At 38.1% G+C, this 72089-nt stretch overlaps 1 protein-coding gene across 1 annotated transcript; it reads left to right on the forward strand.

Moving 5' to 3' along the window:
- Positions 1–13602: 13602 nt before the first annotated feature.
- LOC132043363 (uncharacterized) lies at positions 13603–17553 on the forward strand. The gene is made up of 8 exons (XM_059433872.1): positions 13603–13756; positions 13858–13914; positions 14035–14132; positions 14725–14794; positions 14940–14988; positions 15057–15145; positions 15271–15318; positions 17374–17553. The coding sequence occupies exons 1-8, from the start codon at positions 13697–13699 to the stop codon at positions 17485–17487; spliced, it is 585 nt and encodes a 194-aa protein (XP_059289855.1). The 5' UTR covers positions 13603–13696; the 3' UTR covers positions 17488–17553.
- The last annotated feature ends 54536 nt before the right edge of the window (positions 17554–72089 follow it).

The raw sequence follows: 72089 nt of genomic DNA on the forward strand, positions 1-72089 counted from the left end.
CTGACCACCCTATCTAAGTCTGGGACAATTTCTCTTAAAATACCCCCGCTCATTACACTCAAAGCATCCATAGCTAGCGTCGGACACTGAACAGAAATCGAAGATGCAGAATAACCACCATGGTCCGAAAATCTGGCATGTAAACCCCTCTGGCTGACTAGGAGAGTGTTCGGGCGGCCTTGCGGGCCTCACCAAAACCACGCATAGCCGGGCGAATGGGACGTCTCGAATAAACCAGGGAACTTTGTCCTCGGGAGAATGAACCACTGAAGCTACCACCCTTGCGGGCCTTCTTTTCTGCATATTTATTATAACCATCCTGCCTAACACCTTTGACGGTCCTAACGTAATCCACCACCTCCTGGAAAGAAGAACCTGAAGCCACAAGATAAAGAGCTGACAAATGAAGACCAGTTTTCAACCCTTTCATAAATCTCCTAACTCTCTCCTCCTCAGTAGGTAATAGGTGGATAGCATAACGAGACAAAGAATGGAACCTGGCCTCATAAGCAGCAATTGATGAATTACCCTGCTCAATCTGACTAAACTCATCATGTCTCCCATCCCTCAAAGTATGCGGATCGTACTTCTCCAAGAATACTGAATAGAACTAAGTCCAAGTCAATGGAGGCAACCCAGCTGGTCTACAATCCACATAAGCCCTCCACCACAACTTGGCATCACCCAAGAACTAGAAGGTCACGAACTCAACACCATGCTTATCAATCGCACCCCACTTATGGAGCCTCTCGTGACAGCCGATAGTGAACTCATAAGTCTCAGTGCCATAGAAAACTGGAGGCTTCATCTTAGTAAACCTCCAAAACAAATCATGCTCCTCATCGGTCATCACCGGCCCTACCACTAGTCTATAAAATACCTCAAGTCCTGGAGCCTCATCTAAACATGGAGCCATAGCTGCAGCATGCTGTACCCGTAGAGCACGGACTCTGTCTGGAGCCGGATCACCTAATCTCACACCCTAGCCAGCTGGAACACTGGTAACATACCTGCCTCAGTCAAACCGTTCAACAAGTTCACACTTGACCCATAACATCTGTCAACACTAGAGCAGCCACAACGTCTTGCTGAGCTGGTGCTGCTGCAAACTCTGATTTAAGGGTAGAAAGGTCAGGAAGAGATGAGATATATTCCAATTTCTGCACATACAGATCCATGAGCTCGTCCACCTCCTGAGTTTTCCTTTTGAGTTTTCCTTTTGAGCTCCTCTTTGATCTTATCCACTTTATTCCTAAACCGGTGGAAGCTTGCATGATAAAGCACGGAGGCCTATAAGGGAAAGAGGAGCAGTTATTAAGATGGGGCAAGAAAATAAAGCTAAGTGAAAAAAATAAAGGAAAGGGACATACTCGGTTCAAATCCTGCTGAGCCTCGTTAAAAAGGCAGGATTCACTGACTTTGGCCATCTTCTTCCGGTATTCTTGGGACACCAGAGGGTACAGATAGCTGTCCACCCTGACCGGCCCCGATAACATGTTCATATCGGCCGGCACCTTAAAAGAGATCAACCTCTTTCGATTCGGATCGGCGCTGGGGGCAGGAAAGACTTTCTCTAATCTGGGACCGGAATTAACCCCGAAACGGTCGGCCACGGGGATGGATAAATGTTCGAAGCCCGACATGCCAGGCGCAGGTATCTCATAACTCCTATAACTGGTTATCTCTTCTGGCTCTGTTGACCCCTCGGTCATTTTACTTTTGGCTTTAGCATCATCGGGGGAAATATCCACCAATCGAGGTGTCGAGTCCTGTATGCAAATAATTGTATCAGCCGAAGCCACAGCTTGTATCGGAAGGACAGAACCAATACCATACAAAGGCGGAATGTTAAGTACCTTTGAACCTGGTACGGAGGGAGCTGTCTTCGATCTAGAGGCTGCGGTTGGGAGTCGACCCGAGCCTCGAATGGGAGCAGACTCGGTAGTAGCATCTTTGGACATCCCGATCTTTAACCTGACACGGCCGACGTCCGTCGGTCTCGGGATATCCCTCAAATTCGCCGGCATCGGACTTGAGCTTTCCATCAAAGGTTGAGTAATCTCTGTAGAACTGGTCAGCTCTTGATCGAGGCCCTCATCGATAAGTCGGTGCTCGCCCAACTCCAGGTCTTCATCATTGGAATGATCCGATAACTGACTAACGATATTGACGTCCAGGGCCCCGGCCGAGATATCTTCCGAAGAGGTCTCTCTGATTGTGAGCCTCGATCTTTTCCTGGCCTCAAAAGGAGCTCGAGAAGACTCGGAGGACCATCTTTTCCTCCTCTCTGCATTGTCTCCCTGGTCAGGAGCTTCGATATTTTATTCATCGGCCAAGGCCTCAACAACCTCTTGGCCCTGAATTTTGGTGGCCTTTGATAGACCTGTAAAGGAAAGAAGAACGGTTCAAACCTATCCAACATAACATAGCACCTACGGAAGACAGAGCAGCGCTCTGAGGGAAGGACTTACCGTGATTTACGGCCTCCCACCGGGACCGAGACTATTGTCGCCAGTTGCGGTCGGCATAGGTAAGTTGGGAACAGATTTTCCCGATCCATTGATCAATGTTCGGAACCGCACCGAGGGTTCGAATGAGTGTTATGTACATACGAGCAAATCAAAGGATCAGTGTAGGTTCAGATATATGATCATACCATACCAAAGTAAAGTTACTTACGGGTTGGGTTCCATTTCTTAGGAAATGGCAACTTTTCAGCAGGAATCAGATCCTTCATTCTGATTCGGACAAATCTGCCCTGCCAGCCTCGGACTCTATCTTCATCAAGACCGGAGAAGGGTGCCTTTTTGGCTCATTTGGAGAGTTTAATCATACCCCCTTGGAAGACACGGGGACTGTACAGCCGGAGTAGATGGTGCACTGTGAAGGGAATATTCACGTTTGTAGTGAAGTAACGGAGAAGCACAACGATCCTCCAAAATGACGGATGAATTTGGCCGAGGCAAATATCATACCGTTGCAAAAATCCACTACCACGGGATCGAGTGTGCTAAATGTGAAAGGGTAGGTATAAATGCTTAAATACCCTTCCACGTAGGTTGTTACAGCTTCAATCTGATCGGGAATAACGACCTCCATACCCTTCCACCCACAGTCTTTCTTGACCTGTTCGAGTTTACTCGGGGGTATCGTGCACAAATAGTCCAATATATTGACACCTCGATCCCTTTGTTGAGAAGGTTTCTCGACCTTGAAATCCAGGATGGTCGTATAGTCTTGTGGAATGAAATCCGTCAGTACAGGCTCCGATTTTGAAACCGAGGAGGTCTCGCTGGTTCTAGCTTTAGAAGATTTGCTTGTCATTACGGAAATATGAAGGTATAAAGGCTTGTATGAAGGTTTGAAGATTCGGTAAAGAACTGATAAGGAGATATGAAGATATGAAGATAAGAAGGCTAACGTATCCAAAGAACACGAAGGTAAAAATTCCTTTGGTAAAAATTCGAAAAGTGAAAAGTGAAACGAGAAGCTTGTTTTTATAGTGTGGGGCCGAGACGGTTCGCATTCCGTAATTATGTTCGGAACCAACCGGGTCTCGACACGTGCCAATGTTAGAATGATATGACGGATGTGACCTTGATCTTATCTACCCATGGGAAGCGAACACGAGAAGGAACCGGATCGCCCCTCTCAATCATCGGGGCATACATGAGCAAACCGGCCTCCTGATGAGACCTAGGTCGGGCTTTCACACCGATACTACTATGATCAAGTAAAGCTGCCATATCGATCACAAAGGATACGGTCCCGAACCAGTTACAGTCGAGTATAAAAAATAAAATGTTCAAACATGGCGGCCGTTAGCGAAGCATTTCGAATTTTGGTGAGCTATAGAACAAATGACAATTGATCAACTATTGCAAAGACATATACAAGCGTGGAGGTTCAAATAACGCAAATGAAGTGCTCAATAAAGTTCGATAAGAACCGATCCACAAATTTCTATAGAAGTTGTTCCACTTCACAAAATCCCGACTATTTCGGATACATCATTCCATCAGAAAAAACATAAAAGGCCCTACTCTACGGACATAAGCTGAAAAACAAAAGTAAAAAAGCAACACCCTTAACTGACGTAGTAAGCCGAAGGTTGAGAACTCCGGCCTATCCTGTGGAATGCTACGACGGTACGTGATACCGACTAGGTGTCCCCATGACCTGCGCCGAAAATAGACGAACCGGGATATTTGGCGTCGGTAAATCTTCTTCATCAAGTACTATTGTCGGCGGGTTTTCGCCAAAAGGCATTTCCCAACGGGTCTCCATGATATGACGGGTTCGAACCCGAGAACCAACCCCCGAATGTCTAACTGGGAAGCTTCCAGTCTCTCTGCGTCCAGGTGCCCTCAGCGGCGCAGATGTTCTTCTTCCCCAAACGACATTCTCGGCTACGGTCTTTCCTTTAGAAGCTCTTCTCGTCGGAAGTCCTGAAATTCAAATACATTGAGTTGAGACATAATATAGAGAAATAAGGGTTGAAGTGATCGGATTAAGAAATTACCATGGCTTTTGCCTTTCCACCCTTCCGGTGCCATTCTCCTCCAAGAACGGCCTATGCTACGAGAAGCTCGGAGAAGGGCAACCACCCATTCAAAGATAGCTGTATCAAGCTCAGGTTCAATCGGATTTGGTGAAGGGTTCCACACCTCAGGAAAATTGGTAGACGATGGACGACGAAGTTGACCTGTGCGTATCATCACAAACCAATGAAGCCACCCTCAGTCATAATCATCTTCGGGGTCAATCAGGCTTCGATTTCCCCGAGGAAGCAGATGACCAATTCCCTCTCAGATCACTCGAGGTATGTATATATGAAGTAAATGGTCAAGGGTGAAGGTCACCCCGGCTATATTAGCCAACTTCTCAATACAGTACACAAGTCTCCAAATCTGTGGGGCGATCTGTCCGATACATATCCGATACCGACGACAAAAGTCCTCAATCACTCGAGGAACAGGGAGAGTAAACCCAATGGCGAAAGGGTAAGTGTATGACAACGAGTAGCAGACAACATGATGATTTATTTTCACGCCATTCCTAACAGGGCGAACGTCAACATCTGCGCCTAAGTTATAATCTTCCCTGACTACGATAATGGTGCTATCATTGATACAGGATTCGAAATTCTCCACCGAATCAAAATGGTAAGAAATTTTGCAGTCGTTTGTGTAGTTAAATCCCGACGGGAGGATATCGGCAGCAAGAGATTCTAGCTCTTTATCAGAACTGGCGGCTCCTGTTGGTAGCAAGAACGAAGATTGATCTTCACCTTGGGTCAATAATGGAACGTAAGCCATATTCGTGATAGGTTTACCCTAACAATGGATGATCACGCCCTGATGGAAGAAGGTTCAAAGTCCGAGGAGGGCTATGGGCTCAATACAAAAATCACAGCAAGGTTTTTTTAGGAGAAGCAAAGTTTAGATTTGAAGAAGCACAGATGCATGAGAAAGGAAGAATACATGGGCTATATATAGAAAGGAAATCAAGGTGTCCTGTAGCGTATCAAGGACTCTGACACAAGGAGGTCTCCTAAAAAAGATTTGGCGGCTAAGTAATAATGACCTAGCATCGGGCAGAGTGAAGTGTTGACTAGAAAGTCTTATCCTAGGTAGATATATGTAGCTGCTCAGCTTTATTTTTGTCCATTTCCCGCAGTCAAAATTTCACCTCGGGAAATGGGGGGACTATCTGCATACGGGTAAAACCGAGGATATGGACATACTCGGTTTCCCGATGTCAAGGTGAGGCTCGGCCAGGATACGACCGGCTTATCGGGGATAAGGCTTCAAGCTCGATCTGTAACGAGGCGTTAAAGCAGGTAGAAGAGGCGGTTACCACCATGAGGAGAAGATTGGAATATCCGCCCTCGGCCGGATATTTCGGCGCCAATCTCGGCAACAGCTATCAACAAATTTCTTTTCCTTACTTAGAATTGTACTAGGGTTAGGACTCCTCTATTATATAAAGAGGAGGCCCTCATTCATTGAAGGGGTTCGGCAATAAAGAAAAAGAGAGCATTCATATACTAAGAAAGCAATAGTATCGTTTGAGTTCATTTATCTTTTCTAAGGTTGCCTTTTGTTATTCATTGTGTAAACACCCGGTCAGAAGGGTTCGACCTCGGTTCCCGATACCCGAGGCCAGTCATCATTTCACATTTGGTCAGATCTGCATATTTCATTTATTTATTCATTTATCGTGTAATCTAATCTCGAATTAAATTAAGCCACATATCTTTGGCACCGCACATAAATTTAATTATTCTCCATTTTAAGGTTAAACACACCTTATACAAGATCATTTTTGGTCTCAAACCCTCCAAGCATGTTAATGGCCCAAAAATGAAGATTTTGCTTTCTGAACCAATCAGTTAACTATGCTAAAAAATACGTTTTTCCACTCAGTTGAAATATTTAATGACTAAACCATTTTTTGAAAGAAAAAAAACATTTCCTTCATTCATCATTTCTGGAAATTCCCTTGTGTTACAAATGTAATCATGTCATGTTGGATAACAGGTCCGGAATTCTGCAAAAAAAAAAAAAAAAAACTACTTCACTTGACTTGAAACATTTCGTACAATAAAAAACCATCATTCAAACATTTTTAGCGACTATGATTCTCACGTTTTGACTTCGGGATTCAACTAGATTAAGAAAAGTAAAACCAGGTAAAAAGTTAGTCATACAACATCAGAAATCAACAATTTAAATAAATAACTAAGGTAATGTAAATGAAGGAGAAAATTCAAACGTATGGGCTTAGGGCCCATTTGCGCCCATGGACTGAACTGATGCTGCTGTTGTTGGTGTGCTATATGGGCTTCAGGCCGAGTCCTTTTGTTGTTTCTCGATCTGGACAGTGAGGCTGACTCAATAATGTTATGTTGGGCTTCATCCCAACACAGAATATGGAGAAAAATGATTCCATTGGACTCGTACTCGGGTGATTTCATGCATAAAAATAAAGAAAAGGACGAGTAAAAGAAGAGAGAAAACTTAGCATTTAATTGAGTTAAACCACATCAAATACACACAATTCGTTTTTAATACTGTAACACATGTTTGAGTATATTTCAACAAATGAGGAAATTTTCAGATTTACATACTTGGATTAGAAGACATCAAGGTAAACACATGGGTTAATGTTCACCAGGTTTTACTAAGATTAACTGCATTCCAAATTAGACAGAGCCAACACATTGAGGAGTAACAAAACTAATCCCACACAAGATGTTTACCTAAACAAAGCTAGTCAAGACACAGATTGTAACATGCTACATCTCACGCAGCATATCAGGACTTTAGAAGTTCGAAATGCCCAGGGCGGGACTAAACTGGAATAAGGATTATTCATTCCCACAGGAACACACAAATGGATTTGGACATATACCCGAACAAAGGAGCAATAACCAAATACAACTAGCGCTTAATCAGATAAAAACTATTTAAACTCTAGGCAGCAAATATAGAAGAGAGGAGAAAGAGAAACAAGCTGAAACTTAAATAGATCTCCATTTAAATCCAAACAAGAGCTTATGCTCATGCCCACATAAAGAGGAAACTACACTCCTTATTCTACAACCCAAACAGAATCGACTAACGCATACTCACGACTCTAAACAAGTACATGACTAGAAAGCTGAAGCTAAGTGCATAAATAAAAGGAATGAGGAAACTTTGTCGAAACGCGATTGGTTTCTATATACTGATAGAGGATGGGGGCATACGTGGGTAATTATTTTGCTTTTTATGGGCAATATGTGTTGTTTTCCCTTAATTTTTGCCTTCAAATAGGCCGGTCATTAACTTTTACTCTTTAAAATTAAATTTATGTCTAGCGGGATATAAATTTTTTAAGGACGTGGGGCATAACTATTAGGATGCGAAAGTATAAATTAATGTCCCGCAAAAATATTGTTTGCCTTGAGGGGTAAAAAATTAAGACCAACAAAAAATGGGGTCAAAAGTGCAAATATTTTCACTAGAAGTTCATGAAGTTTTTGCACTGATGGCCGTTCAAACGCACTGGTTTTTAAAATTTGTCCCTAATATATGTGGTTTTTAATTTTTACCTCTACTGCTTGTTTAATGAAAATATTCAGACTTGCTTCGCTCGGTATCAGTTTTACAATAATTTTATCTTCGGCAACTGAATTTACCTTGCTTGACACAAGTTTTGTAGGAATTAAGTAATGCAGCATAAGTTTTGTCGTATTTTTCAGATTATGTTGAGTGGTGAAAGTTTTGCCTTTTCTGGAATAACTTGTGTGGATGTTACAATACATATGCCAAAGCTAAATGTAAACTTTGTCGAGCGTAATCTAAACTTATGCCCTTTTTCAGATTATGTTGAGTGTTGAAAGTTTTTTCTTGTCCGACATAACTTGTGGGATGTTATGATACATATGCCGAAGTTAAATGCTTACTATGGTGGCCGAGATTTGATTTATACCGCACCAAAAGTGCTCAAGGACAAAAATTAAGTACCACCATGAAATAGGGCCATTTGTGCAAACCCTCGAAGAAATTGCACGATTTGCCACTCAAATGGGCTGGTTTTTAATTTTGCCTTTCAAAATTAAACTTATGTCTAATAGTGTATAAGTTTTTTAATTACGCATGACATAATTTATAAAATGGGTGAAAATCATTTAAAACCCCCAACTTTACTTTAAAAATCAAACTCTCCCTCAAATTTGAACAATAGTCATTCTTGCCCCTTTATTCTGATTGACTTTTTTAAATTCCTATTTTACCCTTACATTATCAACTTTTGTCTTCTTCTTTTTTTACTTCTTAAAATCAAGATATTCTTCATTTTTTTTAATCTATGTAACAAATTTCCTATAAAAAAATAAATATTATCTTTTGGGTGAAAAAAAAAGCGGGAAATATTAATTGAGCATATAAGTTAATAATATTTATAATGAAATAAAATAGCAGAATAAAAACAATAAATTTTATTAATAACAATCAAAACTCCAATATGTTTTTATACAACTGAAAATAACAGGTTATAATAGCTTTATAAATATATTTTAATGCAACTAATACAAAAAAAAAAGAAAAAAAAAAGACACAATAGAGACAAATTCTTAAAAATTGTTTATTTATAATGTCAATGAATTTTAAATTAAAATTTAAGAAATATTCCATTAATTACAACCAAAAACTTGTTTATTTTTATGGACAATAGAGAATAAGAGAGACGTTAAATTTAATTATACATAGACATGCTTGTACATACAAATATTTAATGCATATGTAGAAATAATTTATAAATATTACTATACTTTGGTAATAAAATTTCCAGTTACGAAAAAAATATTGAGATAACAATCATAAAAAATAGCACTAGATTTCGTGACAAATTCATAAAAGTATTATTCCACTTAATATGTTAATGAGCTTAAATAAATTTATAAATACCTAAGTTAAGAAAATAAATATTACATATAATATAAAAATGTATTATATAAATGGAGGATTGAAAATAACAAGGACGAAATAGACATTGCATAGGATAAAGGGAGGAGAATGACTATTATTCAAAGTTGAGGGGGAGATTGATTTTTAAAGTAAAGTTCGGGGGTGAAAATGATTTTCACCATTTATAAAATATTATGATACAAAAAATATAAATTTATACCCCGCAAAAAAAATTAGATTTGTTATGAGGGGCAAAAATTAAAGACCAACAGACAATAGGGAAGTGCTAATTACTCCTTAGAAGTTGATTGGACTGATGTTGTAGTCTCTATTGCAAAATGCTAGGGTAGGGGTTTTTCCGAGAAAAGGATATAAATGGTCCCTTAACTATGAGAGTAGGTTCAAAATAGTCGCTTAACTATGCACTTAACGATTTTGGTCCTTTAAGTTTCCCACAAGTTAACAAAAATGGTCCCTTAACTATGAGGGTTGGTTAAAAGTAGTCCCTTAAGTATGCACTTAACATTTTTGATCCTTTAAGTTCGCCAAAGGTTAACACTTTTAGTCTCCGACAAAATATTCATTGAACTATGTTTGTTAGATTTGATGAGAACTATGAAAAAAAGGAAAAAATTAGAGAACTCACATTTAGAGGTACACATTACTAAAGAAAAGACCAAATATCTCGGGACAAAACTAACGGATGTCAATCAGTTATAAGGAAAACCGAGTAAAAACCTACATACTTGATAATGTCAGAAAACAATGTCTCGAAACACAAATACTGACAGACTCTGTTGATTAAAACCGAGAGAGTTCATTGGCTAAGTAAAATACACTAGACTCATTTTTACTGAAAATCCGATATAAAAATAAATACTTCGATTGTAGTGATTCTTTTTTTTTTTTTTTAAAAAGAAAAGAGTTTCCGCGCATTTTTCCGCAAAAATAACCGTCGGACATCCGTTGGTTTTCGTAAAAAACAATAAAAATTTTAAAAATAGTGTTTCTTCATTTTATCCATTGGTTTCCGTCCATCGTTTTTTCACTTGTTTTTAATAGTGACAATTTTTGTAGTTTCTGCTATTTCTGATTTACTTATGTCCGTTTTGTCCCGAGGTATTTGGTCTTTTCTTTAGTAATGTATACATCTAAATGTAAGTTCTCGCTAATTTTTTTCTTTTTTTTTTATATTTCTCGTCAAATCTAACAAATAGAGTTCGATGAATATTTTGTCGGAGACTAAAAGTGTTAACTTTTGGAGAACTTAAAGGACCAAAAATGTTAAGTGCATACTTAAGGAACTATTTTTAACCAACCCTCATAGTGGAGGGACTAATTTTGTTAACTTGTGACAAATCTAAAGGACCAAAATTGTTAAGTGCATAGTTAAGGGATTATTTTGAACCTACGACCATTTTGTTTACCCCGATTTTACGTAATCAATTGAATTTGTAAGAGAGATGTAGGATATGTGGACATATTTTAATCTATTTTTTGGTTAATATGGAACGTATATGAACTCGTGTGTAAAGGTAAGAATACGTATATGAATATATGTATCAACAACTTGAGCTAAGATGTAAACGTTGATGTTTAAAGCTAATATGATATTGAATGAAAGATCACAACTCCACATATTCGGACTAAGGAGAAATAAAGACAATGCTTTAATGTATTTTTTGCTATTACAATATTCTAGATCTCCAAAAGCCAACCCTTAAAAGTAGGGAAATGCCCCTATTTATAGTTTTGCCTTATGGGCCTTGCATACAACATAAAGCCCTTTTAGAATAAAGAAAACCCTAAAAGGATAAGGTTGGGCTGTACGGTCTGACACCCGTACGGTTGTCGGTACAATGTGACAGAACAGTCTTGACGCGTGGCAATTTTGTAATTGATTAACCGGACTAACGGCCACGATCAACTTGGTCATGGAGAAATCGGGCTAACGGCCACGATCAACTCGGTCATAGAGAAACAGGACTGGTTGTGATATGGTGTTTGGTCCGGAGATACCAGACCAAACAGATTTGCTTCACTTTTCTCGGATCAGCCGCAGCTAGTGCAATTCCACCAGTCCGAAGGAAAGACTCGGTACTCATGCCTGTCTCTTCTTATCCCCGGTCCCCGATCTCACCGGTCTTGCATACATCCGATTTTTACCGTATACAGATAGTCCCCACACTTCCCGGACCGTAGTTTTACCGGAGTAACGGGAAGTGGATGAGTCACCAAACCGGCGGTTTCATAAGCTCGTTCTTATCTTTTCATTTTAGCGGGAACAGTTATGTTACGTTCCTCTGCCATCAGCCACGTGTCTCATCCCGAACAGCCGACTTCGGTAACCGCCGTAACGTACGTCGTTTCAAATCACGTCTCATTATTTGTGGGACACGTGGCACCCCCCAGTTGGCCAACCTCTGCAACCGCTACAGTTACCACGCCTATATAAGGCCATGCACCCCTTCATTTCACCATTTTACTTCTTCACTTTCTTACTTCTTCTCTTCTGATCACTTTCATCTCATATTTTTTGCTGGTTTCAACCGTTCTCATCCACCAACTTGTTGCTTACATTGATTGTAAGAAAACCAACTTTGTCAACCTTTCATCTGCTGTTTTTCGATTGAAAGTGTTGCTTTGTTTCTTTTCTCACTTTGCCATTTTGAATTTTTCTTTCAACTGCTTCCTCACTCTTTCTTATTTTTTAACTTGTTCCTTCTCCCTTATCAAATTCACTAAATCTCCTTTTCCATTATCGAATTCATCAATCCCCTTTTCCAAATCTTTCGAATGTCTGCCAACACCGAAATCACCTCCCAGAATGTTCCCTCGGTGGATGAACCGGCTCCCAACCCATTGCTTTCGACTATCCGTGTTTCATCCCTTCTGGGTGCGACGACGCCTTTCGACCTCTCCGGTGCCACTTTGTCATCTTTGCTTTGCAACTGGGCTATTGCGATTCCTTGTTCTAAGAATGGCGGTTCTGTTCCCGCAACATTTCAAAAATTAAACGTAAGTTAATCTCATCCGGGGTATCCGATACTTTCCGGCCTTGTGCCCGGGGTAAAGTAATTGAATTGTGAGTATTTAAGGGATCAGTGGCCGGCTAGGTGGCATTCTCCTGGTTCACGGTGTTCTGCCGGTTGAGGTCTTCCCTCGAATCAACGGATTTGGGTCGATGGGATCTGCTGGCAAGTCCCTTAGCCTACTGTTCTCGTTTTCGGCAACGATCTCGTTGTTGACATGACCAGAATGTCCACTGCTTGCCATTTGGTCCGTTTTCACAGAGATGAACAAAAAAAAATTTAATCTAACGGGTAAGAGATAGAAGCCAAGATTAAAAGACCACTATTATCCTACGCCCCACGGTGGGCGCCAAACTGTTTACCCCAATTTTAGGTAATCAATTGAATTTGTAAGTGAGGTGTAGGATATGTGGACCTATTTTAATATATTTTTGGTTAATATGGAACATATATGAACTCGTGTGTAAAGGTAAGAATACGTATATGAATATATGTATCAACAACTTGAGCTAAGATGTAAACGTTGACGTTTAAAGCTAATATGATATTGAATGAAAGATCACAACTCCACAGGTTCGGACTAAGGAGAAATAAAGACAATGCTTTAATGTATTTTTTGCTATTACAATATTCTAAATCTCTAGAAGCCAATCCTTAAAAGTAGGAAAATGTCCCTATTTATAGTTTTGTCTTATGGGTCTTGCATACAACATAAAGCCCTTTTAGAATAAAGAAAACCCTAAAAGGATAAGGTTGGGGCCGTACAGTCTGACACCCGTACGGTTATCGGTACAATGTGATAGAATAGTCTTGATGCGTAGCAATTTTGTAACTAATTAACCGGACTAACGGCCACGATCAACTCGGTCATGGAGAAATCGGGCTAACGGCCACGATCAACTCGGTCATGGAGAAACCGGACTGGCTGTGATGCGGAGTTTGGTCCGGAGATACCGGACCAAACAGATTTGCTTCACTTTTCTCGGATCAGCCGCAGCTGGTGCAATTCCACCAGTCCGAAGGAAAGACTCGGTACTCATGCCTGTCTCTTCTTATCCTCGGTCCCCGGTCTCACCGGTCTTGCATACATTCGGTTTTTACCGTATACACATTTATGTCCTTTTCTCGGATTTTCCGGTCATAGATACATCACAAAATACTCTGTGTCTCTCTACTTTCAAGAAGAATTAGAGGGTTTAGCAGTGAAGGATGAAGCTGAAGCAATTAGAAGGTCTTCTTGGTTCTCTTGACCAGTTCTCCACTCCAAAGGTTCCCCCTTTTTTATAAATCTTCTCCTCTCTACTCATGTTTGCTTTCTGATTCTTTATTTCTAAATACAGAAACACATCTTCTTCTTTTGGCTATTGCAGATTGAACTTGAACAATACCCTACTGGACCCCACATTGCTTCTCGCATGCTTTTCACTGTATGTAATTCCCCCACCCTTTTTCTGTATCCTTGTTGCTTTAATATTAGAATTTTTTCTTGAGGTTTCGTTAGGGTATCTTGTTTTGAGGTGATATTTCTGAAAATATTTTTTTTCTAGGCTGAGAATTCGTTTGAGGATGTGAACAGTAAGGTGGTAGCTGATTTTGGATGTGGTTGCAGTACATTAGGCCTTGGTGCGGGTCTTTTGGGAGCTGAGTATGTTCATAACTTTACTGTTGAGTGGGAATACTATTATTTGTTCCTTGTGCTATGGATTTTTTTAGAGTTAATGGTCAAAAACACACCTGAACTATCACTTTTTCGCGAGTATCACACCTCAACCATTAGTTTTATTTATTTTCTATCGGTACCTATGGATTGATCACAAGTTGAAACATGGTTAGGGCCCTTATGTGTCGTGAACTTATATTGAATGTGCTTAATATAAATTTTGCAACGTTTTCTTATTTTTTTGATAATCGTAAATTAAAAGGAGACATGTTCTCAATTTTTGTTATAGCTATTGCCCTTTTCCTACATGACCTATCACTCTCTATGTATTAAAACACACCTCGAAGCTGATTAGGCCAACTATCAGTTGTTCCCATTTCCTACCTGAACTATCGCCATCTACTCAACTAGGCGTGTTTTAATACATAGATGGTGATAGTTCAGGTAGAAAAAGGGAACAACTGATAGTTTGGGTGTAAAACTTGCGAAAACGTGATGGTTCAGATGTGTTTTTGACCATTATCTCATTCTTTTAGTCAATTTTGAGGGTGTCATATTGACACTTTGTTCTGAACAGAAGTGTTATTGGGCTAGATATTGATACTGAGTCTCTTGAGATTGCATCTGCAACCATGGATGAGCTTGAGGTAATTCCATCTTTTTCTTGACAAGGTTATTGCGTTGTGTTCTTTTTATGTTGTAAGGTTGAGGAACATTCATCCTTTTAGATTGATTTCTCTTTATAATTTTTTTTTGCGTTAATCTGTGTGCTAATTGTCGTTTCTTCTGCAGCTAGACATGGATTTTATTCAATGCGACATGAGAAACTTAAAATGGAGAGGTGTCTTTCTCGCCCCGCTTTCCATATCTCTTACACCTGGCTCATAATTGATATTCAACTATGTGCAGGTCAGATTGTTGAAACAGTGGTTATGAATCCACCTTTTGGTACACGGAGGAAAGGTGCTGACATGGACTTTCTCTCTGCAGCAATGAAGGTACAGCTGTCCTATGCATATTTCTGTTATCCAACACTTATTAAATCCTCTTCTTGTGTATTATGTTGGCACTTAGTCCTCATCTGTTCCCAAGTTTCTAATATGTTACTTTATGACTGTATCAGGTTGCTTCTCAAGCTGTTTATTCCTTGCATAAGACTACAACAAGAGAAGTATGCTCTTCCAATAATTGAGGGAATGATTGGTGAAAAGAAATTTCCTTGTCATCCACACTAAATGGCTTAAATATGAACTAAGAAAGTGCTTGACTTTGTTGTGCTGACCGCTCATAAATCACGTAGATATAAATTAGGCAGTCTAGCCCTACAGACACTTCTAATTGCACTGTTTTGGCCTCCCGGCCCCCTTTATTCCATGAGTTTTCAAGTAGACACCTTTACTTGAAAGAACTTAACTCTTTTAAACGCTCCTGACCGTTGGCTGACATTATGTGGCATGGATATGGCTGATTTGGACAAAAAGCGACGTATACACGCGTACAGGGAGCGTGAATGGATAGATTTTGACTTAAAAAGGACAATTAGGAAAACTAAAAGAAAAAAGGCAAAAAATAAAGGGAAAAGAAAAACACTCGGCAAAGAGGAAGAAATGAAGAAGAAGAAACACCCATTTTTCTTCAAATATACCGCTGCCACCGGTCCTCCTCCTTCACCATCATCACCACCTTTTCTCCTTAAATTACCACCTCTATACAAATCCAGCAAAGAGGAAGAACCACTCACTCGATAACTCGAGCTAATTCACCCAAAAAATGCAAGAGTGCAGCACCAAAAATGGAACTCAAAACACCTGGTGTTTCATATGTGGAATAAGCCGCCAAGGTACAACGAGTGTCTCAAAAGAACCACACAGTCAATATCCGTGGCACACTGTAGATGGCTCACTTGATTCTACAGCTTGAACCAAGCATTAGTGGCTGCTTTTACAGCTTGAACCCCTGACCTATAGGTCACTCGGAGACAACTTTACCTGTGCTCCAAGGCTTCCCATCAAGAAACTGAACAATTAGAAAATTTTCCTTCGTTTCCATTAGTTTTTCCTAACTCAAAAGGTAAATTTATGAGCAACAAAGGAAGCCATCTCCTTACGACTGGAGCCATTCTTGACTGACTTATTCACAACGCCACTCAAATCTGTTACTCTCTCCCTCGCCCTCCTCTCCTTTCGTTATAAGCCGATCGAATCTCACTGAATTTTCAATTTTGATAGTAGTCACCAATTCACCTCTATTTTCCTAATGTCATTTTCAGTAGTTTTGTTATCAACTAGTTAATCTGAATGACTCGGCCAAGCAGCCGCCATTGAAATGCTCTCAATGCGCGAATTCCACCCATAATGGCTCATAAAACCCCCACTTGATGGGTGTGCCAAGATTTCTCTTCATACCCTTCTAGCAAATTGAAATTACGTCCTTTTTTAACATTATCCCCACCTTTTTTATCTGCTTCTCTTGGAACCCAGATAAACTTTTGCCCACTTTGTTTTAAAACCAAGTGTCAGCTCTTTGATTTGTTCCTCTGATAGTGTAGTTGTGGATCTAAATGACACATAAATAACTGAGTTTGGATCTTGTTTGTCAAGCAATGAAAAACAGTCGTGGGTTATATCCAAGCCTACTTTCTTGGACATTTCTACTGGATTTAGTGTGTACCAAGAGTAAGGGAACACTCCAGTGGTGGTGAAAGGAGAAGAAATTGAACTGTGTGTTGATTGAAGTGCCGATTTTCCTATGGAATATATGGTGGAGCGAAAAATAAAAAACAAGATAGAATTTTTTAAATAATGTGGAAAAAATAAATCATTATTTTGTCATAGAAAATTCTGACGTTGATATTTATGTGTTTTCATTTCAAGAAAGCGAACATCACGCGAATCCAGAGATGTTTATTATAATATTTTTGAACAGGTTCAAATATCCATTAGAAAACTCGTGGAGTAAGAGGGGGGGGGGGGGGGTGGCACTGGGATAACACAATGGTGCATGTATTAGGCTATTCTGCCTATAAATTAAGTTGCTATCACTTATCAAGAAAAGCAAAAAACAAAAGTTGTTTATTTTTATCAATACAATTATCTGTAGTAGTAGTACTCTTTTTAGCGCAAGAGTGTTCTGATCTAGGGTCATGATTGACATTTGTAGGTTCTATTTAATATTCAGGAGGATATATGTAATTTTTTCAATTGTTCTGTTTCTGTGGTTGTAACAGCATGTGAAAAGAGCAGCATTGCTAGATTATAATGCAAGAAGTGCTGAAGTTATATGTGAGGTGCACATTTATTTTTGTATTCAGCTAACAGTTCTGAAATATCAAGCAACCTGATTCAATGTTTGGTTTTCCTTCTTGTTGATGCTAGTGATAAGGGCCCGTTTGTCCATGAGAATTATTCACTTTTTTTAATAATTTTTCACTTTTTTCACTTTATGGTGTTTATTATAAACATTCCAAATACAACTTCCAGATTGAATTTGGAAAACAACCAAAACTTGTTTTCCACTTCTTTTTTTTTCCTTCACTTTTTTTACTTTCAATACATTCAAACAACTAAATATTCTTTGCAAAAACTATAACCAAACACAACTCCATCTTTAACTCCAACTTCAACTCCAACTCCAAAATACCAAATCAAGTGAAAATTATTTGATTTTCATGGCCAAACGCCTACTTAATTTTGTGACCTCTTTCAATTGCAGCTTCGATATGATGTGCCACAACCGTACAAATTTCACAAGAAAAAGGAGGTTGACATTGCAAAGGACCTCCGGCATTTTGTTCCTCAAAGAAAGCAAGAAAGATCTCGTAGTAGCACTATAAATAGCACGAATGCGTAAATGATGCATGTAAAATTAAGTATACCGCATCTCCGAATCGTTTCGAGGTGTTTCGTGAAGTATAGTTCTATAAAAGAAGAGTATCTTGTACAATGTGCTCCCGAACGAACCGTTAGTTTTGACTTGCTATTTGATGTCCATATGCCTTCTAGAGTTTGGTGGTGTTGTGTCTTTTGTGTCCTAAACTTAAAGCGCTTTCCTTCGAGTTACCTCGTTTGAAGATTTCAAACATCCGGCGTAAATGGTAGCATTTATACTATTTGCCTTGTGTAGGCAGTTAGGTGAAGCAAAAACATTCACTTCAATGTAAAGCAACCATCTGAGGCTTTGAAGCAAGTAGATTTACTGTGCCGACTTATAAATAATATTTAATATGTTGAGATTGGAAAGATGCTCTGAACACTTCCAACCCCTTTTACTTGGAATATTGTCAACGGTTACTTTTTTTTTTTTTTTTAAGCAAAACCAATCAGCCTGATGCTGTTGGATTTTATTAAAAATAATCAAAGATATTTACAGAACAAAGTGGAAGAAAGCTGAAAAAAGCTATACTACTCTATCCTAGGAATGAAGGTAAAGTCTAAGCCTTGTTTGAACAGCTAAGTGTAACAATGAAGAAACTACAAACAAGAACACTCCTCCTTTGGATTGATGCCATTATCAGTCACCTCAAGCTCTCACCAGGTGCTATGGTATCTAATCTCACTGAAAATCATTCAAGAAGAAGTGTGGTATGAAGCTCCTCAAGGTTGCTGTCCAATATGCCTGATCACTCTTACTCATGAGGTTATGTTGAATATTTGTAGCTGGATTAGGTAACTAAGGAGATCCTGATAGTAGGCTGAACATTTCTGTTAATACCACACACTAACGAGGATAACCTTAGTCATCCAACCAGGACTACAACAATCAGATAGCTGTTATAATGAACCTTTACTCCCTTGTAAATCTAACTGTTGTGTCATCACTTGTTGACATGTCTACAGAAATCAGATGCATATGAATTCAGTCTGGTTCTCTATTTCTGTAGATCTTTCTTCTGAAGTTAGGCATCGTCATCTTATCACTATTGAGGATCTTCTTTGCACCTGTTGGTAACTCCGCAAATGAATGAAAATGAACTGTACCTGCAAAATCAAAAACCAAGTTAGTTAAAAAATCAGCAAGCGCATTGCCTTCCCTAAGGATATGAGCAAACTGCACTTGTCCCTTATTCCTCCAAAAGTTGATCTTACTAACTTCCATACTGATCTTCCATGGGATCTCCCATATTCCTTGAATAATATTTATCATGGACAAAGAATCTGATTCAATCATTACAGTAGCACCGCATCATTTTTAATACGTAACTCAATTCCATCCAATATAGCTACAGATTCTCGCCGTGATGTTAGTTGTATCGCCCATTCTTCTTGCCCCAAAGATATATCGGGTTTCCAACCTCATCTCTAATGCGTAAAGCAAATTGAACTCAACCCCCGCATTACCCCTAGAGGATCCATCTCGTATTGCACTTGAACCACCAAGATCGTGAACCTTCCATTGCACCATCCTATATCCTATTCTAGGCCTGTAATCCTCCAAATATTTCACCATGTGAGGCCAATCATATGGAATATTTCTTAGCCAAGGATACAATGTCTTCACCAGCTGTTGTAGATTGTAGTTGATCCCATTTATCACCTTTATTTTATTCATCTTACCCCCATGCATGATGGTATTTCTTCTCTTCCATAATTGCCAGCATATGAATGCTGGTGCTGCCTGCATCACTGACTTGAGTTTTGTAGGACCTTGCATGTACCACCATTGCACTATTGTCTGATGAATCTGAATCCTTGGAACAATTATCCCCACAGCAGCATTGTAATATTGCCAAATTTCTGCTGCAAATGCACCTGTTAGGAATAGATGTTGAAGCTTGTCTCCTCCCGACGAGGATTCAGACAACATCTACATGTAGATACAATGCTAATATTCATTCTCTTTAATACATCATCCACTGGGATTTTGAACTTCCACAATCTCCAAAGGAAGAATGATATTTTGAATGGAACTCCTTTGAACCACAATTTTGGAAAGTGAGCTGATGTTTGAGCCTTTTTCCTGAGCAAATTCCAAGCACTCCCTATAGTGAAATCTCCTGTATTACTAGCCATCCACCAGGCTTTATCTTTCTCCTCTGCATGCTCCACTATATTCAACTCTTGTAGGATATGATCACATACATTACTTGGCAGCTTGTTATGCAATTTCTGTAAATCCCAGCCTTCTGCAGTCATAAAGTATGATACTTCTTCAATGCTGGTGTCAATCTGAAAATCTGGAGGCATTACATGTTTGAGTGAACCAAGTTTAGTCCAGTTATCTTCCCATACATCACATGCTCCATTCCTAGGTTCCCACCATATCCGTTGATCCACCCGATCCCTTGCTTCTAGATTCTTTTCCACACTTGTGATCCACCTTTCCACTGCACTTCTGTAGGCTTCTTCTTCTTGCAATATTTATTCCACATGAAGGCTAACCATAATGTATTTGATGTTCTAAATCTCCACCATAATTTGGCAAAAAGGGCCTTAGACACATCATCTAGAGATCTGAATCCTAATCCTCCTTCTTCTTTTGGTAAACAAACCTTATCCCAGGAGGACCAATGCCTACTTTTACCTTCTTCTTTAGTACTCCAGAAAAACCTTCCAAAGATTTTATGAAGCTCATTTATGGTATATTTTGTGGGAACAACAGCTGACAACATGTATATTGGAATACGCTGAAGCACACTATTTATAAGAACTGCTTTTCCACCAAAAGAGAGTAATTTTCCTTTCCAATTTTGCACTTTGTTTTTCACCTTCTTGATGAGGTCATTGTAATATACCTTTTTCCTCCTTGAATGAAATATAGGGCATCCCAAGTATTTTAATGGAAATTGATCCCTTTTAAAGCCTGTAATCTGCTCCACCCGCCGAGACAAAGGCACCGTAAATCTTGTGATGCATATAAAAGGCACTCTTGCCTTTATTGATCGACCGACACGAATTGCCTCATAATCCCGTAGTATCTTCATAATTCTCTTCAATGACTCCCCTTCTCGCAGAAGCAAATATTATAGTATCATCTCGCATAAGCCGTATGATTAATATTTTGACTCCATTTAGGCATGCCATAGCCCACATACTCGCATTGTCAAATTCTGCATTTAGAGCTCTTGATAACACCTCTCGTGATAAGATGAACGGTAACAGTGAAAGTGGATCACCTTGTTTGACACCCCTGGTTGAATGGAAAAATCCTTTGGCCTGACTATTGAAAAGGATGGAATACCAGTTATTTGCAATCAACCTCCAGATCATGTCAATGAATTGACTAGCAAATCTCATTCTGCTGAGTACCTTTATCAAATATGACCAAGAAACTCTATCATAGGCCTTTGCCATGTCCAATTTGATCACAATATTTGCTGGTTTGCCCCTTTTTCTGATGTCTGTCACTATTTCCTGTGCCAAGAGCACATTCTCAACAATGCTTCTCCCTTGTACAAAACCTCGCTTGATTAATAGATATCAACTCGGTAGCACAACCTTCTAACCTATCATGAACCACTCTTGACATCACTTTGTTGATAAAATTACTTAAACTTATAGGCCTTAAGTCTGAGTAACTTTGAACCAACTCCTTCTTTGGTAGTAGAACCGCATTTGTGTGAGTAACGTACTTTGGAAGAGTATGACCCTGAAAGAAAGCCACCACCATCTTGTATACATCCAAGCTAATAATGTCCCAACATGTCTGATAGAAAATTCCAAGAAAACCATCAGGTCCACTAGCACTTGATCCACTAAGGTTGAAAACAACTTTTTTGACTTCCTCAACACTAGGCATTTGACACAGTAAATCATTTCTATTTTGATCAATCAAAAAGAATGTGTGACAACAAATTTTCATCTCCAAATAACTCTTCTTGTGAAAATTGTTGAGAATAAAAATGCATACCTTCATCCGCCATTTGGTCATCATCCTCAATCCATGAACCATCCGAGTTTTGAATTCTTTTGATCTCAGCCTTTCTTCCTTCTTCCCTTTACTAGATTATGGAAAAATCTAGTATTTTTGTCTCCATCTACAAACCAATCCAGCCTGATTTTTGTCTCCAAGACTTTTCTTCATAATGCAAATATCTTTTAGTCTCAAATTTAAGCTTTCTGCAAAACCATTCTATTTACTTGGCTTGGATTTTCTTCAAACAACTCTTCCTTTAATCTCACTATTTCCTCCCTTATGATCAGCTGCTTGAATATATCCCCAAATACTTCCCTGCTCCATTTGGATAACACTCCTTTCAGCTTTTCATCTTGCTTTTGAAGTTTATGAAAGGATCCTCATGCTCCCAAGTGGACCAATTCAGCCTGACTGTATCCAGGAAAGATGCATGTTCTATCCAAAATGCTAGAAATTTAAAAGGTTTGACATGATTCAGATGCTTATCACCATAGGTACACAGAAGTGGAGCATGATCTGATCCTGTTCTTGCAAGATGTTCCACTTCAATATTACCAAAGTTGTCCAGGAGCAGTGAATTCACCAACATCCTGTCCAATCTCTCAAAAATACATGCTTCATCTGCCCTTCCATTCCACCAGGTGAATGGACTTCCCTTAAAGTTTACCTCTTCAAGATCACAGGAGTTTATGCAAAACTCAAAATCTTCTACAACCTGAGGTTGAATAGGATTACCCCCTATCTTTTCTTCATCATTTAGAACCACATTGAAGTCTCCTCCTATTAACCAGGAACAAGATAATGTATTGGAAAGATGATAGATATCCTCCCACAACTCTAGCCTTTCAGAAGCACTACATTTAGCATATACTAAAGTAGTAATAAGACGATTCAAATCTTGTAAAAAAACCTTCAAGGTAATCTGTCGAGGGAATCCATCAGAACTTCTACATCTATATTATCAGCCACAAAGTACCAGATTTTACCATTACAGTTGGCATTAGCTAAATATATACCCAACCTCCTCCTATAATGGTTTATTGTTCTGATATGTTGAAATGGTTCCATGAGAGCAATCAAGAAGAATTTGTGATGCCTGTTTAACATTTGTACCCTATGGAAGGCTTTTTGTGTCCTCACTGACCTAATGTTCCAAATGAATGATTTTATCATCATTTAACATTAGATTTAGTAGCATTCCTCTTTGGTACCACCCTGAGTGGAATTTGCTTGTCAATAGCATTTTTCTTGCCTTTCTTCTGACCCTTATTGTTAGACTCGCTATTAGGAGATATATCAGCCTGTTTAAGAATGTTTTCCTTATTTTGCTTAATATTCTCCTCCTTGTCTTCTTTATGGAGATCTCTAACATCCTCCTCTACTTCCAAGACATCTATATTATGAGCGATCAGGTCATGTAGCTCTTTGACTGGGGAAGACTTTCTACAAAGTGTCACCTTTGATGCTCACTATGTGTAATCACCATTGCCTTTTCTGAGGAAGACTAATCTATTGGATCTGCATCTTGCTCCACATACATCTGCTCCTTCATCTTGTCACTTGTGGCCTCTACAACTGTTGCCTCTATTGATTGCACATTTTCCTGCACTTTTCCTTCTCTTTGCACAGGATTATGAATTATCACTGAGGGAGAACCCTCTGTAGCCTCTTTAACTCCATCTAATCCTGTATCATCAGTAGCCACATGTTCATCATGATCAGGATGAACATCTTGGTTTTGCACCTCCTCTTTGTCTGGCATCTCTACTTGCCTCAAAATTGTTCCCTTTTCTACTGTATTAGTGCCTTCATGATTTCCTTCAAATGATTCTCTGACACAGTCCTTTTTACAAGAGTCTCCATCAATATTCCCTTGTTCTTCATCTTCCTGTTGCCTTTCTCTTGTATTCAGTTCCTTTTCCTCCACCTTATCAGTCTGAATTTCTTCTTCCCGAATCGCCCTAGCATAATTTCCTGATTTAATTGCTGACCTTGTGTGGAAACTTGTGTAGTGTTATCCACATTTGTTTGATCCATATCTGCATTATTCAGCCTAGTCTCTACCTGATTACCTTGATCATCCTTATTGCCATCTGTATTAGACTTCTCCCCCTCAGCTGTGAATGTACTTGTACTTGATATCTCACCTTCCTCCACATTGTTTAAAACATCAAATTTGTTTTGCACCATCCCTTGTTCTTCTGAATCAACATTCTTCTTTGCATCAGCATTCTCAACATTGCTTCCCTTATCAGAAGTGTTAGTTTTCGGGACAAACTTCACCATATGGTAATTTCTGCCATGGTACCATCTACTTGCCTCATGCTTGCCTTTATCCAGCACAGTTTGCTCCCCTTGATTTCTTGCATCCTTCACCCCTTTATCGAGCACCGTAGCCTCAATCGTTTTCTTCACGGATGAAGGATTCTACACTCATCTCTAGAATGGCCTTGAATCTTACATTCAAGACAATATTTTGGTAAGAAATCATATTGAATTTTGACTTTCATCTTCCCGATTTCTTTTGTATCCTCATCCTCTATTTCCAACATAAGAAACTTAGGTAATTCAAAGAAGAAGATCAACTTGGACCTTGACTCTAGCACAACTAGGTCGAGTTTTGTTTATGGTTGCCAAGTCCAACTGTAAAGGCTTTCCAACAGCAGAAGCCATAGTAAACAAAGATTCTTTGACAAAGAAAGTAGGTAATAAGTTTGGAAAAGAAATCCACGCCATTGCCTGAGATGTTTCTTCATCCACTTTGAACTTAGAATCATAGATAAGGGGCCTCATCTGATAAGTAAAACCATCTTTAGCCTTCAAATAATATGCACCTTTGGACGTAAGGTTGATAAAATCTTCCATCAATGAGCATCTGATCAATACATGTCTTGGTCTAAATAAACCAACCTTACATTCCTTTTAACCCACATTGTGATGGTATAATGTTGCGTAAGTCTTCCAACTCAGGCCATCCATGAGAAAACTTGCCTATTACTGCATGTTGAAGGTCTTCCAATATCTCCATTCTTTTGATTTCAGCCTCGGTCCACTTCACCATTGGAACACCATCAATATACGTTAGATTCTTCCTAGGTATAGGCTCATATTGCTGCTTTATATTTGTATGTATTTTCTCTCTACCCGTTAAGGTATTGGCAAAGTTTTTAAAGAAGTAGGGTATTTAGAAGGGTTTATGTTAGGGTTTGAAGGATTAGGGTTTGGCTGAGATGAAGATGGAGGGGATAGGTTGGATTGAGGTAGAGGTGGGAATATGATTGAGGAGGTAAGAGGGAGAGGCTGGTCAGCCGCCAACGACGGCTGACCAGTGGCTGGAGTGGCCATGTTACTGCTAGGTTAGTGTTTGTAGTATTAGGGTTTGCATGAACTTTGAGGAGAGAGAAGAGAGCGTGCGTCCTTCCTTCTGGATTCACGTAGTCGAAATCTCTTAAACTAGTTGAGTAGTTTTGTCAACGGTTACAGGATGTAGCTTTGGGGAAAGAACGCAGATGTCCCTAAACACAAAATAATTACCCGCCCATGCTCCCTTACTTTCATGCCCCCAAAATTATGATACCAATATGGTATCGCCCTGTCTCTTATATACTATGACGGTATCAGATAGGACTTCTTTCAAAAACACTCAACCCTCTCTGAAATACATATGCTATATATAATATACTGACACAGTATCATAGAGAATCATGTTTAATTATTCAAAAAACACACTTTTCTTAAAAAATCTCTATGATACCATCATCTCATGTACATATACTATGATGGTATCATGGAAGACTGCTTCAGTCCTTCATTAACACTCCTCAGTCCTTCATGATACTATTGTGGTATATACCATATACTGAGATGCCATCATGGAGGACTACTTTAGTCCATCAATGAGACACTCTCTCAGTCTTCCATGATACCATTACAACGACAACATATCCAGTGTATTCCCATATGTGGGTCTGAGGAGGGTTGTATGAACGTAGGCCTTACCCCTACCTTTGTCGGGTAGGAGGTTGTTTCCAATAGACCCTCAGCTTGAGAGAAAAAATGAATTTGAAGCATGATATCAAGAAAAATATGGCAACAAAGTAGCAAGATAAAAGCAGAAGAATAAACAGATTGTATTACACCTCGAAGAAAAGAATTTACACGATTACTAACTAATACTACTAATAAAGAGAATACTCGGCTACCACTAACCTCTTATCCTAATCCTCGACCTCCACACTTTCCTATCTAGGGTCATGTCCTTAGTAAGCTGGAGTTGTGTCATGTCTTGTCTAATCACCTTCTCCCTTCCCCTAGTTCTTCTTCGGTCTACCTCTACCTCTCCTAACTCCCATTATAGCTAACCTCTCACACCTCCTTACTGGCGCATCCTCACACCTCCTCTTCACATGCCCGAACAATCTCAATCGCACTTCCCTCATCTTATCCGCCACAAAAGTCACTTCCACCTTGCCCCGTATAACTTCATTCCTAACCATACCCATCCTGGTATACCCACACTTCAACTTGAGCATCTTCATCCCTGATACACTCATCTTCTAGACGTGAGCTTGACTAGCCGACATTTTGCTCCATACAACAAAGTCGGTCTAACTACCACTCTGTAGAATTTACCTTTAAGCCTTGGTGACACATTCTTATCTCACAGTACTTGCTCCTTTAAACCTTGGTGGCACATTCTCATCGCACAGTACCCCGATGCGAGCCTCCATAATACCATTATGATATATAATATACTGAGATGATATCATGGAGGAAGCGTTTTGGGCGAGTGGGTACTCAAGTAAGTATTTTCGGCTGGACTGGGTAGAAGAAAAATAAGTTTATGAGAGGGCATAGGCGGGTAAATAGTTTCTCTCCAATGGACATTTTGTATTGTTTTCCCCTTAGCTTGGGGTAGGCCTTAGTGCTTGTATTGCTATCATCAACTCAACCAGTAGTGGCAATTTTGACCAAACTTTTTGCAACCTGCCCAACCTTGTTCATATTAAGCCCACATGCAATCTGCCATTTTATATGCTGTAGCTAACATATAAGAGGTATTCAAGTATAATAACTACACTTTAAATATATTACCATACGTAGCTACATCGAAAAATATATTACCGCTCGTAGCTATATTCCTTTAATTTGTGTATCAATTCCCATCACTTTCTCTCTTCTCCCTCACACCTCTTTTCTCCAAACTTCATTTTTTTCTTGAGAAGAAAATCCAAACAGTTCAATCCATGATCCTAGACAAAGCATCATATACATCAGGACCCTTTATTGAGACTGTTTTTTACTTTTTCAGGGTAGGGATGAGATTAAGACTCTCAAGCCACAAACTATCTCTGCCTTTCTTTTTTCTTTGATCTTGATTTGAAGTCATACGGAGCAGCGGTGCAAAGATTTGTGTAAGTTGTATCAATCTATCCCTCACCCCTCTCTTTCTCCCCCCTTACTGAAGGCGACAACGACAGTGGCGTTATCGTCACCGAGGAGAGAGAAATCGTCGTCACAAGAAGTCATGGGTGGGGGTGGACGTCAGTCAAGGTTTGGAACGGAGAGAATAGACGACGTGAAAGGCGTATCTAGCCAGAAAACAGTGTGGCGATGCTGTGTTTTTCAGATTTGATGGTGTCTCAGATTTGGCGGTGTTGCTGTGGTGTTTCAATCTGGCCGGAAAATAGTGTGTTTGTCAGACCTGGTCGATTTTGAGTGTATTTTACATTTTTGAATGTAAATACAATATATTTTTTTGTAATTTCTCTTGTATTTCGGCAAATCTCTGTAGTTTTTTGAATTTTTGTTGTTTGAATTCAGCCGAATTGAATACAGTGAATTGAATATAATGTAAAAATAGTTATGAATGAATATAGTGAACTGAAATACAGCCGAATATTCGTGTATTTTTTTGAATTTTTGTTGTTTGAGGATTGAATGCTCTCTGCTCCCTTACCCCTCTCTTCTCAATCTGAGCTCGAATACATTCAAATATAGTCAAAACATAGTCGGATATGCCAGTAGTCGTTGTATTTCAGATATGAGATCTGGTTGTTGTGAATACGCCTGCGGTCGCTTTATTTCGGAGCTCGACTATCTTTAAATACAGTCAAATACATTCAATCGGTTTCGATCCGATTGCCCACCGGCGTTGTGCCTTGCTGATCAAAAGCTCAAATACATTCAATCGGAGGTCGAATACATTCAAATACAGTCAAAGAAAAAGGATACATCAATTTATATACTCATGTATTTAAATACATCGGAATACACAGCATAGCTGGTAAATACTAGCTACGAAATGTAATAACCCAAACTCTAGCTATATCATATTAGACGCCTACAAACTGTAGTTATTTATGTATGTTACCCTTTAAAATATTGGTAAATATGGGTTAACCCATTTTCAACTTGCAATAAGATGGGTTGGAAACGGGTTGAGAATGGGTAAATGATGCGTAATTTATCCTACATTAATCATCTACGGTCTAGTACTTTTCCTGGTTTTTGTGTGCATATTGATTTCTTTTTACAATGACAAGGAATTGAGAATCCTTCCAGACGATTTCTAGAAATATTTGGTCTTTGTTGAATCAACATTAATACTATCCACTGAAGCGATTTTCTCAGAAACCTATTTAGGAATTGATAGCTTTACAAGTAATAATCATTCTAGTTTATGCTACAAAAAATTATTCGTCAACTATAAAATAAAATAAAAAATTGTTAACTAAAACCCAATATAGATCCCAATCGCAAGAGTTTAAATATACTAAAACTATCCAAAAATCGAGAATCAGAAGCCTGATCGAAACAATCAAGATTTTTTATTATCTCACTATAATTTTGATTTTTAGTGTTACTTCTATTTAATATTTTAATGGTTTAATATTCTTGACATATTTTTCTCAGATGTAGTGCATCATAAATTATGGGTTCGTTATTTAGTAACTTTGGTGCAAATATTGTATATGTGTTTAAATTCACTGAATAAGTACAAGCTATAAATTTCTAATTCAATCGAATGAGTTGTGATAGAATTTCAAAATCAATTTGAAATATACCTGAGATATTTTACCGGGAGTATTTTACTTTTCCTCTTTATCACAAACATAATTTCTACCAAACGAATACAAAATACATCTCAAGAAATGTTAATTTTTCCATGAAAATTTATGAACTTGATAAAAAATTGAAATTCAATAGAATATAAATAAGAAAAAGCTAGTTTACTGAATATATATATATATATATATATATATATATATATATATCCGACCTACAAATGTTTTTCACCAATAGATAAGTTCATTATAGGAAGTTTTTCGTTGTTTATAGTTTTTTACCAGTTTGATCCGATTGCCCGATTTATTTTGTACTCCTACAAATTTCCTCTCCTTTAGGTTAGAATTCCTTTGAAAAACTTGTTGCGTGCGTAACAGACTTGAAATTTACTTTAAAAACTTAGAAACATACAAGTCCATTTCTCAATCTTACGTAATAAATATGGATTAACCCATTTTTAACCCGCCCATTAATTAGCTAACCTGTTTTTGACCCGCATAGAATATGGGCAGATTAGGTTGTAATTCCTTTTTGCTCAATTCATTTTCAATCTGTCCAAATTCAACCAAATCAGTCCATATGTCACCCCTAAAGTCAACCAACTCAAGAAGTGAATACCCGGTTAGTTAAATGATTTTTGAGTTTGAGTGAACCCCACCTCCAACACCTACAAAGTCAGTTTGACTTCATTAATGCGGGAGTCATGATGTACGTGCTGAACCTCCCTTCAATAACAAGTTAGCTTAATTGTTTATAAGCAGTTAAGAGATCTTTCTTACACAAGTACTACTGTGCCATAACAAGATCCTCTCCTTTCTGATAGAGCTTTATTGTATGGGAAGAGTGATTTAACTATTTGCTAGAGTGATTCTACTTTGAGTACTTTTTGTGAGGATTGTTTCCTAGAATCTTTAATATAGGGGCTAAGGAGATCTTTTAATTTTTAGGGAAATTAACACAAATATATCAGTAATAGCAACAATTTGCACCAAATTAAATAGAACTTTTAGCAATAGTAGTCCAAAAAAAAAAAGGGAAAATAACAAAGTGAGCCGCTTGGCCCTAAATTTTATCAACCTCATAGCCATAGCATAATATATAACCTCCATTAACCAAACTAAAATTACAAAAATAATAGGCCTTCCCCCAAAGTCATCCTATCCACCTCTTTTCGCGCTCTTCTCCCTTCCTTTTCCTTCTTCCCAAAAGCAAATCATTCACCAAAAAAATTGGAGAATTGGTAAAGCAAATTCCTAGGGAAAAACTCTCTCTATTATGCTACTTTCATCCTTATTCTCTACATAATTTTATTTTTCATTAGTAAATCTCTTTTTTTAATTTTTATATTTTATTGAGAAAAGACATCATTTGACCGTTGAAACTTGGCACGAAAACTCAGTTTGACAACTAAACTTAACTTGTATTTATTTACCCCCCTTAATAACTTTCATCTTAATTAAATACAACCCTAAATGCTGACGTAGCAAAAAAAAAGTAAAAAAAATATTAAGAGAGTGAAAAATATAAAAAGGTGGGCCCACTGATATATATATATATATATATATATATATATATATATATATATATTATTATATAATTAAAAAATAAAATAAAAATAATATATAATTAAAAAAAATCAAAATGCACCCCCCACCCCCACCCGCTCCTCTCCACCCCACCCCACAGCCCCGACCCTCTTCTTCACCAAACAACCCCGCCCCCACCACCATCTTTTTTCACAACCCCCACCCCACCCCACGCCCCCCCCGCCCCCTTCTTCACCCCCACGCCCCGCCCCCACCACCTTCTTCTTCTTTCACCCCCCCACCCCACGCCACTCACCCCCCTCCCCCACCACCTTCGTCTTCTTCACAAGCCCCACCCCACGCCACCGCCCCGCCACCGCCCCGCCCCCACCACCTTCCTCCTCCTTCTTCTTCTTCACAAATTCCTCTTTCTCTCTATATTCTCATCATTTTTTTCTTACCATTTTCACCATTTTTTGGTTTCTTGATTTTGATTTTTGTTTCTTTCAAAAATAAAGTTATGGAATAATGATTATGGAAGAAATGGGGTTGCTAATAATAATAATAATAGCCAACAATAACAACCAAAATAACCAATTTGGACGAATTTGAGAAGGAATGGAATGAAATTTGGTGGGGGTGATGATGGTGGTGGTGGTGGGTTAAAGATGTGAGTCTTTGTTCTTATGGGTGGTTATCGTAGGATGAGGAGAAAGAAGAAGAAAGAGAAAAATAAAAAATGAAGGGTTAGTAATTTTTGACATGGCAATGACGTGGTGAGGATGAGCGTCGGCGGCGGTGCGGCGGCGGCGATGGCAGCGGAGGTGTGGCGGCAGCGGGGAGGGGGGGGGGGGGGGGGGGTTGAGGAGAAAGAAGAAGAAAGAGAAAAGGGGGAAAGAAGAAGAAAGAGAAAAAATAATAAAAGAAAAACAAAAAATGAAGGGTTAGTAATTTTTGATATGGCAATGACGTGGCGCGAGTGTAATACACCTCCCATTGTGAGAGTGGTATTATTTTTTCAGGGTGGTAAATAATTGAAATGAAAGTTGTTAAGGGGGGTAAATAAATACAAGTTAAGTTTAGTTGCCAAACTGAGTTTTCGTGCCAAGTTTAAGAGTCAAATGATGTCTTTTCTCTATTTTATTCCCACAAATTCTGTAATCTTTACAACTCAATTCTTCTTTCTTCACATTGCTTCTCCTTCTTCACAACAACAATCAAAATAAATGGTGGAATTGTATAATCAGAGTATACTAATTAAGTACACTGCATCATAAGTGTATATTTAGTGTAAACTTGCTAAAACATACACTTATTATACATTATACACTAAATATACAAAAATTATATACTTTTTGTACAATAATTATACTTGACACACTCTGCTGCCCCCTCCACTAGTACTGCCTATAAAGTGTGTATAATATGTATATGTGTGTGTGTGTGTACACCTTTTATACACTTGTTACAACTGTTATATGCAACTGTTATACAATGTATATACACAATAATATTACAAGCACCTTCCAATCACCATTAAAACTATCAACCCCTACCAATACCCACTGTCAAACTAAGAATACATTGTATATACAACTTTTATACACACTGTTATATAATTTTTATACAAACTTATAAATATTGTATGTCCCACTTTTATATAACACTATAATACAAGTACCGTCCAACCACCCCATTAAAACTCTAGCCCGCCTCTAATATTCACTTCAGAAGTTCTTCATGAAGAAGAAGAAGAAGATCTTTAGAAGAAGAAGAACAAGAAGAGGAGTTCTTTTTAAAGTAAATAATGTAGCTCAAATAGTAGCTTATGTACTTTTTATGGAATAAAATAACTTGCACCATCGAAGCAATAGTTTCAATAAAATAAAAATATGACAATGAATAACCATATAATTCCTTTGGAGTCTCAATTTATTTTATCAATTGGAATTGTTCTTTGTTCTCTGAAATAAAGCTGGGGAATCTTTTGCTAAGGTCTAAAAATTTAGATTAAATGGAATTGAGAAGCTAAAGCCAAAGATCTGATAAGAGATAATGAAGTCCCAGTAAAGGTGAGTGATAGAGATAGTGCATTTAAGACCAAAAAAGTTTTTAGAGTTGGTGCCCTCATATTCTACTGGTGGACTAAAATATGATATTAAATTGCTTATGAAGTTCAAATCGAGAAGTTTGTAAAAAGTGGGGTCATACTTTGTCTTATTTATTCTTTGATGGCCATATTGTGTAGTTATGCCAAAAAAACATTGACATCCCATAGCTAACTCTTCCAAAACCTAGAACTGAACAACACATTTGAGCCAACCTTCCACTGTAATCTCCATTAGGCCCGACGACACTACCCACCGCAGAAGCACCATTCCCTCTCCTCTGCTTGACTTCTTGAGGACCACCAAAAACTACCATGTAAACCATAAGCACCCTCTATCTATCATATTCTTCTGTCGACGTCATCGTTGAGAATCATCTCCACCATCTTCATCGAAAAGCAAAACTCATTTCCATCACAAACACAAAAGGAGAAACAAAGTTTCAAAAAACCAAAACCCTTAACTAGAAATTGACATGGAAAACGTCGTTCTGACATGGAATATCGGGTATCTATTGCATATATCAGTTTAACTCACATAATATCATGTATATACACTGATATACATGATATATAAGAGATACACACGTATACAAGAAAGATGTACACATATATACAAGAGATATACACTGACATGTAGGGGATATATACAAACATACAAAATTGATGGAGTCATCTTTTAACGTCGATATGAAAATCAACTCAACTTGCCTCAATTTGTCCTCAAACACCTCAAAAGTTGATACTCAAGCTCCTTAAGATGTTTCCATCAGAACTCGATAAAAATCAACTGAAACAACTCAGATATTACGCAGGGTCAAAAAACTCAAACCAAGCTTCAATGGTATTTACCTAGTTGGAAGGATTTCTTTTGCGTGACTTGTGGGTGGTTTTCTTACAACAAGAAAATGAGAGGTTGGCGAGATACTTCCAAATGAGATGGTGTGGCGGCTAGCTGGTGGCGTGGAGGTTGTTACATTGCTGGCTATGGAGGAAAACTGTGGAGATGTAGTGAAATAAGGAAAAGATGAGTAACCAGTGGTCTTACTTTAGTTTTGCTTGAAGTATCATGTCACGACCTAAAATCTCCTAAATCGTGATGGCCCCTACACCCCAACCTGATAGGCGAACCAAATGTCAATTATAAGTCATAAAGGCGTTTCAATAATCATAAGTGCGAAAAACATAAATACAACCCCATAATCTAGTGATATGAGTAGAAAAGCAACTAAGAGTAATAAATACAAGTCTGAAACTCCATATACTATCTAAAATAATAAATGAAAGAATAATAAGATAGAGGGAGTCCGGCGCCGCGAATCAGCTAAGCAGCTCACCATGAAATTTTTGAGTGAGCAACTAGTAAGACACGACTCGGGCTTCACTAGTGCACATATCTTGATATGAACAAAAGGGTGCAACAAGTGTAGCATGAGTACGAGGAACAACATGTACTCAACAAGTATCATTGACCGATCCCAACAAGATAATGGAGAGGGTTGGTTTTTGAAATACTTGCATATTTTACTTAAATGATTATATAAATTTAATAGATAAGAATCATCAATAGAGAGAGAAATAATCAACAAAATCATGATGATAATATGAAATGCCAAGCATTGGCCATAACTGAACTCATCCAATAACCTCAATACCTTGCGTACACACTGGTCCGGCTAGAGGTTGATCGGTCAATGACCCATGGGGGATAACTGATTGTCTATAAACCACATGGATGGTCTCTACGTGCAGTACATACAATTTTAACGTACTTATCAAACTCAACACAGATGATCTCAACACGCATAACTCATAATCAACACAGACTGTCTCCATGTGCACATTACTTTCTCAATCACAATCGTATAACAGTATATAACATATCAAAATTACTAAACTATGATTATCAACTAAACCTGTCAGCTACATGCACATAACTCCATACGGAACCTGCCATGGCAACAATATTCATATCACCCTCACTTAGCATGGAATTCCTTATATTTATCTGGTAATAAAGCAATTCGAAACAAATAAAGCACGGGGTTCACTTGCTGGAGAAGAAAAGGGTTTGTAAGGGGCCCCACAACCTATCAAGGTGAGTATTGGTAGCATCTTGATCTTTTCAGCTACATAGTTTCAACCTTCATAGAGACATTCTTCTCAGCCAGCCTCTAGTTTTCCTTTGCAACATTCTTCAAATCACTGATCATTTGGAGTAGTTAGATTTATTGTTCTTCGAACCTGATTCTTTCTCCAGAAGTTAACATTCAATCGTGTTTCTTCAACATCAGGTTCTCATCATCACTTTCTTGTTCTCTTCCTTTTCTCTTATTTTCAGCTTAAGTGTCATTCCTGTCAATTCCCTTAGCATCAACATCCAAGGAGACTTGTTCTTTGTCAGAGCCAACTTCTTTTATCAAAGACCACACCTCTGTATCTTCATGATTAGCAACCTCCTCTTTTTTTATATGTTTGTACTACATCTTCCCATTGAATAACTACTTGTTGTCCTGTCACGCCCCGAACCTGGGCCTGGACATAACACAACACTCGGTGCATGACTACATGTGATCAAGCGAATCACATAGCTTGCTGAATCAACATGAGACATGTACTGATGCAGAATATAAGTTAAAACATGGTAGTTTGAATAAAACATGTGACATCATAATAATATTGAAAATACTATTCTAAAACAAAGTGCGGAAATTGTCTGAAAACATGATAGTGTAGCCCACAAGACTGAACACAACTGAATACCCAATGTTGCACCCTATTCTTAACGGATTAAAATTAGTCCACAACTTATGGCTAGGTTCTGATTTTGAAAATATTCAGAGTTGCCACATAGTTTTAGGAAATATTAGGAAACTATTTGTAAAAAATGTAAACTCCATTTTAGTCTTTGAAACCTGTGAGAATCTAGATAAGGGTTTTATAAACCCTGAGGGGAAGGTTTTAAGCACCCTCCAGAGCCTGTCCTTAAACTTAATTTAACTAACACTATAGGAGATTATTTATCTGTTTATTGTTATTATTACATGTTTTTCAAAGAACCGCTAAAAAAACCAATTTCCTAAGGTGATTCATACAAAAAAGATTTAAAAAAAATGATTATTGAAATTGTATGCATGTGCATATTTTATAGAAGAAATGATCAGTGAGGATGTTATAAAAATGATGTATGTATATGTTCATTTATAAAAAGAAGTAGTTAAGGATGTATGCGTAAGAAATGTATATGATGTATATTGCATATGAAAATAGTATATGTATTAGTATATTTATGAGAAAATAATGTGTGCATGATATATGTATATAATATGTAAATATAGTATATAATGTATACTTTTTAAAACAATTGCTTGTGATATGAGAGTAGTGTGTGTGTACACGTGCGCGCGCAGAGACAAAGCCCTCCTAAAAGCTTAGAAAAATCTTTTCAATGTCTTTTTAAGACTCGTGTTGGCCTCTTAAAAATCTGATTCTTTTTAGATCTTACTAACGAAAAAAGTTATCATCTATAGTTAATTTGTAAAAGAATGCTTTTAACCCCTTACATAATAGGACTTAATCCCTTTATGAGAGATCACATACAAGCAAGGAACAAAACACTACAAATAGAAATTCATAAGAATGTTAGTTAAAAATGTAAACAACATTTATATGTATCTTTGAAGAAGAATTCCAAAAGCTTCGATCTTGAATCCTTAAGATGGGTTTTCTTGAAAACCCTAGGTTAGAGACAGACCCTTAGAGAAAGAACTACTGAAACTACCACCCTTTCGGACCTTCTTCTCTGCGTATTTATTATAACCGTCCTGCCTCATACGCTCGACGGTATTAACATGATCCACTACTTCTTAAAAGGAAGCACCTGCTGTGGCAAGCTGAAGAGTTGAGAAATAAAGAGCAGTGTTCAGCCCCTTCACGAATCTCCTAACCCTCTCTTTCTCAGTAGGCACAAGCTGGAGGGCATTGGCCTTGGCATCAGAAAGACGGATGAAGGCTCGATGAAGGAGGATGGAGAGAGTGTACATTGCAAGAATTCTGTGCTAGGGGCAAAAGTATCAGGACACTCAAAAAACTTGGATGCGCGTTGTACTGCAACACAAACGCGTAGTTAAGAAGAAGTATGAGTAAGTGAGCTAGGCGAAAGAACTAGTAGTGGATGAAAGGGTATGGAAAAATTGACAAAAATAATGATATGGACATAAATGGAAGAAGAACTCAGGGAAAGAAGTTTTAGATATGTTATGAGCAAAGTCCAATATCAGTCCAAGGTCATTTTTTGTCCATTTGTCCAAATTGTCCATAGGTACGGTCCTAATTTGTCTCCGTATGGTTCAGGTATTTGTCTACCCAACTAAATGGGAGGTAGTAACAGACGTCACTCACTATGAGTAATGGTCTTTTAAAGTCACGTTTCTCTCAAATTGCCATCCATGAAAAATTTTCATTATTGCTTTTACATCATAACCGAAGTTCATAATTCCCTATATAGATTATCAATGTCGAAAACTGATACACAGATAAGACCGCCCCATTTATTCTGGTCCGGGTCAGAGTTCGAGAGTCTCGGGTCCTTAGTTTGGAGGCGATTGGAAACACGAGAAAAACTATCCAACCCATGATCTTGAGTTAGCTGAATTGATTCACGTGTTGAAGATGTGGAGACATTATTTGTATGGTGTTCACACTGATAATAGACAACATAACCTTCCGATCCCTCTAGAAGTGTCAGGACTGGGACAGAAGTTAATCTACCCTTTAGCTCTTGGAAACTACGTTCACAAACATCTGTCCATTGAAATTTAGCTGATTTTACGGGTCAGTTTTCAAAACTTGTGAGAAGGTGAAATCTGAAAATTAGGAGCATGACTCATCTATTTAAAGCTGAAACTGGAAAGTTCCAGAGAAGCAGTTCGACGAACAGGTCGACGACCCGTCGACATGTAGACGGTCCGTCGACTTGCTTCGTCGACTTACGCCTGAAAATCTCTGATTGCAGAAACATGTTGACGGTTGGGTCGACGGTCCATCAACTTGGTTTACCAAATTGACTCATCCGTCATATTTCATTCGACTTGCTCAAAAAATCTGGCGCGGTACACGCAACACAAACGCGTAGTCTCGAGTAGGCGAAAGAACTAGTAGTGGATGAAAGGGTATGGAAAAATTGACAAAAATAATGATATGACATAAATGGAAGAAGCACGGGGAAAGAAGTTTTAGATATGTTATGAGCAAAGTCCATCAAGGTCATTTGTTTCCATTTGTCCAAATTGACTCATCCATGTCATATTTCATTAAACGTCACTCACTATGGTTTTATAATATCATATATGACATTATGGCTTTTACATCCGAAGTTCATAGATTATGATTGTGGGTATCGCCCCATTTACTCGGCCGGTCGTGAGTTCGGGACTCGGTCCTTGTTATGGAAACACGAGAAAAACTATTACCCGGCCCTTTCGGGACTCGGTGTTACACCGATAATAGACAACATAACCTTCCGATCCCTCTAGAAGTGTCGGTGGGATGCAATGCATACATACATGCATACATATACATAAATAAGGTTTCAAATACAATTTTTTAACGGTTCATGCACTAGATATTTTTGCCACTTGTCGTTTTAGGTAGGGGTCAAGTCGGTGACGGATAAACCGGCAATGGACGGTATTTTTAAAGACATGTCATATTTCACAGTTTTATAATATATATATCGGGTCCTAGATTATATGGGTATCTTAAATCATTATTTTTTTTTTTGCATTGCTTTGCTTTCATTATTCTCTACATTTTTGTGGATATTTTTGTTGTTTGTTTAGCCATTCGAGACCATATATTCGTCCATATGTTCATTATTTTTTTTTGATTGTGCTATGGTTGTGCTTTGTACCACTTTGCTTGATATATGTAGAATCACTGATTGTTTCTGTTAGTTTTCTCTGAAGTTTTGAGTATGTTAAAACCAGTTAGAAATCAAAGATTAGCTAAAAAAGATATGTTGAGGGATTCTGGTTCGTACTTATCTGCGAGAGGCTATAGGACATTTAGGAAACTTCCAATTATTTCATTCCTTTCGTGCTACATCATTCAAATTGGTATCTAGTCTATTCAAATTGGTATCTTAATTTCCTTGTCTTATCCTCTCATGCCCAGCACGAGCAAATGATAACCAAAGGTAATAAAAGGGGGGGGGGGGGGTTCCTCTAAGCCACTCCTCGGCTAGTCACCTCATTGACACCATACTCCGCGTCACTAGGGTCTTCGCTACCAAGTCCGAACTCGCTGAAAAACAAACAAGATTTAGACTTTACAAGCACTAGCAACTGGTCATTTAGCTCTAGGTGCACCCCCTCCCCCTCTTCCTTTTTCCCTCTTTAGATATAGTTAAGTCCTTCTAATCCACATGAGACCCTTGCGTGTCCCAAGAACATGAGGAGAAGGTCAAAAGAATGAGAAAACAGTCTCAGGTTCCTGAAAACGAAACATGACAGGGTGACTTGGCTGACACATATATGACTATTGAGGAGGAAGATTTGCTAGTAAGAGGAAGCAACATACTAAAGTTTGCCATAAATTGTATCAAGCCGGCTCTCTTTGCCCCAAAATTTCACCGGTCTGTACCTAAAAGTTGAAGAGAGGAAGGAGGACGCGGACACTTTGACGCGAACGAGGCTCCAAACAATTGTGGCAATGACCCCAATGGCAAGAATGCAACAAGTATTGGCCCAATAACTGTCACGACCCAACCAGAGGGCCATGACAGGCACCCGAAGCTAACCTACTGAGTACCTCTAAGCATACATCTCATAATCATTTTTGGGTGGACCCCAAAGGTAGCTCATGGTTATCATAATCTGTAAGGACACATACCATAACATAATGGTGCATCTCTATATAATCATCAACAATTATGCTCGTCATCACCAGCCGACAAGGCTACAAATATATTATATAATAATATAACCCGGTAGAGCTATAAAATGTCTAACTGTACACACACGTCTACGAGCCTCTACATAGAATACAAATGATCATAAGGAGCAATACCAAATAGAATGCAGCTCCGAAGTAAGTGGAGTGCTCCTGAGAATCCGTTGTTAGAACACCTACGGGTCTGATCCATCTCCCTGCCTACCTGCAGGCATGAGTGCAACGTCCACAAGAAGGGACGTCAGTATGAATAATTTACTGAGTATGTAAGGCATCAATAATAATATAATATAGATATGAAAGGTAACATGGAATAAAAGAGATAACCTGTACATCTGGATGCCTTATAAAGCGGGTGTCATGCATACTTCGGGACTCGGTGTGTAGGGTACCCGGCCCTTTCAGGACTCGGTGTGTAATACCAACTGATCAGTGGTTGCACAATAGGTGTCGTACCCGGCCGACTATAGCGCGGCTCGGTGTGAGAAAATACATACATATATATATATAAAGCATGCATGAGAGCCAAATAAAAGCTACGGCTTTATCGGAGTGACGTAAGGTCGGTAACCTCCGATTTATATTATGGAGCAATCATTATCGCTATATCTCACCTTGAAGGAACAATTATTATAAGGTGAGATCAATAATAATGAATAAAATCGAGATAATCATAAAATAAGCTCAATAATCTCATAATAGTATTGAAATCTAAGATCACCATCATCATGTTCATCATAGAAAACATCTCATCTTTAGTATCATAAGAAGCTTTTAAGAATCATGAACTTCTAACTTTTGAAAGTAAGAAGATTATGGAAACATATATGGAATCATAATATAGGAATCATGCCTTTTGAAAAAAATCATACGATGAGATCAACATCAACAAATATAATAAAAAATCTTGAAACCAGCTCAGTAATCTCATAATGACATTAAAACCATAAGTTTGGAATCTCCAGAAATGGGATCATCATAATACTCTTCGTGGTCCTTATAGAGAACATTCGTCTTTAGCATCATAAGGATTTTGAGAATCATGAACTGGTAGTATTTTCGGAAGTAAGGTATTATGGAGTCGTGTATGCATTCATAGGAAAAGAATCATGCTTTTAAAAGAAAGAGGCATAGCCTTAACATACCTTTTGGTCTCCATAAATACTCAACGTTTATCCTTCCAAGCTCTTAAATCTACATGTAAACCATTCATACTATTGTTAGTCTCATCGTCACATGCTTATCTTAAGCCTTCAATTTAAATCCATTTAGAATCTGCCGAAATTCGGGCAGCATCTCCCCTGTTTATATGCCTAGCCCGAAATCACAATCCAATAACCAACAACAACAACAATAATAAAAACATTACAACAACATTATTAACACCAATAGGCTCCATAAAACATCCCATAAGATGTTTTTCAAGTTTCTCAACTAACCAACTTGTTATACGACTATTTAATAACTTTATCTCCGTAAATAAACTGAAATTAATATTAATAAGGAGAGATTCATACCTTATTCTTTCTAGAGCAGCAATAACTTCAATTTTTACCTTGAATCCAAGCCAATTCCAACGCAAGACAAAACTATAATCGCGACTACACGTTACCCGGACCTCGATTAATACTCCGTCACTTGAAATTACTCAAAATCCTTACTTTTATGTTGTATGTATGCTCCCTTATGTTTCTGAGTGTTTTGGGAAATTATTATGGAGAAAAATGGGGGTTTTAACCTTTATATAGTGGGTTGAAGTCGGTGGCACCGTAGCACTGTAGCAGCGCGCGACACTGTGCGTCCGCGCAGTGCAGTCCCCTGCTCTGCCCGCTTAACTTGTAACGTCCATAATTCTCTACTCCGATGTTGTATAGATGAGTGGTTTATTGAATTAGAAACTAGACTTCATAAACTTCAATTTAGGCTTTCGCTTTGCTTCAAAACTCATCATATACTAAAAGATTTTCTTTCTCAAAGTTGGACCAAAATTGCCCCTCATATTTTTCCATAAAATCCAATAAACTTAATCTCCTTGATCCACTTGCCCTCCAATCCATCCGTAGCTTATTATATGAACTTAAACCCTCGTAACCATGAGATAGGTGCATACAATCTCACATATCCTGGGAAGTCCTCCAGGCCTACACTTAAAACAACTAATGCCTAATAGATTTTACGTACAAAATTACGAGGCGTAACATTCTCCCCTCCTTAAAAAACATTCGTCCTCGAATGTTGAAGTAGAGTTCGCTCTGAGGTAGATGTCAATGTTCTTACATGTATTTGTCGGTGTTTACTTTACTTACTTACAGTCTTACTTGCCCATTTAAAACTGAAATTGTCCGAATTACGCAGTTTATTCTTCTTCTTTTGTTGCCAAAATTTATGCCCGTACTTAAGGTCGTCCTTTTTTTTAATTATCTATCTGTCTACTAACTCTTCACGCTTTATCGTTCTCATTGTCTTTTCAGCCTCTGTTGTTTACATTCTTGTATGCTCTCTTATCCAGTACTTACCACACAATTTTATCCAATTTTGATCCCATCTTCTTTTTATTCAGAAATTCTTGTTCTCTTCGATCTCCACGTACCTATCTTATGTTTTATAGATGTCCCAGGCCTTTGCCTTCTTGGAGTTTACTTATTCTTATTCTTCCTCCCTTAAAGATAACCTCAAGAATGGTCACATTTTAGCATCCTTTGCTTTCTATAGCAGTCGAATTAATCTTTGCGGTACTTTATCTTTCAACTAGTTTAACACCGAAATGTCTCGCTTAATTTCTCTTTCCTTCAATTGGACTTCTGGCACTTGGCTAACTAACGGTAATTCTTGTACTTATATCAAAAACATCTCAAATCTCTTCTTTAATTATTCCTTTCCTTCAATTTACTCTTAAAGTTTCTGATCCTTAGTTCGGCTAATAAATTAGGGGTGAATTCAGAAGTTTATCAAAGAATAACCAAGATTCCTAGTCATGCAGCGAATTCAAATCATTTCATTCTTTCCTTTGTCTGTAACATTCATTCATCCCTTTTCCAATAAGAGCCATCATGTTGCTTATTCCACGAGGTTTCATTGTCACCCGCTTGTTCCAGTCATACGCGATATCCTTTGGTCATTTCCTTTGGGATTCTCCTTCTACTTTTAACCTTTGCCCGACTCTCACTTAATAAGTGTTTCCCATAGTTTGACGCACTTATCTATCATTTCGGTTTATCAATTAAGCGGATCTCTTAATTCCTTAAATGTCCATCTCCTTTATTTATATCCTTGAATCCTTTTCTTGCGATCTTATTTTCGTCTACTTCCATGACTTCACCTTCCGTTGACTTAGTCCTTCCTGTTTCGCAGCCCTCTATTTCTCTACTAGTGGACAACTTTCTTATTCGGCTGTGACACTTTTCCTTGCTTGCTTCTCTAGTGTTACTTTAGATTATCCATCTTAGTATTAATCGATTTTACATACATATCATCTCATCTCTTTGTTAATTCTTTAGTCGGACTCCCTAATTCCTTGCATTGTCATCATAGTTCCACCTATGGTAGCGCCCAGATGGTTTGCAATAGCATTTCCTTGCTAATGGCTTATTATTCTCATTAATTACTTTACTTCAGATTACTCATCCAATGCGTCAAAAATACCATAGCCAAGGGATTTATATTCAAATGGGACTCAATTCGACCCATACAACAATCCTCAGCACCATTCCTTATACACTTGTATACAACATTTTCTTATCATCATTGTTATCCCCCATCATAAGATTATACTTATAACATACTAATGATCATATCTCAAGATAATCTACTATTCAAAATATCTTCAAATCCATGTTTGAATCTTTCCTCCAATTTCCTCTTCTCCAATCTTAACATCATTACAAAATAACTCCTAAGCATGTGACTAAAATAAAATCTTACTTAATCACAATTTCCTTTCAATACGAGTGTGCTTCCCTCTTTAAGTCCTTGGCTCTCCTATTCTAGTAGCTAATGAGACTTAACTAGCTTCCATTCTTCTTCAAATATTTATTGTCGTCCCCACACCATTTTACTAGCCATTTCATCAGGACAATTATTTATATGGTCCTATGACATATACTCTCATGATTTAATATAAAAGGTGACTTATGATTTCACGACGCATGAGATATTTTCTAGTCTCAGGCACTACTACTGTCATGCTATCCATAGGCATACTGTCTTCCTTTCTTTTAACGATTATTGAAATTCCTAAAAATATTCCTCTTTTAAAACTCTCACCTCTTACAGTGCTACGATTTCTCTTTACTAATCCCAACTGTCCTTGATACTTATGCTTGGTTACTTGTAGGCCTTCTCACTTCTTCGGTTACCTTTTTGGGGTACGTTTGCTGCATATTTAATCGTAACCAAAAATTTCTCTGGTACGAGCGATTCGAATCATAGCCCGGAACACAACGTATTGCATTGACAAAACTTATTCCCTTTGATTTTCTAAACCTTCATTATCTTGTCATGCCCATGTCCGCCTCATAATATACTTGCATTTAGTCCATTTCCACTTTTCTTTAGCAATCCTTGCTATATTAGTTCATCTTGAATTTTGACTCTTTCAAGCCAGTACATTTCCTTCTTCTGTACTTGGGAATATTCTAATTCGTCTAAGAATGTTCTCATATACCAGTAACATTCGAGTATTGATCGTCTTTGGTAGTCATTTGGTTGACCCTAGCGATCCTTCAACTCCTCTAGTCCATATAATGTTGGAGTTACATTCATCGCATGGTTTTGACTTATTTCTCTTTTGCTAACTGGATTCTTGTATCAATTCAAATGTCCACACATATTGGACATAACTCAAAACACTTCCTTCCTTCATGCCTAATAGTCCCCTAGGTTAATGAATCAATGGTGACATCGAAATTCGTTAGGCTCCTTGGAGAATGCCCGACTATACCATGCTCCTTCAGCCGCAATTTTCCTTCATAGCTATCCTTTCACCAGTGCCCTTGAGATTCCTCTTACTCTTGGTTCCCGATTTCGAGTTGGGTTTATACCATACCAGTAAAAGTCGATACTCTATCTCATTCATTCTCACGATTTTTCCTTTCCTTAATTTAGCTCATAGTGTCCCATAGTTTCTCTTAACTAAGTGTTTGTATCATAATCATGCGTCATAATCCTTCTAACGTCCCGCCGATTCTTGCTCTCATCATGAAATTTTAGTAAAATACACCCTTTTCTTTCTTCCTTCGTTCATTTCTTATTTCCCTTTACGATACCATAGCTTGCTCGTATGTATGTCTATTCCTCGTATATTCATCCTGTTTCCTTTATAATCGTATCTCTATTCCAAGTCCACTGTCGTATGCCATCACTGTCTACCTTTGGCCAACCTTACTAATTTATTAAACTTCCTCTTATCGTTGACGATCACGTAACTTCCTTTAATCAATTCATAACCGCGCTTTCTCGTACTTCTGTCCTCAAGGTCCTCCTTGGTTTCCTTTACTCTTAAAGGGCTCTTTGCTATTTACCACTTAATATTATCTACCTGGAAGTCTACAAAACATTCCACTATAAGTATAAACCCATCTTGATCTCGTATATATATGTACTTCTAGGGTGGAACTTTCCCGCACTCGTTAACTTCCTTTTCCATATCAATATCTCTTTGTATTCTCTTACTAACCAATCTAATCTATAAATCGTAATACCGTATTTGAGTTCCTAATGTCAACTTTCTTTATGTTTCCAATAGGTCTCAATCCTCCGAGATCTCGGATGCAACTCATCCCAGTTTCTTTAATTACTAATCATTTTTCCCTCCAGGGTTCCTCCTTTAAATTAAATTAAGATCATTCTAAAATTTCTCTTTGAAAGCGTCGCATAGTTGTTTCTTCAATCATGACTTACCAAATGGCTGATGGTCAAATTTTCCCTTTACTCTTTCTCTATAAACATGCAAACAATTCAATTTGTAAAAATTTCGGCAGAGTTTTCTCTATAATTCTTACTACCTCATTCCTGTACACAGCCCAGAAAACATATCCAATGCCCCATAGAGCAATCATAAATACCCATAATATCTTGCTCAAGTTCTTATATCAACGTCTATCCATATTAATAAAACAAGAAACATATCTTTCGAATGAACAACTTCAATTCTCAACAATTACCTCGTAGCGGCATAATCAACTGCTTATCCATGATCAAAACATTTGGGTTAGGATCAGGGACATCATATCCTATGATTTAGCTCCATGGCACGATCTAAGATAAGAAAGAAAGGTCAATGGTTCCAAAATGCCCTGCCGCCTCTTGTTTATAAGTGTGGCGCGCTTCACACTCATAAACAAGAATCTACTGGACACGGCTCGTAGACACTCCTTAGGACGAACTGCTCTGATACTACTTTGTCACGACTTAACCAGAGGGTCATGACGGGCACCCGGAGCTAACCTACCGAGCACCTCTAAGCATACAATCATTTTTGTGTGGGCCCCAAAGGTAGCTCATGGTTGTCATAGCCTGTAAGGACACATACCCTAACATAATGGTGCATCTCTATATAATCATTAACAATTATGCTCGTCATCACCAACCGACAAGGCTACCAATATATTATACAATAGTATGACCCGATGGAGCTATAAAATGTCTAACTGTACACACACGTCTACGAGCCTCTACATAGAATACAAATGATCATAAGGACCAATACCAAATAGACTGCAGCTTCGATGTAAGTGGAGTGCTCCTGAGAATCCGCTGATAGAACACCTACGGGTCTGATTCGTCTCCCTGCCTACCTGCGGGCATGAGCGCAACATCCATAAGAAGGGACGTCAGTACGAATAATGTAGCATGAATAACAACGAGTATGTAAGGCATGAATAACAATATAATTTAGATATGAAAGGTAACATGGAATAAGAGAGATATATATATATATATATGATACATCATAACGGACGCCTCGGCGGGTGTCATGCACTCGGTGCTTAGCCTTTAAAAAAACTTTTTCATACATACGTATATATATATATATATATATATATATATATATATATATATATATATTAGGACTCGATGTGTAACGTAACCCGGATAACCTCCGATTTATATTATGGGACTCGGTGTGTACCTTGAAGGAACAATTATCGAGATCCAACTTTCGGGACTCGGTGTGTAATACATTAAAATCTGATCATCATCAGAGGTTGCATCATAGAAAGCATCTCATCCGGCCGACAATAGCGCGACTTTGGTGTGAGAAAATACATATATATATATATATATATATATGAGATACAAATATAATAAAATAATGACATTAAAACCATAATCGAAAAGATGACGTAATCATGGTCTTATAGGAACACCTCATCGATTTATATTATGGTGCAATCATCATCGCTATATCTCACCTTTAAAAGAAAGAGGAATAGCCTTAACATACCTTTTGGTCTCCATAACTACTCAACGTTTATCCTTCCAATGTCATAAATCTACATGTAAACCATTCATACTATTGTTAGGATCATTGTCACATGCTTATCTTAAGCCTTCAATTTAAATCCATCTAGAATCTGCCGAAATTCGGGCAGCATCTCCCCTGTTTATATGCCTAGCCCGAAATCACAATTCAATAACCAACAACAACAACAATAATACCAACATCACAACAGCATTATCAACACCAATAGGCTCCATAAAACATCCCACACGATGTTTTCCAAGTTTCTTAACTAACCAACTTGTTATACGACTATTTAATAACTTTATCTCCGTAAATAAACTGAAATTACTATTAATAAGGAGAGATTCATGCCTTATTCTTGCTAGAGCAGCAATATCTTCAATATTTACTGTGAATCCAAGCCAATTCCAACGCAAGACAAAACTATAATCGCGACTACACGTTACCCGGACCTCGATTAATACCGTCACTTGAAATTACTCAAAATCCTCACTTTTATGTTGTATGTATGCTCCCTTATGTTGCTGAGTGTTTTGGGAAATTATTATGGAGAAAAATTGGGGTTTTAACCCTTATATAGTGAGTTGAAGTCGGTGGCACGGTGACTATAGCACGAACCGTGCTTCCGCGCGGTCGGAAATCGCTCGATCGCCTAACTTGTAATGTCTATAATTCTCTACTCCAATATCGTATCGATGAGCGGTTTTTTGAATTAGAAACTAGACTTCATGAACTTCGATTTAGGATTTTTGCTTTGCTTAAAAACTCCTCATATACTAAAAGATTTTCTTTCTTAAAGTTGGACCAAAATTGCCCCTCATATTTTTCCATAAAATCCAACAAACTTAATCTCCTTGATTTACTTGCCCTCCAATCCTTCCGTAGCTTATTATATGAACTTAAAACCTCGTATAACCATGAGATAGGTGCATAAAATCTCACATATCCTGGGAAGTCCTCCAGGCCTACGCTTAAAACAACCAATGCCTAATAGATTTCACGTACAAAATTACGAGGTGTAACAATAACTTTGGGCCGAGAGAGGGAATCTCAAACGAAACTGCAATGCTCCAATTAACACATGAAATAGAAAACAAAGAGGAGGAAAAGATTAGAAGCAAATATCAACATTAATAACCACAAAGCTAGCTGGTTAACATGCCATCTAAGATGAGATAATGTTCAGAATTTAGAATCAAACATTTAGTCTACTTGAGAAAGTGATTGGACTGGTTTATGCAAATATTCAAAACAAACTAAACGCGTTATGAACTCATGAACCTTCTTTAAACTTCAAGATAGAGTTATGGTGCTATATTTAGCCTATCACACTATGTAACAAACAAACTTATATCTTATAATGTGTAGATCTGAATACTTCACCCTCTTTGCGTAACTTAGCGTGGTACGCCAAGACATGACAACAATTAGAAGAGATGACATGGCCAGTTGAGTTTACTAAAAAATACATCTTAACATGTTCCACAAAAATTATTTCATCTTATACCTAACGTGTGTAAACAAACATGAATCCTTTTGTAGCCTTTTGTTACAATAGGAGATCTTATAACATGTACTTATCATATAGAGAGTTCTAGATTAGCTATAACTGCCACTGCTTTCCTAAGCCAAAGTAACAAGTCCAGGCTAAACTTTCTAGAGATTCGCACAAGACATAACAGCTTACCCAAACTTCCATCTTTAAGCAACTAAATCACAAATACATATTCTTAGAAAAGGACACACCTAAACAAATTCTTTTCTTTCTCTTTGTTAAACTAACACATATTGCTTTTGAAACAAACGATGGTCTTTTTTAAGCAAGAATTTAAACACATAAGAGAGGTAGAATCACTGATCATCAAGCATGAATTGAAGTTTATTAAAACTTCGTTAACTAGCTCACAAACATACAAGAGAAGCAAAATAGCTACTGGATTTCTACATATGCCCCTTGTTATGGTTCACTTTTATGCGAGGCATAAAAGCCACTTCGAGGTTGTGGACTCTATTGGATTTTTATATTTTTTAGAGTCGCCACCTAATTTATAAGGAAAATTAGAAAAACCAAGTTAAAATCCTTTTTAAACCAGAGTTCGAGGTAAGGGTTCTGGTGATCCCCTAGGAAAGGTTTTAAGCACCCTAGTATTAAGGATTCGTATTCGAGCTTCAATGTGTGATTTTGTTATAATTATTTGCTAAAATGATTTTCTTTCTTGTATAACTTGTCATGGCATATCACAAAATAATTTTGGAAAAATCCTTTTATTTGAAGTTAAAAAGAATTGGATTTCCCTTTGAAAATGTATATAAGGGTTGAAGTCATTTCATCTTTTTGGACCAAAACACACTTAAGATTTCTCTTAAGTAGAGTTTCAACTAACTTGGTCCAATGTTATGCCTTTAGTCCTTATAAATTTTATTTCTTTAGAAATATTGAGTGCACTTCCTTTGTAAATATGCCATGAGTTTATACAAGTACATATAAAAGGAGTTTATTTCAAATGTAACACTTTATCCATTTTTTATCCATTCTTGAGGTCAACACCATACTCTACTTTTAAACCTATTCCCCAAACTAAGGTTTAAGTGTATTTCCTTTGTTTGAATGACTTAATGTTTGGGCTTGGCCCACAAATATTTTTGCAAAATCCTTAAGTTTCTTATAGGTTTTGAAATCCATTTTTTCCACAAACACTTGCAATCTTCTTAAATCAGTTTTTCAGTCGCTTAAGTCCCAAAATTACTGCAGATTATTGTCTTGCGAATAGTCTAAATCATTTCTGTTTTCAACTTAATGAAACCAGTGTCGAAATGTTGATTCATTTTTCTCAAAGAATAGCACATATATATACACTCAAACATACCGTTTCCAGTTTGCAAAATGAAGCAAACGACCTGGAAAATCATTTTTGTTTTAAGGCCTTATTTCAATATCTTTTGCTAGGTCTAATTTGAAAATCATTTGAAGGGTCCTATATGTTCTAAATGATATATGTATCGTTTGCCTAAGATGTCTTAAGTTCATAGCCCTTCAGGTTTCAATATTCAATGCATTCGGACTCGATCAAAGAAAGAGGTTGGGCCTCTGACCCAACAAAGGCTCATAAGGAAAACTGGCCCAAGTGGCCCGACCTGTGGTTTAAACTTCAAAAAAAATATACCGGTTAGAAAGCACCTAAACTCAACAAACTATTTGAACATAAAATAATACTTGTACACAATCACAAATATGACAATATACATCGTTTAGCATGTGTAACAAACATACGTTAAAACTTGGACCATTCCAATCAAAGAAAAGACGAGCCCAAATAGCATAAAGAAAAGGTTAGTAAGCCCAAACACACTATCGTGCACGGAGTATAACATAATCAGCCCCAATTTAACTGCAAGATGACTAAAGGGGGTGGGACAAATCGATTTCAATATTCAAACAAAAGCATGATATACGGTGGGTATACACAATATACATCCCAATGTATGTTCCAGTATATTATATATATTGTTATACCTAACGTGTGTATATTCAAACAATAATACTAGATTTGAATAGACATTCTTTCAACAAAGTCTTAATACATCGATTTTACACATGTATATAGAGAATATACACCAATATGTCAACACATTTATCAAAGACTATCAGAGAGCTTTGTTAATGAATACTAGTACAAGCGATGTTTCATTCACTTTTAAAAGAAAAAGGACACAAGAGCTTCTTTCTATATTCATCTTATCAACATATGATGCACACCTTAAGTTCAACTTTTCAAGCATGGTATTCAATCAAGGAAATCACGAGTTTTAGGTATTTCAAGTTTTATTCTTGGACAGAGAATATGTGCAACCATAAGACAAACTTTTTACACATGGTTTCTTTTCTCTTTGTTAATTCAAAGAAAATCATAAGACAACATTTAGAACCGAGTTGACATGTCTACACCAAAGTAAGCCAAAACGATGGAACACTTTTGAACTAGACCAAGTTAAGCAAAAGAAAACTAACAACTTAGATGTTGTTCGTCATTTATTGAATCAAACAAAGAAACAACTAACCAAAACAAACTAAACATGAAAATCATAACAAGGAGACTAAACAGACTTGATGGACATTAGCTAAGCAATCATTTAGACAAAACACACAACTAACATGCTCCTTATAACTCAACATAAACTCAACAGAAGTACATGCTTTTATAACCTAGGCTAAACCTCATGAACAAAGAGTTATGCTTGGCATAAAAGCCACTTCGAGGTTGTGGACTCTATTGGATTTTTATATTTTTTAGAGTCGCCACCTAATTTATAAGGAAAATTAGAAAAACCAAGTTAAAATCCTTTTTAAACCAAAGTTCGAGGTAAGGGTTCTGGTGATCCCCTAGGGAAGGTTTTAAGCACCCTTGTATTAAGGATTCGTATTGGAGCTTCAATGTGTGATTTTGTTATAATTATTTGCTAAAATGATTTTCTTTCTTGTATAACTTGTCATGGCATATCACAAAATAATTTTGGAAAAATCCTTTTATTTGAAGTTAAAAAGAATTGGATTTCCCTTTGAAAATGTATATAAGGGTTGAAGTCATTTCATCTTTTTGGACCAAAACACACTTAAGATTTCTCTTAAGTAGAGTTTCAACTAACTTGGTCCAATGTTATGCCTTTAGTCCTTATAAATTTTATTTCTTTAGAAATATTGAGTGCACTTCCTTTGTAAATATGCCATGAGTTTATACAAGTACATATAAAAGGAGTTTATTTCAAATGTAACACTTTATCCATTTTTTATCCATTCTTGAGGTCAACACCATACTCTACTTTTAAACCTTTTCCCCAAACGAAGGTTTAAGTGTATTTTCTTTGTTTGAATGACTTAATGTTTGGGCTTGGCCCACAATGATTTTTGCAAAATCCTTAAGTTTCTTATTGGTTTTGAAATCCATTTTTTCCACAAACACTTGCAATCTTCTTAAATCAGTTTTTCAGTCGCTTAAGTCCCAAAATTACTGCAGATTATTATCTTGCGAATAGTCTAAATCATTTCTGTTTTCAACTTAATGAAACCAGTGTCGAAATGTTGATTCATTTTTCTCAAAGAATAGCACATATATATACACTCAAACATACCATTTCCAGTTTGCAAAATGAAGCAAACGACCTGGAAAATCATTTTTGTTTTAAGGCCTTATTTCAATATCTTTTGCTAGGTCTAATTTGAAAATCATTTGAAGGGTCCTATCTGTTCTAAATGATATATGTATCGTTTGCCTAAGATGTCTTAAGTTCATAGCCATTCAGGTTTCAATATTCAATGCATTCGGACTCGATCAAAGAAAGAGGTTGGGCCTCTGACCCAACAAAGGCTCATAAGGAAAACTGGCCCAAGTGGCCCGATCAGCTGTGGTTCCATGCAAAGAAGGGGGAAAAAAATATACCGGTTAGAAAGCACCTAAACTTAGCAAACTATTTGAACATAAAATAATACTTGCACACAATCACAAATATGACAATATACATCAGTTACTGTTTAGCATATTTACTGTAACAAACATACGTTAAAACTGGACCATTCCAATCAAAGAAAAGACGAGCCCAAATAGCATAAAGAAAAGGTTAGTAAGCCCAAACACACTATCGTGCACGGAGTATAACATAATCAGCCCCAATTTAACTGCAAGATGACTAAAGGGGTGGGCCCAAATCGATTTCAATATTCAAACAAAAGCATGATATACGGTGGGTATACACAATATACCACCCAATGTATACCAGAGTATATAAGGAGTATATATTGTGTATGCCTGGTGTATATTCAACCACAATAATACTAGATAAGAAGGAAAGAGGAGGAGAGGCAGTCGAGCAAACAGGAATAGACATTCTTCTCAACAAAGTCTTAATACATCAGATTTTACACATGTATATAGAGAATATACACCAATATGCTCAACACATTCCCTTCTCAAAGACTATCAAGATGCTTTGTTAATGAATACTAGTACACAGTAGCTGATGTTTCATTCACTTTTAAAAGAAAAAGGACACAAGAGCTTCTTTCTATATTCATCTTATCAACATATGATGCACACCTTAAGTTCAGCTTTTCAAGCATGGTATTCAATCAAGGGAGATACTGAGTTTTAGGTATTTCAAGTTTTAAAAAAACTAGCAGACCCTCACATGGACAGAGAATATGTGCAACCATAAGACAAACTTTTACTACACATGGTTTCTTTTCAGCTTGTTAATTCAAAGAAAATCATAAGACAACATTTAGAACCGAGTTGACATGTCTACACCAAAGTAAGCCAAAACAGTGTGAACACTTTTGAACTAGACCAAGTTAAGCAAAAGAAAACTAACAACTTAATGTTGTTCGTCATTTATTGAATCAAACAAAGAAACAACTAACCAAAACAAACTGAACATGAAAATCATAACAAGGAGACTAAACAGACTTGATGGACATTAGCTAAGCAATCATTTAGACAAAACACACAACTAACATGCTCCTTATAACTCAACATAAACTCAATAGAAGTACATGCTTTTATAACCTAGGCTAAACCTCATGAACAAAGAGTTATGCTTGGCATAGCTAATCTAGACATATTGGACTCAAACAAATCATTCAGGTTATACTTATTATGCATCTAGACTGACCTATTAACCATTAGACATAAGTTTTCACATGCTTTCCATGATTTAGAACAAAACCAATATCCAGTCAACCCCCACTAGTTCATAAGGAGCATACATACTACTCTTGATCAAACTGCATATAGCATAGGACTCATACAATTGTAATTTTAAAATAACAGACCTATTATGAAGCTATTATGTGTTAAATTGATCCAGTTGACCAAGCAAGTACCTAATATGTGTTAGGTCAGACTTTCCTACCTTTAAACTAGTCAGCACCAGACTAATCAACATGTTTAAGAAGACTGAATATTGACTAATATTGATGCTAATCATATTTGAACTTGTTTTAACAAATGGTTATGAACTCACCTAGAAGTTAACTGATTCACATACTTGTGCATAGAAGTTAAGCTGAACTGTGTCTAATAAGGCAAGTATGAAAGCTCACTGATATCATAATGATTAAGTTAGACTAATCTGTCATTAGAACTAAATAATCTTGATCCTACATAGACACTGATTGACATCAAAACACATAGGAATACATGCTAATGTTCAAAACTAGACTAAATACATAATAATCACATACCCATTTCTAAATTAAACTTAAATAAGCATAAAGATTAACATGCAGAAGATTCTTCTGCATAAATCTATCTAACTTAATAACTAGACTAACCTAACAAGCATGATATTAAATAATAACTAAACAAACCAGGCATTTAATGATACTTCTACTACTATGCTAATCTTACAACTAATTTAACAACTAATCTTAATAGTTAATCACTATATAAAGCATATAAACACATAAAAATGAAAGATTATTAAAAAGATAAACTAAAAGGAATAACCTTTACCTTTTTCAAGTGCAGCCTTGGTCGAGGTTTGGAATTGAAGCTCCTTGCTCCTCCGAATCCCACACTCAGCCGTGAAATGAAAACGAATAAGATTAAAACTAGTTGTCTATCATACCCTAACGAGGAGCATAACGAGCACCGACCTGTAGGCCGGATACCACCTGGCGTAACAATTACCATGATTATCATATAGCCGTTATTCGATATAATATGACTCAAAAGACACTTGCACGCAAAAAATGCCCAATCATCAAAATATGCAATGACCCAACATATATATACACACACACATACATACACATAAGCGAGACGACAAGGTCTCTACAAACATCATAAGTGTCATAAAGCTGGCAAGACCATCAGGAGAACATCGAAACCAAAACAAGGCCGACGAGGCCAGACATAGCATCTATATACACCACTATGTCTATGAGCCTCTAAGAGTGTGCATACAAAAGCATAAAGGTCGGGACAGGGCCCCGACATACCCATAGCATATGAATACATATTGTAATAAAATAAGATGTACCAAGATAAGCAAGTCCGGAGGAGTGGTACTTGCTGACGCCGCTGAGCTAACAATCCTACTGCGGTGGTGGTCCTCCGCTACACCTGTCAAGACCTGCAACACGAAATGCAGCGTCCCGAGGGATGGGACATCAGTACCGAGTATGTAACGCAGGAAACAATAACATAAGTAAGACATAAATATAAAAGAATAGAAGTAACCTGGGCCATCTGTGGACGTACAACATGCAATGCATGAGTTTAAAAAAAATTATATGCAAGTATATACATATAGTACATCATCATCATTATATCGTCATCATGTCATCATCATATCGTCCTCAACCCGCATCCGGGGAGCATCATCATCGTAACATGCCCACTGCAGTGGTGTGCACATCTACGTGCCTGCCCGACCGACTATAGCGCAGCGTGGTGTAGTAAAATAGTGAAATACATAGATATATTTATTAAATGCATGAAGGAGTCATAAAAGTAACACATGGGCCATTCGGAGTGACGCAAGGTCATTAACCTCCGAAGAACGTATGGACACTAGTGAAGGCATCAAAGAACTTTTACGTAGAATCATATTATCATCACAAGGCTTGTCAAATACATTAACATTATGAGCTAAAGTCAATCAAAACTTCAAGGAAAGAACACGTGCATAAATCATAGAGTAGTGGAGTGAGGATGGTTTATGTGGAACGCTCATTCTTACGTATAGTAAATTCGTGCCAACGGAAAGAAGATAGCAAACACTTTACATACCTTGCTTATCAAGCCGCTACTTGAAGGAATTACTTATTCCAAGGCTTGCTCTTCCCTTGACCCTAAATAGGAACATGCAACCTCAATTAGACCTCAATTTGTTCATATATTAGCGTATATTCATTGGATTGTAAGACTAATTTGGGTTTATGAAAATTCGGGCAGCATTCCCTCTATTTCTATTCCGTTTCCAAGATTACAATAACAATAATACCAACACCAAAATCATCAATCCAAGTCAATATTCATATTATTTCCTCAACAACATTCAATATGAGATGTGTTTCATCTTTTAGATCAATTCGACTTAACCCACGACAATCTAACAAATATTACTTTGAATTAACTAAATTCTTTGATTATAGAGAAAGAATTTTATCTCAATTAGATTAATTAGTACTTGGTACTGGTTTGGACCCGAGATACACCTTTCCCACAGCGATATAAAGATAAAATCGAAGCTCACAACGTTACCCGCACTTCTCGAGCCTAGTTAGATGATAGATTGCAATACTTATGGTGGAGATTGGTGTAGAATCATTATGAGAGTGCATATATATGTTATGATGCTTCTAGTCTTTGAGAAACATGGTGGAAATAACATAGGAGGGGTATTTATACTCGTGGTGGTCGGTTTCCACCGCCTCACTTTGACGAACACATTGACGGACCGTCAATATGTTGACGGTTCATCAATGTACAACTTTCGAGTTGCCATTAGAGACCACCCTATGAGTGGTGATTGACGGTGGGGGTTGACGGCCATCCTTCATGTTGGTGGTTCGTCAACATTGCCGTCTAGTTGCACCTTTTCCAGGATTGGCTCCTGTCGATTCGTTCAACCTCCAATCCTTCCGATACTTGCTAAACATGAACTTAAACCTTTGTTTACATGGAATCACATCTTTAACAAGAGTTTTAATCCCTTGAAAAGTGTTCGTCATGGCTCCTACCTATTGTAAACTCAAAGAAGCTATCATTCTACAAGCATACTATAAGCATATATCATACGTACTTAGCTCTTCGGAAAGTGAGATGTAATATTTCCCCCCTTAAGAACATTCGTCCTCAAATGTTTTAGAAAATGTGAGGTATACTTGCTTATGCACATTTTGGCAAAAATTGCGGCGGAGTTTCTCCTGTAAATTGGGTACTATCAATGCCTGCACACAGCAAACCCAATCTACATGCCATACAGGATACTATATTCGTCAACACATAATCATATAGTAACATAATAGCATTTCCCATTATATTGCTTCTCAAAAAGTTTAAATATGACTTTTACCTTGCAAGTCATTTGTTGGTAGAGCGGAATCCTGTAAAGTTCCTTCTGGGATAGCATCATCTACATTATAGAGCAAAAGTTACATTTGAATCTTAGCGTACTTGTTTAAGTTAATGTCATTGAGGGAGATTGAAGGATGTCTAGTTATTAAGTACTTGTAGCAGGGAATAAGTGTGGGTATTTGGACTTCATTTCCCCCTCGGCTTCCCATGTCATCTCTTCCCTGTTCTTAGTTCTCCACAGAACCTTTACTGAAACCATATCTTTGGTTCTAAGTCTACGGACCTGTATGTCGAGAATGGCAATCGGTTCTTCCTCATAGGATAAGCTTTCCATAACTTGTATATAATTGACAGGTACTATTCTAGAGGGATCTCCGATACATTTCTTCAACATAGATACATGAAAGACCGGATGGACTGCTTGCAGTTCTGATGGTAGCTCCAATTCATAAGCTACCTGACCTACTCGTCGGACAATCTTATAAGGTCCGATGTATCTAGGACTGAGCATCCCTTTCTTACCAAACCTCATTATGCCCTTCATAGGTGATATTTTCAGAAACAACCAATCACCTACCTGAAATTCCAATTCTCGTTGTCGTACATCTGCATAAGATTTCTGACGACTCTGAGCTGTACGTAACCGTTCTTGAGTAAGCTTTATCTTTTGAATAGCTTGAGGTATAAGATCTGGCCCAAACAAACTTGCTTCTCTGGCTTCAAACCAACCGGTAGGAGATCTACACTTCCTAGCATACAAAGCCTCATACAGAGCAATTTTGATGCTGACGTGATAGCTATTATTATAGGCAAACTCTATAAGAGGAAAATTATCATCCCAACTTCCTTTGAAATCCAGTACACATGCCGGTAGCATATCTTTCAAAATCTGAATAGTTTGCTCAGCTTGTCCGTCTGTCTGTGGATGGAAGGCCGTGCTAAGATTTACTTGAGTACCAAGACTTTTTTGAAAAGATTTCCAGAAATTTGCCGTAAACTGAGCGTCTCTATAAAAAAATAATTGACATAGGGACACCATGAAGGTGCACAATCTCTTTAATGTATGACTTGGCACAATCTTCAGCAGTATAAGTAGTCTTTACTGGTAAGAAATGGGTTGATTTGGTTAGCTTATCGACGATCAGCCAAATAAAATCAAACTTGCGATAAGAATGGGGCAATCCCGTAATGAAATCCATATTAATCACTTCCCATTTCCAAGTCGGAATCTCCATTTCCTATAATAAGCTGCTAGGTTTCTGGTGTTCAATCTTCTCTTGTTGGCAAGTGGGGCATTGAGCTACAAAGATCGCAATATCTTTCTTCATATCGTTCCACCAATAGAATCCCTTTAGGTCATGATACCTTTTTGTGGAGCCAGGATGAATAGAATATCAGGAATAATGGAATTCTGACATAATTCTGTCCTGAAGTCCGGCTACATTTGGAACACACAAATAACCTCGATGTTTAAGAACCCCATCTGGATCGAGTTCAAAGCCTGAAATCCAGTTTTGTTGAACTCCTTCCTTGAGATTGACCAGAACTGGATCTTTATACTGCTGAGCCTTTACTTCCGAGGCAAGAGTCGATTGTGACATATTCTATAGGGGAACCCAAGTATTTTCTGAATCTAATAAGTGAACTCCTAGGCTTGCTAGGCGGTGAAGTTCTTTAGTCATTTTCAGCTTTTCAGCTGGCACATGAAATAAACTACCCATCGACTTGCGACTTAACGCATCAACAATAATATTGGCTTTTCTAGGAGGATATAAGATATCAGCATCATAATCTTTCAGCAATTCGAGCCATCTTTGTTGCCTCAAGTTCAACTCCTTTTGCTTGAATATATAATGAAGGCTTTTGTGATCTGTATAAATATCAACATGAACTCCATATAAGTAATGCCTCCATATATTCAGAGCATAAATTACCGCCGCCAACTCAAGATCATGGGTTGGATAGTTCTGCTCATGTTTCCGCAACTGCCTGGAGGCATAAGCGATCACCTTACCATTTTGCATTAGTACACATACCAGACGTGTGCGTGAAGCATCACAATATATAGTGTAATCCTCAGTGCCTTCTGGAAGGGTAAGAACAGGGGCGGACCTCAATTTGTCCTTCAATTTCTGAAAACTCTATTCGTAAGGTTCTGACTATTGGAACTTAGTCGCCTTCTGAGTTAACCTTGTCAACGGGGCTGCTATAGAAGAGAATCCTTCTACAAATCTCCAATAATATTCCGAAAGTCCCAAGAAACTTCGAACCTTTGAGGCTGTTGTTGGCCTGGGCCAATTCTTAATGGCTTCGATCTTCTGATTATCAACTTTAATGCCCTCGTCAGGCACAATATGGCCTAGAAAAGCCACTGAATTTAGCCGGAATTCACATTTGGAGAAATTTGCGTACAACCTTCAATCTCGCAATGTTTACAACACCTTCTGCAGGTGATCAGCATGTTCTACTTCAAAACGAGAATATACCAGGATATCATCAATGAATACAATAACAAAGACATCCAAGAACGGCCGAAATACAGTATTCATTAGCGCCATGAATGCCGCTGGAGCATTTGTCAACTTGAAGGACAAAACTAAGAATTCAAAATGCCCATGTCTCGTTCGGGAAGCTGTCTTTTGAATATCTTTGCCTTTTACACATAGCTGATGATACCCTGACTTTAAGTCAATCTTCGAGAAACATTTGGCACCCTGCAGCTGATCAAATAAATCATTAATTCTGGGCAATGGATATTTATTCTTGATAGTCACCTTATTTAGTTACCGGTAGTCAATACAAATTCTTAGTGATCCATCCTTCTTGCACACAAATAACACTGGCGCTCCCCACAGAGAAGTGTTGGGCCTAATAAAGCCTTTATCTAGCAAGTCCTGCAATTGCACCTTGAATTCTGGCAATTCGGCAGGGGATATGATAGGGAGGAATAGAGATGGGCTAAGTGCCCGTATACATATCAATCGCAAATTCGATTTCCCTTTCGGGAGGAAAACCTAGTAATTCAACGGGGAATACATCCTGAAATTCATTTACAACTGGAACAGACTGTAGAGTTGGTGGTTCGGCTTCAGTACTCCTAACTCGAACCAAATGATAAATATAGCCTTTGGAGATTATCTTCTGCTCCTTAAGGTAGGAAATAAACCTACCCTTCAGTGCGGGGTATTGCCTTTCCATTTAAGGATTGGCTCGCCAGCGAACTAAAATTTCACGGCTTTGGACTAACATTCGACATTGGCATAGTAAGAAGCTAGCCAATCCATACCCATAATGGCGTCAAAGTCCACCATCTCTAGTTCCATTAAATCAGCAAGAGTTTCACGGCCACATATCGTAACTACACACTTACGATAAATTCGTCTCGTAATAATAGGTTCCCCGACTGAGGTAGAAATGGAGAAAGGCTTGGATAATGATTCTGGCTTAATACCAAACTTGACAACAACATATGGAGTGATATAAAATAATGTGGAACCTGGATCGATTAAAGCATCAACATCGTGAGAATAGATGGATAAGATACCTATCACAACATCTGGGGATAAGTCAAGATCCTGCTACCCTGTGAGTGCATAAATACGGTTCTTACTGCTACCTGAACCAGATGTCTGACCTCTGCCCCTACCTCTACTTTCCCGGACTGGAGAAGAACCTTGCCCAGGAGGGCGAATAGAATATGAAGACCCTGCTACCGAACCTGTCGGCTGCACCGGGCCACCCCTACCTCGAGACGGACAATCCCGCATAACATGATTAGGCTGCCTATAAGTGTAGCACACCCCCATACCTTAGTGGCACTGGCCAAAGTGGCCCTTACCACACTGATCACAACGGGGCAATGGGGGCCGTGCCTGACTGGACTCTCCCCTATAAGAAGAAGCTGGTGCCCTCGAACTCTGACCAGGTCCAGAATAAGTGAAACGGTCACAACGCTGCCCCTGAAACCGTGAAGGTGCACTAACTACTGAAGGGGCTGGTCGTCTGGAGGAATGAGGCTGATAACCTCCCTGATAATCGCCCGAATAACCTGTGGACCTTGCCCGCTTATGACGACCCCTATCCGGATCTTGCTCGGCCTGCTGCTGATGCTTACGATCCTCCAGATTCTGAGCATATGCTTGAATACGAGCAATATCCATACCGTCCTGAAGTGAGGCCATCATACAATCAGGTGAGGCCCAAGCCCTATCACAAAACGATGTACCCTATTTTCCATTTCAACAACAATTACTAGGGCATATCTGTCCAAATAGTTTAACTTCAAACTATATTCTCGAGCACTCATATTATTCTGGAAAAGTGATAGGAACTCATCAACCCTGGCCTGCAAATCTCGGCGGGCAAATAATGAGCCAAGAAGGCCCTGGTAAACTCGGATCATACTGTTGGAGGTGCATTCTGCCCTCTCGACTGTAGCCAGGATTCCGACTATACTGCTACCATATCCTGTAATCTATAAGAAGCCAACTCTACTGATTTTGTATTAGAGGTAGGCGTTACCCTCAAAGTACGACCCATTCGATCTATAAAGTCCCGGGGATCCTCCTTTGGGTTTGACCCCGTGAAGGCCGAAGGATGCAAATTAAGAAAATCACGAACGTAGGAATTGACAGCCATATCGAAAGGCTAGCCTACAGCTGAGTTTGAGCGGCTACAAATCTAGTCAATAACTAGACTGCATCTCGCAAGTCTTGATCTGGAGCAGCAAGGGGAGGAGCTGGAGGCTGAGGAGCCGAAGGAACTGGAGCCCTTCCATGCTCTTCTGCAACTGGAGAAATAGGGGTAGCATGCGAGGGAGTGGCGCTCTGAGCCTCGCTATGTCCTAACTCAGCCAGGGGTACTTGACTAGTACCTTCCCCAACAGTGCCCAGTCTTTTGCTAGCTTTCGTCTTTCTCGGAGGAATCGCTAAAAATTAACAAGGAAATATTAGATAATTGCATTATTACTTGGCTCTATCGCACGATCTACATCATGAAGAAAAGTGACTTCCTAAATGCCCTATAGCCTCCTGGCTATAAATATTGTCACGACTCGACTAGGGGCCATGACGGGTACTCGAGGCTGACCACCGAGCACCACTAATACTACTACTCGTCCTGCGTTCATTCATTATTCTCATGCTTCTAATCATAGGAAACCATTTTCACTTTGAAACATATTTACCCTTAAATACACAAGCCCTTTGGCTTTCAAAATAATGTATATACAACGAGGAAATCGTGAGACCATACTACCCACACGTACGTATCTACGAGCCTCTATTAGAGTGCTAGACATATGGACGGGACAGGACCCCGTCGTGCCCAAAATATATGTACACAAAATAATAATCAATGGAACCTCCGAAACAATGGAGTGCTCTCAAAGTCTGCTGATAGCTCCTACGAATCTGGATCACCTCCTTGTCTACCTGTGGGCATGAACACAGCGTCCAAAGAAAAAAGACGTCAGTACGAGCATTGTACTGAGTATGTAAGGCATGAATAAAATGAACATAATAGAGAAATCATAAGACATGAGATGAATATACATAACCTGCTTAACTTTTAAGAGCGTGTGCATTGTAATCATATCACGTATATCATCATGTCACATATACTATCGTCGTTAACCCGCGTCCGGGTAACCATCATACGCCGCCCACTAGTGGTGTCATGCCCGACCCTCTAGGCTCGGTGTAGTCGTAAGCAGCCCGCCTTAGCAGTGTCATGCCCGGCCCTATGGGTTCGGTGTAATCATATGCAGCCCGCCTTAGCGGTGACATGCCCGGCCCTTTAGGCACGGTGGAATCGTATCATCATGAACTCATCATTATCATACATTAGTCATAGAATATGCATTAGAGCTTAAAGACAATTTATAACTATATCGGGGTGACATAAGGTCGAGAACCCCCGATTATATTATGGGGTGATCATATTCATCATATCTCACCTTGAAGGAACTAACATCGTAAGGTGAGTGTTCACAATGAACAACATCAATGGATTATACTTAGTATCATTACCTTCATGGAACATCATATCATGGACTTTAGAATTCTTTAAACTTAACTCATCATACTCGTAACATATCTCATTTCTTTATCTCATGTGAAGCTCTTTATAATCGTAGACTCATAACTTCCGATAAACATATAGGAGAGTCATGTAAAGATAGAAGAATTCATGCCTTAGGAAGAAAGGACTAGCCGTACATACCTTTTCGTTTACCTACTCTATCGCTTGAACGTTCTTCTCCAAAGCTCTCATTTCTACCTTCAAGGGAGTTTGTACTAGCGTTAGATAATCGATAACTTAAGCATGCTTGACTAAAGCTAGAGAAAATTGGGCAACATTTCCTTTGTTTGTACAACTTTCTCCATATCATATATCAACTCCCAAACATCTATAATAACATTCACAATATCATAAGCAATAATCTCTATTCACCTATATTCTCCACATTTCGCAATTTCATTTCAAATCATCCATAACCATGGTCATAGTGCACTATTACATTTACCCACATATAATGTTTATTCCATGCTCTTAATATCAATAGTAATATAATTATAATCACAACACATCAAGAATCATGACTCATTTGAAGCTACTACTAAAAAATGCCACTATTCTTATATTTATGACCCATTTTCTATCTCCTTCTGCAATCCAAGTCTTTCAACCTCTCAATACTTTAAACAACATGGAATGATCATAAAACTTACCTTTGATAGTGTGGGAATGATCTTTGAGTGGAAATACTTCACTTGAGCAAAACTCTAGTTTCACTTCCAATGGGATTTCTTGTCTTGGATGAACTCTAATGAGTTTCTTGCACTTAATTATCTTGGTCTGATGAAATTGATCTTTGATTTGCCTTGAATTGGTGTTGATGAAATATGTAGAACACTCTAGAAGCCTTGAGAGATATGGAGAAGTGGAAAGAATGAGAAAATGAAAGTGGGAACACATATTTATACTTGCACTTAACTCAGTCCGTCGGGGCTTCCACGGACACTTATACGGTCCGTACAACAATATACGGTCTGTATAAGTGACCGTACTTCACCATCAGAGAAACAAGATTTCTGTTGGGTGCTATACGGACCCTTATACGGACCGTATAATGTTATACAGACTGTATAAGCGGTCGTATAACCCCACCTCCTGGAAATTGTTTCCGTCGTTCGTTTGATCTCCAATCCTTATGGAACCTTCTTAACACTTGTTTAACATCTTATTAGCAATCCAAGGAGCATTATAACTTCTTCTTTTAGACATCATCAGGTTGACATTAACTCGATACGGTACACATCCTTCTTCAAAGTACAACTTGCGCTCAACATTCTTTAACGAACTTTCTTCTCTTACTTCCAACATCTTTGGAATCTAACTTAAAATCATTAAACAACCTTTCTTACTTATTGAAACATCGTATACCTCTTACCCTGCGTTAGCCTATTCACTAGGCAACGACATGAAATTTTTCGTGGTGTAACAGATATGGTGCACGACATACCAATAACCTGGACTCTATTAGACACGGCTCATAGACATCCCTAGGACTGACCTTGCTCTGATACCAAGTTTATTATACCCCGACGAGGAGCATGACGGGCACCGACCTATAGGCTGAATACCATCTGGCGTAACAATTACCATGATTATCATATAGCCGTCATTCGATATAATATGACTCAAACATGACTCAAAAGACATCTGCACACAGAAAAGGCCTAATTATCAAAATATGCAATGACCTAACATATATATATATATATATATATATATATATGTACATAAGCGAGCCGACAAGGCTATTACAAACATCATAAGTGTCATAAAGCTGGCAAGGCTATCAGGAGAACATTGAAACCAAAATAAGGCCGACGAGGCCAGACATAACATCTACATACACCGCTATGTCTATGAGCCTCTAAGAGTGTGCATACAAAAGCATAAATGTTGGGACAAGGCCCCAATGTACCCATATCATATGAATACATAACGTAATAACATAAGATATACCAAGATAAGCAAGTCCAAAGGAGTGGTACTTGCTGACGCCGCTGCTCTGACGCCACTGAGCTGACAATCCTACTGCGGTAGTGGTCTTTTGCTACACCTGTCAGGACTTGCAGCACAAAATGCAGTGTCCTGAGGGATGGGATGTCAGTACGGATAGAAGTACTGAGTATTTAAGGAAGGAAACAATAACATAAGTGTTATATCCCGTATTTTGGTACATTGGGATAATCCGAGTTAGTCATGATAAGTTAAGGACAAGGTTATATTTTCTTCTAATTTTGTTAAAAGTGTATAAGTTGCGTATTCATCATTTTTTTGGTATGGAGTGTTAAGGGTAAATTTAGAATAAGGAAAATTTGGGGTTAAAAGTGAATTATGGGAAGTTAAGCATTTCATGAAAATTAAGGGCTAGAAGTGAAATTTTGGAAACTAAATATTTCATGAAAATGGCCATATGTGGCCATGTGTGTGGTGTGGGCCATGGGCCACATGTGTTAATTATATAAGTGGACATAAGATGACTAATTAAGTCATCTTCATCATTCTTCACCCCTTAGAAGAGTTGAAAACCTTGGAGAAAAATCATAAGGGCCATGGCAAGAAAAAAGGGAAGATCATGAATAGTGATCAAAAAATATTTTCTTCTAGTTTTCCTACTAATTGGAAGGTGCTCTTTAACATGGAGTGGTTGTTGAAGCAAGCAAAGCGTTCGTTCTTGCAATTCTCATCCTAGCCGTGGGAGGAACTAGGTGAAAGAGGTGAGGTTCAATCTTATTTTTCATGTGTTATGGATGGTTTGTACATGTTGTGGTATGTGGAAATGAATGAAATTCATGAAATATTGCAAGTTGAAGTTGAGCCGTGTGTGTGTTGTTGTAGCCGTGTGGTGTGTGTTGTGTAAGAGGAGTGATGAATTAATTGTATTTATCATGTTTGTGTGTTGTTGTAGTGTGTAGAAAATGAATGAGACTCATAAAATTATGCATGTTGATGATTGGCTGTATAGGGGCTGTTTTGAGTAGGTTATGGCGAATTGATTTTACTTAGTATTTTGGTTGTGGTTGTCATGGATTATGTGATAAGAATGAAGGTATTGAATGATTCAAGTTGAAGTTGTAATTGTTGTGGATTTGGCCGTGTATATGCTATGTTGTGTAGAAGTGAAGAATCAATTCTCTTTAGTATGTTTGGGATGTTGTGTTGTGGATTCTATGATGCAAATGAAAGTTTAATGGTTCAAATTGAAGTTATAGTCGTTTGTGGTTTGTTATGGAAGTTAATGTGAATTAAATGTAGTTTCTTGAAATCTATGGAAATAATGTTGTGAACGTGTGGATTATTGAAGTAGTGGATGAATTTGGAAGAAAGAAATGTATTGTTGTTGTTCTTATGGCATTTGGAAGTTTCAGATAAGGTAGTATAATGGTTGAGTTGTTTTGAATATTGTGTGGATTGTTGGAAGCATTCTTGAATCTTATTTGAATGATCTCGGATTAGTATTTGAATATGTGGGCGACGATGTTGGTTTGAACGTATGTAGTCGAATTGAATGAATGGAATGTTGTCGAATTATATGGAAAAGAATTACTAATATTAGAATGCGTTTTGAATTGGGTATTGATGTTGTTTATATGGTTATTGGTATTGTTGTTGAAGAATTGGCAGTTAAATTCTCGGGGTGTTGAATTTACGGAAATCTTTTAATTCGTAAATAAAGTGCGAGCCCTAAAATGGGATTCCGAGGTGCCTATGACTAATGTTTGGTGTCTAATGACGTGCTGTAGATTTTGAGAAGCCGAGACTTGAGTTTGGATTAGCTTAGGAAGCAATCAAGGTATGTAAAGCTTATCCTTCTTTCCTTTTGGCATGTCCTAGACGCAAGTAAGTTATGATATATTATGAGCTTCGGGGGAAATTCTATTCGTAAAATCCGAGCATGTTTACGATGCTTATTTGCTTCTTGATGTTGGCATCTTTATATGGTCAAGCTATGGTTTATATGTCTTTGTATGATTGGTTTTCAAATGTGGCATAAAGAGTTTTGTAACTACGAACGTCCGTAACTTTCCGTATTTAACCGGATGGCTTTGATATGCTCGTAAATGATTCTATAACGTATAATGACTATGACTTTCGTAGGCGGGCCGGATTGGGTTGACGCTCGTCGTGGTCCGCGACTTTCTTCTGTATAGTTCGATGGCTTTTGAAAGAATTCAATATGACTATCTTTCCGACCCAAGTATGATTACTTATTTATCGGTTGAGTACGAAATAAGGATTTTTATGTATGTGATTTTGATACGTGACTATGGTTTCTGAAGCTCGGTTTGATATGTTCCCGAGTGATATTCGGAAGAAAACCTGATTTGACTATTGGTTCGGTTTTGAAATAACAGTTCGCTTTGATTATTCTGTTGAGTCTGTAATAATAATTTTTATGCATATGGTTACTTACGATTCTGCTCGTGCGTATGGTTGTTACATCTTTCGCCGAATCCCGGGCCGGTATGTTATCGTGCGCACTATGCTATATTCCGAAGTATGATGTGATATGATATATGATGTGATACGAAGTATGATGTGTTCGGAGGTATACAATATTCCGAAGTATGATGTGCTGTGGCGCCCAGATGGAGTGGCGATCACGTTCTGTCCGCCGGGTCCCATTATGGACCGCATGTGATGATATGATATGATATATGGTGTTATGATGTGTCCGGTACGCCGAGCCCCTTTCGGCCGGGTACTGTGTATATATGCTACGTTATATGTTATGTATATGTATTTTGGAATATGATCAGTTGGTATCGGAGCCGGTGGTGGGGCAAACCCAATGGTGGGGCAAACCCAGTGGTGGGGCAAACCCAATGGTGAGGCAAAATTCCACATTGGTTTAGGCCAATCCCACATTGGTTTAGGCCAATCCCATACTGGTTTAGGCCAATCCCACACTGGTTTAGGCCAATCCCACATCGATTAATGTCACCTTATATGATAAGTTATGATGTTATGATGTGTTACGGTATGTATATGATGATTATTCGCTTATGTCACTCAGTCCCATTATGGGCCGGATATGATACATGACATCGATACGCACGATTTGTATTTCAGGAGTAAGCATTTTGGTATTCTGATTATTATATTTGTCTTACATACCTCGATGTACGGTTTGTGTTTCGGATGCGAGCACTTTTGGTATTACGGTTATTATGCTCAATTTACGTACCCCTCACTTCGGTTATGATCTCGTTTTACGTAAGCCATGCTTTACGTACTCGTACGTATTCATCGTACTAACCCGCTTTCTTCGGGGGGTGCGTTCCGTACCGCGCGGTATGTACGGATGAGTGAAGATGTTCCAGCGGGATTGGCGAGCTCCATTTTCCCTCGGAGTGCTGCCAAGTCGGAATGTTAAAGTTGTGATATCTGGAGTTATATTAGAGACTTTGCAGACAGTGTCGAGTGTATGATATGTCAGATTTGTTTTGAGAGCGGCTATATAAGCCGATGTACTGTTGTGCATTATATTACAGATTTCACATGATTGCAGACTTTATTTGATTTGAAAAAGATGAAAAGCATGTTTGTTTTCTGCAAAAATTTTCATTATGTACTTATGTCATGTTTTGCGGGCCCAGTATGTTTATGAGTATTGTGAGAGTCAGCGGATTCGCTCGGCCCTAGGTAAGGGTCGGGTGCCCATCATGCCCTATCGGAAATTAGGGTGTGACAATAAGTAAGACATAGATATAAAAGAATAGAAGTAACCGGGGCTATCTGAGGACGTACAATATGCACTGCATGAGTTTAAAAGAAAATCATATGCAAGTATATACATTTAGTACATCATCATCATTATATCGTCATCATGTCATCACCATATCATCCTCAACCCGCGCATCGTCGTAACATGGCTACTGCAGTGGTATGCACAACTACATGTATGCCTGGCCGACTATAGGGCGGCGCGGTGTAGTAAAATAGTGCAATACATATATATTTATTAAATGCATGAAGGAGTCATAAAAGTAACACATGGGCCATTGGGAGTGACGCAAGGTCGTTAACCTCCGAAGAACATATGGACACTCGTGAGGGCATCAAAGAACTTTTACGAAGAATCATATTATCATCACAAGCTTTTCAAATACATTAACATTATGATCTAAAGTTAATCAACACTTCAAGGAAAGAACACGTGCATAAATCATAGAGTAGTGGAGTGAAGATGGTTTATGTGGAACGCTCATTGTTACATATAGTAAATTCGTGCCAACGGAAAGAAGATAGCAAACACCTTATATACCTTGCTTATCAAGCCGCTACTTGAAGTAATTACTTATTCCAAGGCTTTCTCTTCCCTTGCCCCTAAATAGGAACATGCAACCTCAATTAGACCTCAACTTGTTCATATATTAGAGTATATTCGTTGGATTGTAAGACTAATTTGGGTTTACGATAATTGGGGCTACATTTCCTCTATTTCTATTCCATTTCCAAGATTACAACAACAACAAAACCAACACCAAAAGCATCAATCCAAGTAAATATTCATATTATTTCCTCAACAGCATTCAATACAAGATATGTTTTGTCTTTTAGATCAATTCGACTTAACCCACGACAATCCAACAAATATTACTTCGAATTAACTAAATTCTTTGATTATAGAGAAAGAATTTTACCTCAATTGGGTTAATTAGTACTTGGTACTGGTTTGGACCCAAGATACACCTTTCCCACAGTGATATAAAGATGAAATCGAAGCTCACAACATTACCCGCACTTCCCAAGCCTAGTTGGATAATAGATTGAAATACTTATGGTAGAGATTGGTGTAGAATCATTAGGAGTGTATGCATATGTTATGATGCTTCTAGGCTTTGAGAAACATGGTGGAAATAACATAGGAGGGGTATTTATACTCATGGTGGTCGGTTTCCACTGCCTCACTTCAACGTGCACATTGACGGACCGTCAATATGTTGACGGTTCGTCAATGTGCAACCGTCGAGTTGCTATCAGAGACCACCCTCTGTGTGGTGGATTGACAGTAGGCATTAATGGCCATCCTTTATGTTGACGGTTCGTCAATATGGCCGTCAAGTTGCACTTTTTCCAGGCTTGGTTCCTGTCGATTCGTTCAACCTCCAATTCTTCCGATACTTGCTAAACATGAACTTAAACCTTTGTTTACATGGAATCACATCTCTAAATAGATTTTTAATCCCTTGACAAGTGTTCGTCATGGCTTGTACCTCTCGTAAACTCAAAGACACTATCATTCTACAAGCATACTATCAGCATGTCATAGGATTCGAGACGTACTTAGCTCTTTGGAAGGCGAGGTGTAACATTCTCAAAAGCTAAAATATGCCAATATCCAATTCTAGTCGGTTACTCGCTAAATTTCAAGTTTGGGGTGTGTGTTATGAAAAAGGGGTCCCTTTATATAGACTCTCAAAAACCCCAATTTTCTCTCAACAACAATGTGGGATAATTGGTTTTCAGAGGGATTTTCCTTGAATCCATGTGTTTCAACCAAAGCCAATAGAAATTGAGTGCAAACGGACAAAAATCGTTAAGGGTTCGTCCTCTTTAACCGTAGAAAAGAAGAAAAAATGAGAAATATGATAAGGTTTACCTCTTCTTGGTGGTGATGCGGTGGAGAGAGAGGGGAAACATTAATTGTTTTACCCGAAAAGACCACGCGGGGTCTGTAGAAAGCAAAATCGCATGGCGTTTTTGCCATTTTTTGCATCATGATGAAGAGAGAGAACGAAGGCTTTAGGGTTTTCCTATGAAACCCTTGTTGAAGGCCTTATGTGGTCTGCATTGTTACACCTCACACTTTCAGAGCATGAGCATGCTACGTACTTCACCGTATTAATGGAGTATCGGAGACGTCCCATGAAGTTTTGAAAGGTACAAGCCATGGGAAGTACATAGCAATGAAGTACAGAATGAATTACGATCTCTTAAGTCGTAACCGGGAAGGACAACCTTGGAACCAAAGGACATGACCATTATCAAGTATGATTAATGATAAATATCATGTATGGAGAGTTTCGGAAGATTCTGGGACCAAGTAAATCGAAGAAAATAAGTTTGTCAAAAATTTGAAAAAACGTTGACAGAATTTTGGGTCAACTTTATAGGGGTATATCTCCGGATATGTCAGGAGTTTTAAGGTGTTTCAAAAGCCTAAAATGAAGATCGTCGAGTCTAGTTTCTAATGCAACAAACCGTTCATCAATACGATATCGGAGTAGGGATTTATGGGCATTTTAAAACAGACAGCCAGAGGAATCCGAACCTGGGCGGAAAATTCGGAAAGCTCACTTAAAAGCCCACTTATGTGGTGACCCAGCCCGATCCGAGTTTGGCACCTATAAAAGGGCCTCTACACTTCATTTTATTCATTTTTCTTCAACTCCACAACTCTCTAGAAATCTGCTAGCATCTCCACACCCTTCTAGAATCTCCCACACTTCTTTCTCCATTATAAGAGTGTTCTTGAAGGTTCTCCAGCATTCTAAAATATTCTATACCATCACAAAAGAGGTTCAAACTCCAAAACCCAAGCTAATTCATGGAGAAGAATTGTTCTTGTCTGTACTTAATGTTGTGATGAATTTGGTCTTGGAAGAAGTTGAGTGGGGTGAAGTTCTTCTAGTGTAAGGTATGTTCTCCATCTTATTTCTCATGATTAAGTTGATTTGAAGGTTTAGCAAGTCCTATAAAAGAAGAGAATCATAGTAGAGAAGTCGAAAAGTATTAAAGTGAAGATGATGACTATGGAATGAATTTGAAAGGAGATTTTGGATTAATTTGAGATTAAATTGAATACAATTCTTTGAT

The sequence above is a fragment of the Lycium ferocissimum genome, unplaced genomic scaffold (genome assembly GCF_029784015.1).
Source record: "Lycium ferocissimum isolate CSIRO_LF1 unplaced genomic scaffold, AGI_CSIRO_Lferr_CH_V1 ctg2331, whole genome shotgun sequence".
Taxonomy (NCBI): domain Eukaryota; kingdom Viridiplantae; phylum Streptophyta; class Magnoliopsida; order Solanales; family Solanaceae; genus Lycium; species Lycium ferocissimum.

Excerpts from the sequence above, each read along its gene's own strand:
- LOC132043363 (XM_059433872.1), top strand. The coding sequence starts at position 13,697 with ATGAAGCTGAAGCAATTAGAAGGTCTTCTTGGTTCTCTTGACCAGTTC. Across the intron at positions 13,757-13,857 it reads ACCAGTTCTCCACTCCAAAG|ATTGAACTTGAACAATACCC; the intron begins GTTCCCCCTTTT and ends TGGCTATTGCAG. Across the intron at positions 13,915-14,034 it reads CTTCTCGCATGCTTTTCACT|GCTGAGAATTCGTTTGAGGA; the intron begins GTATGTAATTCC and ends TTTTTTTTCTAG.